The following is a 72,089-nucleotide window of genomic DNA, read 5'->3' as shown; positions in this document are numbered from 1 at the left end:
AAATTGCATATCTTTGGTTTGTGGGAGGAAACCGGAGCATGAGGAGGAAACCCACACAGATACGGGGAGAATGTGCAAACTCCACACAGACAGTGACCCAAGTCAAGGATCAAACCCAGGTCCCTGGTGAGGTGAGGCAGCAGTGCTAACCACTGTGCCACGCTACTCAAGCAGTTACAAACTGCTATAGAACCCAGATTGTATATCCAATATAAAAATCCTAGAATATAGTAAGAAGCATGAGTCTTGCACCTACAACTCCTAAAGATAAAGGGAATTTGAAATATTTGTAGGAAACTGTGCAACAATATATTTCTTAATATGATAACCTTGCATTTCCCATTTGTATCTGCCATTGCAAAATATTCCTCCCAAATATCATTAGAAATAAAATAGTCCATTCTGTTCCATCAATTTGACATTGTTCATTTATAAATAAACAAAAGCATTCTTCTCCAGGTCTGGTAACTCCTCCCAAACTCTCTACAGTTTGGGTAAGATGATGTTATTATTATAATCAAACATACACACCATAGTTTCATACAGGAGTGAAAGACAGATAAAATCATCTTATCACAAGTAGGCAAGAACAGTTCAAGGGGAAAATTATCCTCTATTAATTTCTCAAGGGAATAAACCAATTCTCTATATTTTGATGAAATAAGCATATTGCAGATAGAATCTGTAGATAATGTCAGAGTGGGAGATACACTCTGTGCTACCTTGTGCCTGTAGAATAATAAAGCTGCTGTTATTGCATTTACTGCTTCTATTTGAAAAGGCCAACTACCTGTTCTACAGGCATGCTCCTATCAATGCTCTATTCAAAGCTCATTACTAATTTTTCTGTACATGGTTGCAATATCCTATAATATGTGCTGAGTAGAATCTACAACAAATGTTGTTTGGGTCAGGCAATTAATTACTAACTAACTACAATTCTCTGATTTGTAATTAATATGCATCCTGAGATGTCTAGCTAAAAGAACCCCTAAAAACATTGGCTGTATTGTCAGAAAGGACAATGATTAAATTTAGAAAGATAGATTCAAGCAATGGTGCACTAGTTCCTTAGGTCACTGCTGTTTTGCAGATAAGCACCACTGCCAATTTGCACACAGCAAGGTTCCAGGAACAACAAATCAAATGAATAACTGGATAAACTCTTCTGATGAATGACTGTTCACCAAAACACTGGTGCTTTGGATTGTGCCCAGGGATTTTTCACATCTATTAGAATAGGCAGCCAAAGCCGAGCCTTAACATCTCATCTGAGGGTTGGCATCTCTGACACTGATGTTTCAGATTTGATTGCTTAATGTCACATGAACCCTGAAACCCTTGGCTTAGGAGTGAGAATGTACCATTTAGGGATTATTTAATGTATTGCTCAATCAATATGAAATAAAATTATTTTCTTGATGGAATAAGTGGCTAAAGATCAATGTGCTTTAACTCTTCATCCAAAAAATAAACACTGGGCAGAATTCTCCCATTTTGAGACTAATTGCCGTGGCGAGGGCGGGAATGAGGGATGTTTTCTCTGCAGTGGATGGCAGGAAAACATACTAAATCTTCTAGCCCTGACCTCAGTAATTGTGCACCCAGGTGTGTCACGCCATATTTAGTAGAGGGACAGATCTGGATGGTGAATAGTTCACCATGTGTCCATGTGCCATATTGAAACATCGTTGAAGGAAGAAGGTGGACTTGCAATTGAAGATAGATCTTCAGGAGAACCAAGAGACTGGAAGATGAACCTCTTGAGAACAAAGATGAAGCTCCAGGAACGTTCTGAAGCTGAAAGATGGACCTTTTCCAGGACACCTAATCTAGAAGATCCACTTGCAGATTTTCCCCAAACCAACTGCTGTGGCGTTTCAGGATCCAGGGGTGCGGGCAGCCTCCACCGTGAGCTGTAGAAACAGTACCAAGTTAAGATGAGTCCAGACATTTGTTCGCCATGTTGCTCTGAATGTGACCCACAATGGCCTGTTTTCAGACCTGCATCACAGAAAATCTGGCACTGGGGTAGGGGAGGGCCCAAAAGCGCCATGCAAATGAGGTTCACATCAGCTTCTGGTGGGTTTCTAACGCACAATGGCAGGCAGCAGCTGAAGATCCCACTGTAAATTGACATTAGCTTAAAACTGATTTCTGGGTCTCCCACCATATTCTCCCACCATGCCTGCCATCAAACACACTACTGGAGCTTGGAATAAATCCACCTATTATTTCCAAAGGTGTTATCCTAAACTGCCAACATTGGTTAAATATCCAACTCTCTGAAGTGAGGCTTGAGTCTCCCACATTATGACTCAGAAGGAAAATTGCTGCCACAGAGCTAAGACTGACCCCTACACACCTACTTACTCATCACCAACAGAAATTTATGTACACTCAGTCCATGCGTTCAGCTTCTCCTATACATAGGTAAGAGGCTTGTGATTCTCTACTAAATTAGGAGATCTGCCAAAAGATGAAAGGTCATATTTATAGTGCGCTCAGTGGTAGCATTCAATCTCTGACTCAGAGATTTGGGAACAGGGAAGTCTAGGTCTGGAACAGGCTCCATAGATTGGAAGGTAGTGAGTTTAACTCCTATTCAAGAAATGTGAGGCTGAGAGAACCAAAACCCAATTAGCCTGAAACCAGTAAGAGGGAAAATGTTAGATATGGGATATGGTGACAGAGCACTTAGAATCATAATTTGGGAAAATCGAAGTTTAAAAGTTCAAAGTTTGTTTTATTAATGTTGCAAGTAGGCTTACATTAACACTACAATGAAGTTACTGTGAAAATCCTCTTGTTGCCACACTCCAGTGCCTGTTTGGGTGCATTGAGGGAGGATTTTTAGCATGGCCAATGCACCTAACTAGCACATCTTTTGGACTGTGGGAGGAAATCGGAGAACCTGGAGGGAACCCACGCGGACACAGGGAGAATGTGCGGACACTGCATAGACAGTGACCCAAGCTGGGAATCGAACCTGGACCCCTGACACTATGAGGCAACAGTGCTAAACACTGTACCACTGTGCTGCCCCCAACAAAATGAAATGAAAATTGTGTTTTATAAATACGTTAAAATTTTTCAATGTTGTAACAATTAGTTTGATTTTCAAAAGCATTTGATAAGGTGCTATGCAAGAGGTGATATAACGGAATTGCGGAATTACAGATTTAGAACATAGAACATAGAACATAGAACATTACAGCGCAGAACAGGCCCTTCGGCCCACGATGTTGCGCCGACCAGTTACAAAAACAATGACCCACTAGCCTATACCAATCCCTTTTCGTCCATAAACCTATCCAGAGATCTCTTAAACGCCCCCAAACTAGACGCATTTACAACTGCAGCAGGCAGGGCATTCCAATCCCTCACCACCCGCTGGGTAAAGAACCTACCCCTGACATCCGTCCTGTAGCTACCCCCCCTTAATTTAAAGCCATGCCCCCTCGTGCTAGCTTTCTCCATCCGAGGAAAAAGGCTATCACTATCCACCCTATCTAAACCTCTAATCATCTTATATGTTTCAATAAGATCCCCTCTTAGCCGCCTTCTTTCCAACGAAAACAACCCTAGATCCCTCAGTCTCTCCTCATAGGACCTCCCCACCATACCAGGCAACATCCTAGTAAACCTCCTCTGCACCCTCTCCAACGCCTCCACATCCTTCTTGTAATGCGGGGACCAGAACTGCACACAGTACTCCAAGTGCGGCCGCACTAGAGTAGTGTACAGTTGCAACATTACACTGCGACTCCTAAATTCAATCCCCCTACCAATAAACGCCAAGACACCGTACGCCTTCTTGACAACCTTATCTACTTGATTCCCAACTTTCAGGGATCTATGTACACACACACCTAGATCCCTCTGTTCATCCACACTATTCAAAGTCCTCCCGTTAGCCCTATACTCGACACATCTGTTGCTCCTACCAAAGTGAATTACCTCACACTTCTCCGCATTAAATTCCATCCGCCACCTCTCGGCCCAGCTCTGCAACCTATCTAAGTCTCCCTGCAGACTATGACACCCTTCCTCACAATCTACCACACCTCCAACTTTGGTGTCATCAGCAAATTTACTAATCCACCCAACTATACCCTCATCCAGATCATTAATAAAAATTACAAACAACAGTGGCCCCAAAACAGATCCCTGAGGCACACCACTCGTAACTGCACTCCATGATGAATATTTACCATCCACCACCACCCTCTGTCTCCTATCTGATAGCCAATTCCTGATCCAACTTCCTAGATTACCCACAATCCCATACATCTGCATTTTCTGCAGAAGCCTACCATGGTGAACCTTATCGAACGCCTTACTAAAATCCATGTATACCACGTCAACTGCCTTACCCCTATCCACCTCTTTGGTCACCTTCTCAAAAAACTCAATAAGGTTAGTAAGGCACGACCTACCTGCTACAAAACCATGCTGACTATTTCTAATCAATTCATTACACTCCAAATAACTATAAATCCTATCCCTAATAATTTTTTCTAAAACCTTGCCCACAACAGAAGTAAGACTCACCAGTCTATAATTCCCGGCAAAGTCTCTGTTCCCCTTCTTAAACAATGGGACAACATTCGCTATCCTCCAATCCTCCGGGACTACACCAGAGACCAATGACGACCTGAAGATCTGAGCCAGAGGCTCTGCAATCACCTCTCTAGCCTCCCAGAGAATCCTAGGGTAGATCCCATCCGGACCAGGGGACTTATCTATTTTCAGCCCCTCAAGAATTTCCAGCACATCCTCTTTATCAACCGTAATACTGTCTATTTTACACCCCTGCAACCCAATGTCCTCCTCAGCTATATTCATGTCCCCCTGCGTGAACACCGAAGAGAAATATTGGTTCAATACTTCTCCAATCTCCTCCGGTTCCACACACAACTTCCCCCTGCTGTCTGTAACTGGCCCTAATCTTGCCCTGACCAACCTTCTGTTCTTGACATACTTATAGAACGCCTTAGGATTCTCCTTAATCCTATCAGCCAAAGTCTTCTCATGTCCTCTTTTAGCCCTTCTCAACTCACTCTTCAACTCCCTCCTAGCCAATCTAAAGCTTTCTAGTGCACTATCTGAGCCCTCCAATCTCATCCGAACATAAGCCTCCTTTTTCTTTTTAACCATCGACTCAACTCTTTTAGTGCACCACGGTTCCCTAGATCTACCAAATCCACCATGCCTGACAGGGACATACCTATCAAGGACTCGCAGTAGCTGCTCCCTGAAAAAACTCCACATTTCAGACGTTCCCAGTCCCTGTAATCCCCTAATCCAATCCATGCGTCCTAATTCACTCCTGATAGCCTCATAATCGCCCTTACCCCAGCTAAAATTGCTGACCCGAGGTTCATGCCTATCTCTTCCCATCACTAAGGTGAACGTAACCGAATTGTGGTCACTATCACCAAAATGCACACCAACTTCCAAGTCTAGCACCTGGTCTGGCTCATTTCCCAGCACCAAATCCAATATAGCCTCACCTCTAGTTGGCCTGTCTACATACTGAGACAAAAAACCTTCCTGCACGCTTTGTACAAACACTGACCCCTCTAGCGAGCTAGAAGTATAGCAACTCCAATCAATATTCGTAAAGTTAAAGTCCCCCATAACAATTACCCTATTACTTTCACTCCTAACCAGGATTGTCTCCGCAATCCTTTCCTCAACCTCTCTAGAACTTTTAGGAGGTCTATAAAAGACTCCCAACAGGATGACCTCTCCTCTCCTATTTCTAATCTCCGCCCATACTACCTCAACTGACAAGTCCTCATCAAACTTGGAGGAGATATGGATGGAAAACAGCTTGTACAATAAATGGGACATTTTCTGGATGGCAATCTATATATAATGGACTATCACAAAGATCAGTGTTTGGACTGCAACTATTTACAGTTTGTATCAATGACTTAAATAAAAGGACTGCATGTAGTATATCTGAGTTGGCTGATGACACAAAGTTAGGTGGGAAAATAAACTCTGAGGGTTATGTGTAGAGGCTGCAAAGGGATAGAGAGAGGTTTATAAAGAGGGCAAAAATATCGATGGAGTATGATGTGGGAAGCATTGAGAAGGAAAAATAGAAAATAAGAATATTTGTGAAATGTTGAGAGACTGAGAAATGTTGGTATTCAAAAGTATCCTTGCACAGAAATCACAGAAGACTAACAGCCAGGTATACCAATTAATTAGGGAAACAAATATTTTGTTAGCTTTATTACTATGAGATTGGAATATACTATTATAGAACTTATTAAAGAGATCACACCTGAAGCACTGTGCACAGTGCTGATCTTCTTATCAAAGTGATATACTTGTCTTAGAGTGAGTGCATCAAAGGTTCATTAGATTGATTTCTCGGATGAAAGAGGCGTCCTATGAAGAAAGTTTGAATACAATGGACCTTTATTTCTTTGATTTTGGAAGAATGATTGTCGATCTCATTGAAACATTGACTTGATTTGATTTATTATTGTCACATGTATTAACATACAGTGAAAAGTATTGTTTCTTGCACACCATACAGACAAGGCATACTGTTCACAGAGAAGGAAACGCGAGTGTTCGGAATGTATTGTTATAGTCATAGCTAGGGTGTAGAGAAAGATCAAATTAATGCAAGGTAAGACCATTCAAAAGTCTGACAGCAGCCTGAAGGACTTGTTCTTGAGTCAGGACATGATCTCAGGCTTTTGTATCATTTTCCCGATGGGAGAAGGTGGAAGAGAGAATATCTGGGGTGCTTGGGGTCCTTAATTATGCTGGCTGCTTTGTTGAGGCAGATGGAAGTGTAGACAGAGTCAATGGATGGGAGGCTAGTTTGCATGATGGATTGGGCTACTTTCACGATCTTTTGTAATTCCTTGCGGTCTTGTAGGGGTCATACCAAGCTGTGATAGAACCAAAAAAAATGTTTTCTGTGGTGCATCTGTAAAAGTTGGTGAGAGTTGTAGCTGACATGCCAAATTTCCTTAGTTTTCTGAGAAAGTAGAGGCATTGGTGGGCTTTCTTAACTATAGTGTCAGCATGGGGGGGCCAGTACAGGTTGTTGGTGATGTGGACACCTAAAAACTTGAAGCTCTTGATCCTTTCTACTTCACCCCCATTCTCCTTTACGCTTTCTGAAGTCGATAGCAATCTCCTTCATTTTGTTGACATTGAGGGAGAGATGTTGCCGTCCCAGCTCACTATTCTTATTCCTGTACTCTGTCTCATCATTGTTTGCGATATGACCCATTACAGTGGTGTCGTCGGCAAGCTTGAAAATGGAATTGGAGGAGAATTTGACCACACAATCGTAGGTGTATAAGGACCGGTGTTAAGGATAACCTTGGAGGAGGTGTTGTTGCCTATCCTTACTGATTGTGGTCTGTGAGTCAGGAAGTTCAGGATCCAGTTGCAGAGGGAGGTGCTGAGGCCTAGGCCACCACAATGGTGTTGAAGGCTGAGCTGAGGCCAGGGCCAGGGAGATGCCGTCTGTTGTGGACCTGTTGCGGCAGTAGACAAACTGTAGTGGATCCAGGTAGTCAGGGAGGCTGGAATTGATTTGTACCATGACTAGCCTCTCTACTTCATCTCCATTCTCCTTTACGCTTTCTGAAGTCGATAGCAATCTCCTTCGTTTTGTTGACATTGAGGGAGAGATTATTGTTGCCGTACCAGCTCACTATTCTTTATTATTATTTCATAATGATCGATATCAGAGTCACGGCCGATAGTCATTAAGGCACGCTGCTTGGCTTTTCTTAGGTTCCGGGATGATTGTCGTCTTCTTGAAGCAGATAGGGAAAGGGTGATATTGTATTGATATAAATGGGTGATACTAAGGCAGATATTGAAAAGAATGGCACAGTGGCATAAAGGGCAGCACAATAGCACAGTGGTTAACACTGCTGCCTCACAGTGTCTGGGACCCGGGTTCAATTCCTGGCTTGGGTCACTGTCTGTGTGGAGTCTGCATGTTCTCCCCGGGTTTCCTTTGGGTGCTCTGGTTTCCTCCCATTGCCCGAAAGATGCGCTGGTTAGGTGCATTAGCCATGCGAAATTCTCACTCAGTGTACCCAGACAGGTGCTTGAGTGTGGCAACTAGAGGATTTTCACAGCAACTTCATTGCAATGTTAATGTAATGTATTTGTGACACTAATTACTAAACTTTAAAATGTTTTAAAGGCTTGACAGAGTGAATGCTGGGAGGCTGTTTCCCTTGTATAGAGTGACAGGAATTCTCAGAATAAAGGATTGGCTGTGTAGGAAGAAGATGAAGAGAAAGTTCTTCAGTGAAGTTTTAGAATTCTCTTTCCCAGAGAAAGCTGGCAATGTTCAGATTGTCAGGATCACCAAGACAGGAAGCAATTAATTTGGGACATTGAGGGATTTGGGGAAATTACAGGAAGATGAGGTTGAGCCTGAAGATAATGATTTTGTTGAATGGCAGTGAAAACAAAAATGCTGAAAAATCTCAGCAGGTTTGACAGCATATGTGGGTAGAGAATAGAGCCAACGTTTCGAGTCTGGATGGCTCTTTGTCAGAGCTAAGCACAAAGAGAATCAGATTCTTTGAACGGCAGAGCAGATTCACAGGGCCAATTTCTTATATCCTTATATTAGGAGGGATTGGTCAAGATATTAAACAGACCATTCTCTCAGGTGGACATAAAACATCCTATGATGCTATTCAAAGAAGATGAGGGAAGTTTTCTGGCTGATTTTTAATCCCTCAGCTAACTTCATGAAAACAGATGACCTATTAATTTGCTGTTTATGGGACGTTGCTGTCCATAAATTGGCAAATATGATTTCTGTTTACAATGGTGACTGCACTTCGTGAAGTACTTCATATACGTCACTTTAGACAAAAGGTTCCGAAAGACATTATATTAATGTAAACCGCCTTTCCTTAATTTCCTCACTAGATGCATTTAATGTGACAAGTATTAAGAACGAGGCATTGTTTAAGTAAGGTATATTGGTGTTAGTAAGTGTTAGGAACAAGATATAATTTGCAGATTTATTTATATTGTTTTATTTATTGATTAAAAAGATCAAACCTGGGTTTGATTTTATTTTTGAGATGAAAATGGGAAATCACCAGGCCCTGATTGTATACATATATTTTTAATGAAGATTTATGACTCTTGAAATGAAGAAATGGGTTACCAAGGCATTAGTAGTTTAGGGAACTTAACACAAATGTAGGAAAGTAGAAAAGCACTCTGCTATTGCCAAGCAGAGACAGGAGGACAAGAAGATCAGTTTTAGTTTGAGCTGGTATAGATGTACCATTGAGTGAGGTTGTGGGAGGCTAGGGAGGAAATTGTGGGTCTCCTAGCCGAGATACTTGAATCATTGATAGTCACGGGTGAGGTGCCTGAAGGTTGGAGAGTGGCTAATGTTGTACCTTTGTTTAAAAAGGGCTGCAGGGAAAAGCCTGGGAACTACAGGCCAGTGAGCCTCACATCTGTGATGGGTAAATTGTTGGAAGGTATTTTGAGGGATAGGATCTACAGGCATTTAGAGATGCCAGGACTGATTAGGGATAGTCAGCATGGCTTTGTGACTGGAAAATCATGTCTCACAAATTTGATTGAGTTTTTTGAAGGGGTAACCAAGAAGTTAGATGAGGGCAATGCAGTTGATGTTGTCCACATAGGCTTTAGACGTAGACATGGCCTTTGACAAAGTACCGCACGGTAGGTTGTTGCATAAAGTTAAATTTCATGGGATCCAGAGTGAGGTGATCCAGAGAATGGATACAAAATTGGCTTCTTGACAGAAGCCAGAGGGTGGTTATAGAGAGTTGTTTTTCAAACTGGAGGCTGTGACCAGCAGTGTGCCTCAGGGATCAGTGCTGGGTCCACTATTATTTGTTATTTGTATCAATGATTTGGATGAGAATATGGGGCATGGTTAGTAAGTTTGCGGATGACACCAAAGTTGGTGGCATAGTGGACAGTGAAAAAAGCTGTCTCCAATTGCAATGGGATCTTGATCAATTGGGCCAGTGAGCTGACGAATGGCAGATGGAGTTTAATCTAGACAAATGTGAGATGATACATTTTGGTAGATTGCACCAGGGCAGGACTTGCTCAGTTAATGGCAAGGCATTGGGGAGAGTTATGGAACAAAGAAATCTACGTGTATAGCTTTTTGAAAGTGGAGTCGCAGGCGGACAGAGTGATGAAGAAGGCATTCAGCATGCTTGGTTTTATTGGTCAAAACATTGAATACAGGAGTTGGGATGTCTTTTTGAAGTTGGACAAGACATTAGTAAGGCCACACTTGGAATACTGTGTGCAATTCTGGTCACCCTATTATAAAAAGGATATTATTAAACTAGAAAGAGTGCAGAAAAATTTACTAGGGTGCTTCTGGGACTTGATGGATTGAGTTATATGGAGAAGCTGAATAGACTGAGATGTTTTTCTCTGTACCGTAAGAGGCTGAGAGATGACCTTATAGGGGTCTATAAATAATGAGGGGCATAGAGAAGGTAGATAGTTAAAACCTTTTCCCAAAGGTAGGGAAATCTAAAACCATAGGGCATAGGCTTAAGGTGAGAGGGGAAAGGTACAGAAGTGTCCAGAGGGGCAATTTTTTCACTTAGAGGGTAGTGAGTGTCTGGAACAAGCTGCCAGAGGTAGTAGTAGAGGTAGGTACAATTTTGTCTTTTAAAAAGCATTTAGATAGTTATATGGGTACGATGAGTACAGAGGGGTATGGGCCAAATGTGGGCAGTTGGGTTTAGCTTAGGGGTTTTAAAAAAAGGGCGGCATGGACAAGTTGGGTCAAAGAGCCTGTTTTCATGCTGTAAACCTCTATGACTTTATGACTTTATGAAGGCAGAGAGAATCTCTCTCGCTGAAAATTATGCCAGACATTTTGAAGAAATTAGTTTAAGGATCTCAGATGTAAGAAAGTCAGGAGGTGTGGGATAGAAGGAAATTTGGCTGATTTTGGATAAGTAACTGGCTGTCTCATAAAAGACAGAGGGTGGTGGTGGAGGGAAAATTTCCAGACTGGAGGTCAGTCACCAGCGGTGTACCACAGGGATCAGTGCTGGGTCCTCTGCTATTTGTGATTTTTATCAATGACTTGGAAGAGGGGACTGAGGGTGGGCTAGTAAATTTGTTGATGACACCAAGATTGGTGGAGTAGTGGATGAGGTGGAGGGCTCTTGTAGGCTGCAAAGAGACATTGATTGGATGCAGAGCTGGGTCAAAAAGTGGCAGGTGCAGTTTAACCCTGATAAGTGCGAGGTGATTCATTTTGGTAGGACAAACTTGAAGGTGGATTACAGGGTCAACGGCAGAGTTCTGAGGAATGTGGAGGAGCAGAGAGATCTTGGGGTTCATATCCACAGATCTCTGAAGGTTGCCACTCAAGCGGATAAAGCCATGAAGAAGGCTTATCGTATATTAGCATTTATTAACAGGGTGTTTAAGTTTAAGGGTTGTGAGGTTATGCTGCAACTATACAGGATCTTGGTGAGACCACGTTTGGAATATTGTGTGCAGTTCTGGTCACTTCACTATAAGAAAGATGTGGAAGTATTGGAGAGAGTGCAGAGGAGTGCAAACCCTCCTGGTCTGGAGGGTAGGTCTAATGAGGAAAGGTTGAGGGAACTGGGGCTTTTCTCTTTAGAGCGGAGGAGGATGAGAGGTGACTTAATAGAAGTTTATAAGATGATGAGGGGGATAGATAGAGTGGGCGTGCAGAGACTATTTCCTCGGGTGAATGTAGCTTTTATTAGGGGGCATAACTATAAGGTTCATGGCAGGAGATATAGGAGAGATGTCTGAGGTAGATTCTTTACTCAGAGAGTGGTTTGGAATGCACTGCCTGCTGTGATAGTGGAGTCGGACACTTTAGGAACTTTCAATGGCTAATGGATTGGCACATGGAGCACACCAGAATGATAGAGAGTAGGATAGCTTGATCTTGGTTTTGTACTTAGCTCAGCACAATATCGAGGACCAAAGGCCCTGTGCTGTACTGTTGTAAGTTCTATGTTCTATGTTCTATAGATGCATTGCTCTAGAGTTAAAGTAATTGCAAATTTTGAGAAAGTTATCTGTATCTCAAAAGAGATGCCAATTGTGCAAAGACTTCTAGTGAATGTCCATATGTCTTCTAGAAAAACTAGACTTCTGCAACTGAAGCATTTCTAACCTTGGGCCTGATTTTACCATTTTCATTCTAAGTGCTGAATCTGGGTGTAATGCAGATCCGATTTAGAAATCTGTTTTCAGGCGCCGTCTTGCGCACTCAGCCATCTCCAGAACCATTCGTGCTGTGGGCGGGGCTTAGCACAGCCAAAACGATCGGAATTCTGAACTGCGCATGAGCAATTGGAAAGAATTTGAAAAAGCACACCCATTTCAGATCGCTCTCAAGCCGCAGAAAGCAGAGAAAGCGGCTCGGGAGCGAAAAGCTGGAGTGATGGTGCACACGCACATCACTGTCCCCCTTATCCACCCCACCATTACCCACACACATCACTGTCCCCCTTATCCACCCCACCATTACCCACACACATCACTGTCCCCCTTAGCCACCCCACCATTACCCACACACATCACTGTCCCCCCTTATCCACTCCTCCCACGATCCACACACATCACTGTCCCCCTTATCCACCCCACCATTACCCACACACATCACTGTCCCCCTTATCCACCCCACCATTACCCACACACATCACTGTCCCCCTTATCCACCCCACCATTACCCACACACATCACTGTCCCCCTTATCCACCCCACCATTACCCACACACATCACTATCCCCCTTATCCACACCCCCTGCTACCCACATACCTCACTGTCCCCCTTATCCACACCCCCATTACCCACACACATCACTATCCCCCTTAGCCACCCCACCATTACCCACACACATCACTGTCCCCCTTAGCCACCCCACCATTACCCACACACATCACTATCCCCCTTATCCACACCCCCTGCTACCCACATACCTCACTGTCCCCCTTATCCACACCCCCATTACCCACACACATCACTATCCCCCTTATCCACCCCACCATTACCCACACACATCACTATCCCCCTTATCCACTCCCCCTGCTACCCACATACCTCACTGTCCCCCTTATCCACACCCCCATTACCCACACACATCACTGTCCCCCTTAGCCACCCCACCATTACCCACACACATCACTATCCCCCTTATCCACTCCCCCTGCTACCCACATACCTCACTGTCCCCCTTATCCACACCCCCATTTCCCACACACATTACTGTCCCCCTTATCCACCCCATCATTATCTACGCACAACGCTGTCTCCCATATCCCACACACCCACTACCCACACATTTCATTGTCCTCCTTATCCACCACCTCCACTACCCAGACTGATCACCATCTCTGCCCCCCTCCCCACCGATTGCCTGCAGAGTGGCAGCAGACCCCCCTACACCCCCCAATCAGAGATCCATCTGCCCCCCCGCCAGTGAGTGATCAGGTCCCCCCGACAATGATCTAGCCTCACTCCCCCCCACCCCCCAGAGAATGATCTGACCTCACTATCCCCCCTCCAGAGAAACATCTGACCCGCCTCCTCCTCCTCCCCCCAACCAGACAATGATCTGGCCTCACTCCTGTTTCCCCCCCGACAACCAGAGAATGACCTGACCCGCCTCCCTCCTCTCCCCACCACAGATGAATCAGAGAGCCATTGGAAGCGTTGAACGCGCTCTTCAGCAGCTGGAGCACCCGATTCAGACTTCTATTCAGCAGGTCCATTATGGCGGATTGGCAAACGTGGTGGTAAAGGGGGAAATGCTGAAAGAGTTGGGGCGGGGGGGGGCAGTTCATTAATTCAATTTAAATGCATGTAGATGCATTTAAATCACCATTGCGCCTGTTTTGGGCGTGAAGCGGATCGCTGCCGTTCCCCGGTTTCGGTAAAGTGGCAATCTGCGTGGACGTGGGTGCGGATCGCGATAATGGCCTCTCACCCAACTTTACCACGTTTTTGCGCCCGAAAAGGGGCGTGAGGCAATGGTAAAATAGGGCCCTTGGTGTGCAAGTAGCGACACCTCTTAACTAGATTATTGGTTTGTAGGGGTATTACTAGGTTAAAAGGGATAGAATGAGGTTGATTAATTTTTTCTTGATGCCTTTGTTGGAATCTTTACAATTTTTTTGTTATCTCGTGTAATATAGCCATGTTTTCTTGTTTAATGAATGTTTTATCTTTTTGTTTAAAAAGTCAACAGTAGACAGACTCCTGTGAATCTGTTCTGTGAATACCTTCCACGCTTTAGAAAAATAAATGATCTATCAAGTCATGTTACATTCTGGATTTGACTTGTCCAGTAATAACACCAGCTGAGATCATAATACAAGTGGGTAGATCTGTGAGCGGGCAACAGGTTAAAACAATTTAAACTGTCAGTATGTTAGGAAGCTGACAGAAAACCACCAATTTCTGCTGTTAAACTGTGTGTGATCTGTAAACAGGGGAAATGGATGGCAGTGGTTACCACTGTTATCTCGCAGTACCAGGGACCTGGGTTCAATTCTGGCCTATGTCACTGACTATGCAGAGTCTGCACATTTTCCCTGTGTCTGCATGGGTTTCCTCCGGGTTCTCTATTTTCCTCCCACAGTCCAAGAGATGTACTGGTTCGGTGCTAAATTCTCCAGTGTATCCAACAGGTGCTGGAGTGTGGCTGCTTGGTGATTTTCTCAGTAACTGCATTGCAGTATTAATGTAAGCCTACTTGTGACACTAACAAGTAAACTTAAAATCCCCATAGTACAGGCATGTTTGTAATTTGAATATGCAGAATGATCATGATCTGCTTCTCTAATCCTGAATTCTGGCTTCCAGAAAAGACAATGTGAAAGGACGGTACGACTTAAAACAGTTGAGCAATTGACAGACAAACAATGTTTTAAATGCATGAAATCTGACACCTGTTTCCCTGCCGAAAGATAGGGCTCACAGGATTTGTTCCGGAAGTCTGCCTTAACTGCTTTGGAGTTGATTTCCAGCAGTCTGGAAATCATTTCTATTACCTTGAAGTTTTCTAACTTTGATTTGCATTGCCTAGCTGTCAATCTTCAGACTAGCATGGGAGCTGCTAATGCAGCTGTATTCTGTATGTCAGATGAGGAACACGATTAACCGCAGTGAGGATATCAACAGCAGCAGGAGTTGCACTAGTAGAATGTGTAGTAGCCTTCTTTCTTACCACCTGCCATCCCACAGGATAGAGGAGATGAGCATGAAATTCCAGCTTGTAACTTCAAACACGATTATACACAGGGAAAGGATAAGCTTCCTGAGCATCAGTGCTTCAGCAAGCTCTGAACTTCCCATCAGAAATGCTGACATTTGTAGCCTTGAAGAAGAAGATCACCTGCCAAGGGGGCCAAGTGGGTATGCATTACCAACAGCTGTCAAAGTCATTCCAGAGCCTTAATTTATTTCCTTCTGGCTCCTACCAGTGATGCTCTGGTGTTATTTGCAGAAACTCACAATCTGTTGTCCAAAAGTGCACGTCACACATGACCGGCACCTGTTTGCCAAGACTTGCAATTATGGGCATTTCTCAACTGGTAAGGCCAATTGTAATGAGCAGCTGCTTGGGCTGGCATCCCACAGGTCCACAGAGAAACCAACTGCACTTGTGAGATAATAAATGTTTCCCAGATCACGCAGGAGCCTTCATGAATCAAAACTGACTTCATCAACGTTCACTTGGTTTGCAACTATCAAAAGCTAAACAAGATTTCCCAGGGAGCTGCCACGATGAGTTCATCCTGCATCGGTCAAGTCTCATGGAGATATTCATACCCCAGAGCAGAGTCAGTGAATGGCTCCTTGGAGGTAAGGGTTACCCACTTGAAGATATGGCAATTGACAACCCTTAGAAACCAAAACACGGAATTATAGAATCATAGGGCACAGAAGGGGGTCTATTGCCCATCGAGCCTGCACTGACGTATTAGAAACACCTGAACTCCCACCTAATCTGCTGACACTTGGCCCATAGCCCTGAATGATATGATGCGTCAAGTGATCATTCAGGTAATTTTTAAAGTATGTGAGATAATCCGCCTCTACCACCCTTCGAGACAGCACATTCCAGACCACTAATGTCAAGGAAAGGTTTAAGTTAAAGTTTATTTATTAGTCACAAGTAAGGCTTACATTAACACCGCAGTGAAGTTACTGTGAAATTTCCCTAGTTGCCACAAACGATCAGAATGCTAAAGATGCAATTCAGGAATCTGGACAAATGTTGTACTGCAGTCTCTGGAGGAGGAATATGATATGATGGGGGCACCAATAGCCATAAACATCACTGACAGGTATGCCCAGGATGGTCTGGTTTCAGCAGGCATTGGAGCAATTTAGCACACAATTTCCAAACTCAGTGTCCATGGAACAAAACAGTTGCACAATCAGCAATCAATCCATTTCGCAGACACCAATTCATAGAATCCCTACAATGCAGAGAGGCCATTTGGCCCATCGATCCTGCACTGACAATGATTCCACCCAGGCCCTATCCCTATAATCCCACATATTTATCCTGCTCATCCCTTGGACACTAAGGGGCAATTTAGCATGGCTAGTCCGCCTAACCTGCACATCTTTGGACTGTGGGAGGAAACAGAAGCACCCAGAGGAAACCCACGTAGACATGGGGAGAATGTGCAAACTCCGGACAGACAGTTACCCAGGCTGGGAATCAAATCCAAGGCCCTGGCACCATGAGGCAGCAGTGCTAACCACTGTGCCACCCCACCATGCTGTCCTTATCTTTATTTACTCATTTTTGCTTATCTTTAACTTTTGTCTGATCATTGTGTACAGGGCAGAAGGCCACTTGGCAGGTGGCATGCAAAACTGGGCAAGATAAGGCAGTGGAGTAATGCAATTAATTATTAAGCAAAAATGCAACGTAATACAATGTTAAACATCCAAATGAATACCCTTGTGAGGTTATAAATCTTTTATTTACTTTTCCTATTACACCGATGCATTGCAATCCCTATGAATTTGACAGACTTGGAGACAAGCTGCTTGTATCATTGAGCTCAAAAGAGAAAATGCTGGAAAATCTCAGCAGACCTGGCAGCAACTGTAAGGAGAGAAAAGAGCTGACGTTTCGAGCCCAGATGGCCCTTTGTCAAAGCAACCACAGTAATTTACTTGTATCATTGAGCTGATGGTTCAGATGCTTTTGGATGACGTGCGCTGGATTTTGGATATCTGAATGGCACTGTCAGTAACTACCTCACCTACCCCCATGGAGAGATAGTTTCATCAATTAGGACAGGGGGAATCGTGTGGTGCACTGAGTGAGAAAGTCGGAAATGAGTTTCTATTTCATGTCCCTTCTGAAAAAAACCTACATACAACATGAGCACTGGCGAAGACAACATTTGTTTCCCATCCCTAATTACCCTGAAGAATATAGTGGTGATCTGTCTTCTGGAACAACTGCAGTCCATCTGCTCCAGTTAAACGCACAGTGCTGTTAGGAATGCAACATTGAACCATAGAAAAGTTACAGCGTAGAAGGAGGTCATTTGGCCTGTCTTGTCCATGCCAGTCTGAGGACACTCATTTGTCCTTTCTAATCTCACCTTCCTGAAATGAGATCAGGAGCTGAGTGGCCCTGGCCAAACCCAATGGGTTATTGCTGAGTAACTGATAGGATTGCTGACAACAACCTTTCTCCACATTCGCTCTCATGGTCCACTTCCATTTTCCTGCCAACTAAGAGCTGGAGAACAATTTGCTGTATTTTAATGAACCAAGGCTCACCTCAATCCTGCATAAACTGCTGGTCTGAGTCTGCACGGCGCTGGTGAGAGCCATTCAGTCGTTTGCCTGCCACATACAGGTGATATTCTTTCCGTGGATGTAGACATCAGTATGGAAACCTGAGACAAGCGGCACTCATGGTGGAGATAGACTCCATTTATGTCTCCCCAACGTGAACAGTGTAACTCAAACATTTTCTGCTGTTATTATTAGGCCTCTGTTGATGGCACAGAGAACCAGGACCTGTGTCCAGCTGAGTAGTCAGATGCAAATGCATTGGCTGGCTTACAAAAAACATGATAAACACACAGCTGATATAACATGCTACCTCAACTGCAAATGGGTAAGTTAAAAGTCAGCCCTTTGTGGTAGCCAAGACTGGAAAATTCCACTTGCCTGGGGATAACCTCCTTACAGTATCATTAAATGAAATAATTCTCCAACTCCAAATGCAAATGGCTCATCCTTTACTTTATCCCTAAGTGCTGCTCTTTCCTACTATTAATTTCTTTTTAGTCATGGTGAAAAAAGTCGATTTGCTCCATTTCACAAAATAAATCTGCTACTTGTATAATGTCAGCAAACTTTCAAAACACTCTGTCAGCACTAGAATAATATTGTATTAAATATTAAACCCCACAGCTAGTGCAACTATGCATTTTATAAATGAGTTATTTGGCACTCTAATACCAAATGCAATGGCACACATAAGGTTTGACAGCATGCTTTGCAACACAATTATTGTATTGTTTTATTAAAAGCTGTCAACAGTTAGTTTTCCTTTGCTGTGATTAACATCTTTTAATGGTGTTAAGCGTGGCACACTAAACAAAACCCGGCTGTCTCAAAAGATATTTCAACTTGCAAAATGATTGACCTTGATTTTTACTGTGGAAATGCAGAGAAGGGAACCTTCCCAAAGGAAGATACACTGGATTAGTCACATAGATTGATCTGACACTTACTGTTTTCATGGCTTTCAATTTACTGAGCAGATGTTTTCAGGCCTCTGTAATGAATTAAAAGGGGATTGGAAGTGTCAAACAATTCACATTCAGTTGGTGCCACTGAAGGTGACTTCAGTGTTCACCTTATATACGTCTGTAACCTTTCATGCCTCGGCAAGTTCAGTTGCAAGCACTAATGTCAACCGCACCAAATATGTGACTGAAACTTGTGTGTGAAATATCCAAATCAGAATTCATTTTTGGCCCATATCCTTAAGAAAGGATAAATCAGCTGGGATTCATTCTTGGAGGCTCATTTAGCACAACCAGAATGGCCTGGTCTAAAGATTTGCCTCCAGACAGTGAAAGGCAATCTGACTGAATGAACAGTTAATTATTAATGCTCTCTTTCAGAAGTGTGAAATAACCAGAAAGGCACAATGGAGTGTAAGTATTGCTAGAAGAAAAAAGACCACGCTGTATCTTGTTTGTAGAATCATGAAACTATGGAGTGAGATATTCTCTTTTGTTGGCAAAGGCTGATGGCGGGCAGGAGAAACAGCAATGAGGTTGCCAATGGCAATGGCAGCTTTTTCAGCCAGATATTGCTGAAAATTTTCATCCATGGGTTCCAAAGCATATTGCTGGTGGGTGGCCTCTGATTCACCCACACCACCATTACCACAGTCCTCCAATCATTGGTGCGCCACATGTAAAGGTCGTCCCAGCCCATAGAAGGAACACTTTGCAGGTCACCAAGGAGTGATGTCTACCAGGAAATCTGCCCTAAAATTTCCCATGCCTCTATGGAGAGATTCTCAATGCTGTTGAGGCCCACTCTGACTTAATCTACCCACGTTTAGGGAAAAGAATCTAGCAGCAAGGTCGCAAACCTACCATGGGAGGCAGTGACAGAAGTCATGACTGCCAGTGCCTTGCACAGGAGAACAGTCATCCATGAAAGAAAAGGATAGGAACAGGAGTAGGCCATTCAGCATTCAATAGGCTCAATTCGGTAGACCTTTTGCACATACAGACTATCCCCATAACCCGTTATATTATTGTCAATAAGAAATCTATCAATCTCTACCTTAAACGTGCTCAATGGCTAAGCTGTGGAGATGCCGGCATTGGACTGGGGTAAACACAGTAGGAAGTATCACAACACCAGGTTAAAGTCCAACAGATTTATTTGTAGCAAATACCACTAGCTTTCGGAATGCTGTTCCTTCATCAGATGGGTGGGAGTTCTGATCACAAACAGGGCATATAAAGACACAAAATCAATTTACACGAATAATGATTGGAATGTGAGGCTTTACAGCTAGTCAAGTCTTAAAGGTACAGACAATGTGAGTGGAGAGAGCATTAAGCGCAGGTTAAAAAGATGTGTATTGTTTCCAGACAGAGAGTTAGTGAGATTTTGGGTTCATGTCACACTATCTGTAACCCCCACAATTTGCTTTGACTTGCAAAATCTCACTAACTTTCCTGTCTGGAAACTACACATCTTTTTAACCTGCGCTTAATGCTCTCTCCACTCACATTGTCTGTACCTTTAGGACTTGATTCGCTGTAAAGACTCACATTCCAATCATTATTCCTGTAAATTGAGTCTGTGTCTTTATATGCCCTGTTTGTGATCAGGACTCCCATCCACCTGACAAAGGAACAGCCAGTTCTGAAAGTGGTGTTTGCTACAAATAAACCTGTTGGACTTTAACCTGGTGTTGTGAAACTTCTTACAATGACTCAGCTTCTATGTCTCTCTGGGGTTGAGAATTCCAAACATTCACAATCCTCCTTGTAGAGAAAATTTCTCCTCATCTCAGTCCAACATGGCTTTCCCCTTATTTTGAAATTGTGAATTTGATATTACATGCCCAATTTATCCATTCTCTCTTCATAAGACAGTCGCACCATCCTCGGAACAGGTTCAGTGAACCTTCATTGTACTCCTTCTATGGCAATAATATCTAGAGGTAAGGGGAATCAAAACTGCACAAAGTACTTCAGGTATGGTCTAACCAAGCTCCAAACAATTGAAGAAAGACCCCACTACACCTGTACATAAATCCCCTTATGATTAAGGCTAATATTCCTGTAGCCTTCCTAATAGCTTGCTGCACCTATATGTTAACTTTCAGTAATGAGTGGCAGATACAGTAAAATTTGGATAAATGTGAGTTTATCCACTTTGGTATCAAAAACGGGAAGGCAGAGTGCTATCTGAATGAGTTCAGTGGGGGTAGGGGGGTGTGCAATGTGTACTTGTACAGCAGTCACTGAAGGTAAGGATGCAGGTGCAGCAGGTAGTAAAAAAGACAAATGGTATGTTGGCCTTCATAGTGAGAGGATTAGAATAAAGGAGCAAGGAAGTTTTGATGCAATTATACAAGGCCTTGCTGAGCCCACACTTGAAATATTGTGTGTAGTTTTGGTCTCTGTCAGAAGAAGGATGTTCTTGTTCTGGAGAGAAGGTTTACCAGACTGATTCCTGGGATGGCAGGATTGACATATGAGAAGAGATTGAGTCAGTCAGGATTGGAATTGTTTTTGAACTTTCTGCCAAGAGAAGCAGGTACCTCCTGTCTGCACTCTTCCTACCCCTTACAATTTTGTATAGTTCAATTATGTCATCCCTTAGCCTTTTCTTTTTCAAGGAAAACAATGTCAACCTCTCCAATCTCTCCTCACAACTACAATTTTCCAGCCCTGGCAACATTCTAGTAAGTCTTCTCTGCAAAGCACTTACATCCTTCCCGTAATGCGGTGACCAGAACTGCACACAATACTTCAGATGTGGCCTTAACCAATGTTTTATATAGTATCATCATTATATTCCTACTTCTGTATTCTAAATGTCTGCCGATGAAGGAGAACATTCCATATGCCTTCTTTACAAACTTATCTCCTTGCACTGCTATGTTTAGCTACGTATGCACTTGCAGGCCAAGATCTCTCACTTCATTTACCCTTCTCAGCATATTCCCATTTATTGTACATTCCCTCTTATTGTTTGAGCTCCCTAAATGAATTATGTCATACTTATCAGTGTTGAACTCCATCTGCCACTTTCCTGCTCATGCCACCAACCTATCTATATCATTTTGGAGCTTACAACTATCTGTTACACTATTCATTACACAGCCAATTTTTGTGTCATCTACAAATTTCACAATGCAAGGCCACTGACCAGAAAGGTTACCTCTGTTTCTCCCTCCAAAATTTTGCCAGATCTGAGTATTTCCTGTTCTTTTCAATTTCAGATATCCAGCCTTTGCAGCAGCTTCCTGTTATGTTGAGTTGGAAGTCTGAACCTTGGTGTTCGTTTCACAATGATATTATTGAGCACTCAGAGAAGTGAAAGTTAATTGTGACCAGTCAATGTAGATTTCATGCTTGACAAATAAATTATGTTAAGAAAGGATCAATAGTGGAAAGGAAGCAGATGTAATTTATATAGATTTTCAAAATAAAACAGAAAAAATTGAACCAGTAGCATAAAAACAATTTGGCTTCAAAATTGAGGGAATACTGTCAAAACTTGCAAGCAATACCTAAACAGAGATAGGCACCTTATGACAAAGGCTGTAAATAACTGCAGAAGGACATAGGTAGGTATGAGATTGTTAGGTAAAAGATAGATAAATTCAATATAGAAAATGTGAAGTGATATATTTTGGGAATAGTAACAGCGAAAAGAAATATATGTTATACAGTGATATTTATTATTTAGAAGAGCAGAGTGATAATGATTGCTCATATGCAAACTTATTAAACATGGTAGCATCAATCAATAAGGTTATAAAAATGTAACAGGAATTTCTGATTTTGTACCCATGGGCATAGGATGCAGAAGAAAGGAAGAAGCATGCAGTTTAGAGATCCCATTATACAAAGGATATAAAAGCAATGTAGAAGGTACACTGCAGCTTCACTGGTTTGATGGAGTTACATCTAATAAGAGAAATTGGTTCTGCAGTCTACAAAGCTGAGCAGGTTTAATGGGTGATTTAATAGAAGCCTTCAAGACTGCGAAGGATTCTGGTCAGGTAAATAGTTATAGATTGTCTCTCCTGGTTACAAGTCAAAAAAAAAAGCACAAATTCAATCTGGATCACAAAATAAATTTTAAAAAGTTTATAAAATTCTAAACACAGAGAGTGGTTAGAATGTGAAATAATATACCAGCAGGCCACTGTTGAAGCAGAATGCACAGTGATAGATTTTCTCATCTGGATGTGAAGTCTATGAAGTGAATTGCACAGCTTGTACCCAATTTCCCATGGTAAGTTTGTTATCAGAATTAGGTGTGACTCCAGGGTCAGATATGGACATGTGCAGAATGAAGAGACACAGTTATAAAGACTCACAAGAACTTAAATGCTGCAGGAGGGAAAAAAAGATAACTTGCTGAACACTGGTGTCATTGCGTGCACTTTGCATAAGCTTCCATTCACTATTACTTAAAAAAAAATTATAGGAATTTTTATAGGATCCCTACCATGCAGAAGTTGGTCATTTGGCAAGCCTGCACTGACAACAATCCTACACAGACCCTATTGCATTATCCCCACACATTTACCCTGCTAGTTCCCTGACACAAAGGGGCAATTTAGCATGGCCAATGCATGAAGAAAACTGGAGCAGCCGCACGCAGACACGGGAAGAAGGTGCAGACTCCACACATAACCCAAGGCCAGAATTGAACCTGGGTTCCTTGCAGTGTGAGGCAGCTATGTTAACCATTGTGCCGCCATGTTCTCCCATGGGCACACTTTTTATACAAGTGCAATTATGAATAAAATTTGGAAAACATATTGCATTCCACTAGGGGTAGGGGTGATGGGGTAGCTTTATGCCAAGTGATGAAGGCCCTGCTTGTTTCAGGTAATCACTTCCAGTTGTTAATGTACTAAAAATGGGGAAATCATTTGTGAAAAAAATGTAAATTCAAGATTTGGGAAAGAAGTAGATGAGTGCAATGAGATTAGGTCAGGTCGTGAAAAGCACTAACATAAACTTCATGGGTAGATGACCTGTTTTTGTGCTGCAACATTCTATTTTGTTTGCGGTCTTGGGGTTAAAGAAATTTAACATGATCTCATTCAAGTTTTCAGGATTGGAGAGGGAATTAACAAAAATTAATGCAGGCAGGTTTGGATGAAGAGCCTGAGTATATTGTTGCAAAATTTGCTGATGATACTAGGAGAACTGAAAAAGGAAGTTGTGAAGAGGAAACAGTCTGAAAACAGAAATAGATATGTTAAGTCACCGGACAAAAATTTAAAGACAGGAATAATATGGCAAAATGCAATGTTATCTTGTCGGCACTTTGATATGCCTTTATGGAATAGCAGCCTGGCACCAATAGGAGGAAAATGTGTTGTGCTTTCTATTCTTGCTTTGAGCAGAGTACAGACACATGGCTTTATACCTATGTATAATTGTTCTGATGCACAAAGTCTTGTGTTTACTCGATCCTTTGCATGATTGGTGATGGTACCATTATCATTATATAATTTGGGAAGAATAGAACAGCAAAATATGATTTAAATGGAGAGAGACTACAGACTACTGCAGTACAAAGGAATCTGAGTATCCTTGTACATGTTATTCAAAAGGTTAGCATGCAGGTCTAGCAAGCAATTCGTAAGACACATGGAATGTTGTCCTTCATTGCTGGTCGGGGGGGGGGGGGGGGGGGGGGGGTGGCAGGGAGGTGCAGTATAAAAGTCAGGAAGTCTTGCTCTAACTGTACAGGACATTGGTGAGACCACACCGAGAGTACTGCACACAATTTTAGTCTCCTAATTGAAGGTGGAATGTACTTGTATTGGAGACAGGAATGTTAATCAGGTTGATTTCTGCAATCAAGAGATTGTTTTATGAAGAAATGTTCAGCACGTTGGGTCTATACTAACTGGAGCTTAGAAAGGTGAAAGGGAATCTTACTGAAGGATATCAGATTGTGAGGTGGCTTGGCAGGAGACATGCTGTGCAGGTATTTCTTTGTGGGGGACATTTAGAACTAAGGAAGACAATTACAGAATAAAGATGTGTGGGTTAGGTGCTTTGGCCATGCTAAACTGACCCTAGTGTCAGGGAAATAGTGGTCAGTGCAGATTCAATGGGATGAATGGCTTCTTTCTGCACTGTACAGATTCTATGAAAGAGCTGCCCATCTAATATGTCAATAAGGAGTCATTTCTTTCCTCAGAAGGTCATGAAATTCTTTACATTCTCTACCTAAAAGCTGTGATATTCAAAGACTGAGTTTTGAAAAGAAAATCTGAGTGAGAGAGGTTATGGGTTACAATCAGGAAAGTGGAGATCCAACATGATCTTACTGAATAGTGGAGCAGACTTGAGGAACCTACTTCTGTACTTTATTTCTTATGTTTATATTTCAGATGTTTCACTGTAACATACGAAGAAACATAAGAACAAAGAACAAAGAAAATTACAGCGCAGGAACAGTCCCTTCAAGCCTGCACCGACCATGTAGCCTGACTTAACTAAAACCCCTACCCTTCTGGGGACCATATTCCCCTATTCCCATCTCATTCATGTACTTGTCAAGATGCCCCTTAAAAGTCACCACTCTACATGCTTCCACTACCTCCCTTGGCAACAAATTCCAGGCACCCACCACTCTCTGTATAAAAGATCCGTCTCATACATCCCTTTTAAACCTTGCCCCTCGCACCTTAAACCTGTGCCCCTTAGTAATTGACTCTTCCACCCTGGGAAAAATCTTCTGATTATCTACTCTGTCCATGCCTCTCATGGCGTAAGAAGACTTAAGAGAAGCCAGAAAGAAAAGGTGGGAAATGAGTTGCCAAGGGGAGCCATTGATTTAGAGAGCAAAAACAGGGTTAGGAGAAAATTGGAAGTGTTTTACGCATATGCAGGAATAAGCTCAATAGAACATAGAACATAGAACATAGAACATTACAGCGCAGAACAGGCCCTTTGGCCCACGATGTTGCGCCGACCAGTTAAAAAAAACAACAACAATGACCCACTAACCTAAACCAATCCCTTTTCGTCCATAAACCTGTCCACAGACCTCTTAAACGCCCCCAAACTAGGCGCATTTACAACTGCAGCAGGCAGGGCATTCCAATCCCTCACCACCCTCTGGGTAAAGAACCTACCCCTGACATCCGTCCTATAACTACCCCCCCTTAGTTTAAAGCCATGCCCCCTCGTGCTAGATTTTTCCATCAGAGGAAAAAGGCTATCACTATCCACCCTATCTAAACCTCTAATCATCTTATATGTTTCAATAAGATCCCCTCTTAGCCGCCTTCTTTCCAGCGAAAACAACCCCAAATCCCTCAGCCTCTCCTCATAGGATCTCCCCTCCATACCAGGCAACATCCTGGTAAACCTCCTCTGCACCCTCTCCAAAGCCTCCACATCCTTCCTGTAATGTGGGGACCAGAACTGCACACAATACTCCAAGTGCGGCCGCACCAGAGTTGTGTACAGTTGCAACATAACGCTACGACTCCTAAATTCAATCCCCATACCAATAAACGCCAAGACACCGTATGCCTTCTTAACAACCTTATCTACTTGATTCCCAACTTTCAGGGATCTATGTACACATACACCTAGATCCCTCTGCTCCTCCACACTATTCAAAGTCTTCCCGTTAGCCCTATACTCAACACATCTGTTATTCCTACCAAAGTGAATTACCTCACATTTCTCTGCATTAAACTCCATCCGCCACCTCTCGGCCCAGCTCTGCAACCTGTCTAAGTCTTCCTGCAAACTATGACACCCTTCCTCACTATCTACCACACCTCCGACTTTGGTGTCATCAGCAAATTTACTGATCCACCCAACTATACCCTCATCCAGATCATTAATAAAAATCACAAACAGCAGTGGCCCCAACACAACAACACAACAACCGAACTCCATGATGAATATTTACCGTCAACCACTACCCTCTGTCTCCTATCCGCTAGCCAATTCCTAATCCAGTTCCCTAGATCACCCCCAATCCCATACATCTGCATTTTGTGCAGAAGCCTACCATGGTGAACCTTATCAAACGCCTTACTAAAATCCATATACACCACGTCCACTGCCTTACCCCCATCCACCTCTTTGGTCACTTTCTCAAAAAACTCAATAAGGTTAGTAAGGCACGACCTACCCGCCACAAAACCATGCTGACTATCTCCAATCAACTCATTACTCTCCAAATAACTATAAATCCTATCCCTAATAATTTTTTCCAAAACCTTGCCCACAACAGAAGTGAGACTCACCGGTCTATAATTCCCGGGGAAGTCTCTGTTCCCCTTCTTAAACAATGGGACAACATTCGCTAACCTCCAATCATCTGGTACTATACCAGAGGCCAACGACGACCTGAAGATCAGAGCCAGAGGCTCTGCAATCACTTCTCTTGCCTCCGAGAGAATCCTGGGGTAAATCCCATCTGGACCAGGGGACTTATCTATTTTCAGACCCTCCAGAATATCCAGCACATCCTCCTTATCAACTGTAACACTGTCAATTCTACTCCCCTGCAACCCAGTGTCCTCCTCAGCTATATCCATGTCCCCCTGCGTGAACACCGAAGAGAAATATTGGTTCAATGCTTCACCAATCTCCTCCGGTTCCACACATAACTTCCCTCTGCCGTCTATAACTGGCCCTAACCTTGCCCTAACCAACCTTCTGTTCTTGACATACCTATAGAACGCCTTAGGATTGTCCTTAACCCTATCAGCCAAAGTCTTCTCATGTCCTCTTTTAGCCCTTCTTAGCTCGCTCTTCAACTCCCTCCTAGCCAATCTAAAGCTCTCTAGTGCACTATCCGGGTTTCAGTGAGATCATGGCTGATCAGCAACCTAACTCCATGTATCACCTTTGTCTCTTATTCTTCAAAACCTGATGATGTCTCTCCCACAGTCTGTGTGCAAGCTCACGTGTTGTGCACTTTCAAAAGCCCCTCTTTTAAATGCAGTTAGAAACCATCCTACAGTGCAAAAAGAGGCCATGGGGCCCATCAAGTCTGCACCGACCACAATCCCACTCAGGCGCTACCCCATATCCCTACATATTTACCCGCTACTGCCCCTAACCTACTCACCTCAGGACACTAAGGGGCAATTTTAGCATGGCCAATCAACTTAACCTACACATCTTTGGACTGTGGGAGGAAACTGGAGAACTTGGAGGAAACTCATGCAGACACGAGAAGAATGTGCAAACTCCACACAGACAGTGACCCAAGCCAGGAATCGAACCCAGGTCCCTAGAGCTGTGAGGCAGCAATGCTAACCTCTGTGCTACCATACAGTGATGACATACTGAGATGACACCAGTTAAAAATCCAAAGTATTCACACCTAGTGAGGCTTCAATGGGTTGACAATTCACTTTTGAGCTTATGATCATTGGAGTTTAGAAGAATGAGAGGTGATCCTATTGAGACGAGTAAGATTTTCAGGAGGCTTGACTAGGTAGATGTTGAGACAATGGGCCCGATTTTATCGCCATGTTGCGCCCATTTTCAAAGAACAAAGAACAAAGAACAACACAGCACGGGAAACAGGCCCTTCGGCCCAACGAGCCCGCGCCGCCGTCCTACTATCTCAGTGACCTATTCATGATTTTAGTCTACACCTAACGTGCAAGGATCAGGGAGGTCCAATTTAGGGACAATTTAGTACCCAATCAATCAGCCTAAAAGCACATCTTTGGGGGATGTGGGAGGAAACCGGAGCACCCGGAGGAAACCCACGCAACCACGGGGAGAACGTGCAAACTCCCACAGACACAGGCCCAAATCCATGTGTCCGCACAGCAACAGAGATAGTCTCTGAGCTGTCATGTTGCCCTCGAGATGGTCCAGTTTAAGCACACTAACGACATGAAGCAATAGGCAACTCCCGAAGCAACATCCAAGAGCAGCCCACTACAACCTGCCGCCTGCATGCCCCTTGCTGGACTTAAATGCCTGTGGAGACAAAAAAATTCATTATTAAACAGGCAAAGACTAACATTCCTGAGGCAAAACGTATTCCCAAGCCTACAATGTTCAGTAAGGCCTACTGTATCCCCCTATATGTAGCCCGCTCATATGGCTGTCTAAGTGACTCTTAAACAACCCTAGCGTGCCTGCTTCCACCACCTTACTCGGCAGTGCATTCCACACCCCCACTACCCTTTGCGTGAAAAACTGCCCTCTAATATTTGTCTTATACCTAGCCCCCCTCACCCTAAGCCCGTGACCCCTCGTTCTATCCATTTCTTGTAGCGGAAAAAGCTTACCACCATGAAACTTGATAAAGCCGGGCATGAGGCGAATGGCTTGATTCGGGCCCGCTCTTTCTCCCTTACCAAGAGACGAAAATGGCCGCCATCAGCACTACAACCAAAACAGGCACAACGTCAATTTAAATTCATTTGCATATATTTAAATTGACTTAATGGGCTGCGCGTCCAAACTTACTGGCACTTCCCCCTTTACCACCGCATTCGCACATCCAGATTTGGTATGAAACAGACATGGTCTGCAAAGATCCGATTTGAGCGCCCAGCTTCTGAGGAGGTAAATTCTGAGCTTCTGGTGGCTCTCTGACTCAGATTGGTGATGGGGCGTGAGGGGAGGGAGGTGGGTCAGATAACTCACTGGTGGGGCGTGAGGGGAGGGAGGTGGGTCAGATAACTCACTGGTGGGGCGTGAGGGGAGGGAGGTGGGTCAGATAACTCACTGGTGGGGCGTGAGGGGAGGGAGGTGGGTCAGATAGCTCACTGGTGGGGCTGAGGGGAGGGAGGTGGGTCAGATGGCTCTCTGATGGGGGATAGGGGGGAGGGAAATGGATCAGATGGCTCTCTGGTGGAGGGGAGGGAGGTGGGTCAGATGGTTCCCTGGTGTGGAGGGCAGGGGGTCAAGGGGCGGGGAGATGTCTGCTGCCACTCTGCCTGTGATTTGTGGGGTGGGGGAAGTGGGGAAGTGTCCTCTGCCACTCTGTGTGTGATCGTTGGGAAGTGGGAGGGGAAAGGGGGGTCCTCTGCCACTCTGTGTGTGATCGTTGTTGGGGGGGAAGGGTGGCAGGGGTCGCAATTGGTCTGGGTGGCGGGGGTGTGGGGGGATAAGGAGATCAGTAATTTTGAGGGCAGGGCAATATCTGTAGGGATAGGGCAATGTTTGTGGGGGCCAGGGCGAGGCATTTTTCAGGCTGGAAGCGATGTGGCAGGGGAGCATTTTTCTAATTCTTTTTACTGTGCACACGCAGTTGAAGGCTCCGATCGAAGCTGCAGTGTTTTGGGCGTGTTAAGCCCCCCACCGCCCCCTCCCCAGCACGATACAAAATCGTTGCTATTTTTTCAGACAGGGTGTATATGGGAACACCTGAAAATAGGTCGAAAAATCAGATTTGAAACACTCCCAGTTTCAAGTCTGCCCAGCACTTAGAATTAAAATGGTAAAATAGGGCTTAATGTTTCCCCTTATGGGAGAGTCTCAGACCAGAGAACATCATCTCAGACTAAGTGGTCACCCATTTAAGACAGCGATGAGGAGGAATTTCTTCTCTCAAAAGATAGTGTGTCTGTGTGACCCTTTACTGCAGAGAACTGTGAAGGCTGGGTTATTTAGTATATTCAAGGCTGAGATTGGTTGGCAAGTGGTAGAGGCATTGCCATGGAGAAGCAACAGACAGCACTTAACTGTTAACTGTCAAGCCTTTGTTAAATGCTCTCCGCTACATTCCTCATGGCAATGCTTCCACCAGAGTGCACTTGCTAACCAATCAGTACTCTGTTTTGCAATATCAATTGTTGTTTACTGTTGATTTATCTTCCGTAGGTGTCCTGATGAGTGCAAGAAAAAATCTTCAATAGGATCTCTCTTTTTTGGTCATATTCAAGCGCTGTATGATGAAACAACTATTTTATGGTCTGCTTGCCCTTATTGACTTAGTGAATGTTCTTAGTTGATGGAAAAGTTGGTTAAGTCTGCAGGGAATGGTGCTGGACATTGTAAACACATTCTGTGCTTCTGAGAACACGTTCTGTGCTTCTGCAGATGGAGTTTAATTTAGATAAATGTGAGGTAATGCATTTTGGTCGATTGAACTAGGGCAGGACTTACTCAGTTAAGGGTAGAGTGTTGGAGAGAGTTATAGAATAAAGATATCTAAATAAAGATATTTAAATTAAGGGGGGGTAGTTATAGGACTGATGTCAGGGGTAGGTTCTTTACCCAGAGGGTGGTGAGGGACTGGAATGCCCTGCCAGCTGCAGTTGTAAATGCGCCTAGTTTGGGGGCGTTTAAGAGATCTGTGGATAGGTTTATGGACGAAATGGGATTGGTTTAGATTAGTGGGTTAGTGTTGTTTTTTTTAAAAGCTGGTCGGCGCAACATCGTGGGCCGAAGGGCCTGTTCTGCGCTGTAATGATCTATGTTCTATGTTCTATGTTCTATCTAGGGGTATAGGTTCACAGCTCCTTGAAAGTGGAGTCACAGGTGGGCAGAGTGGTGAAGAAGCATGCTTGGTTTCATTAGTCAGAACATTAAATGCAGGAGTTGGGATGTCTTGTTGAAGTTGTACAAGACATTGGTAAGGCCACACTTGGATTACTGTGTTCTGGTCACCCTATTATAGAAAGGATATTATTAAACTAGAAAGAGTGCAGAAAAGATTTACTAGGAAGCTACTGGGACTTGATGGTTTGAGTTATATGGAAAGGCTGGAGCATAGAAGGCTGAGGGTGATCTTATAGAGGTTTATAAAATGAGGGGCATAGATCAGCTAGAGAGACAATACCTTTTCCCAAAGGTAGGGGAGTCTAAAACTAGAGGGCATAGGTTTAAGGTGAGAGGGGAGAAATACAAAAGTGTCCAGAGGGGCATTTTTTTCACACAGAGGGTGGTGAGTGTCTGGAACAAGCTGCCAGAGGTAGTAGTAGAGGCAGGTACAATTTTGACTTTTAAAAAGCATTTAGACAGTTACATGGGTAAGATGGGTATAGAGAGAAATGGGCCAAATGTGGGCAATTGGGACTGGCTTGGGGGTTTAAAAAAAAGGTGGCAAGGACAAGTTGGGCTGAAGGGCCTGTTTCCATGCTGTAAACCTCTATGACTCTATGAGAGGCCTCAGGTGCTATAGCTGCATTAACACCGGACTGTAACATCAGAGGGGGATGAAGCAAAGGTAAGAAAAAGGACAAACTGTTCATAAAAGGAGGAGGAGGAAGGCTGTGTGAAAGAAGCCTTATCCACCTTGGTTCTTCTGCGGGCACTTTTCTTGGCTGCACCTAAGTCAGAAGCCCTACATTGAAATATTGCACAGAATTGTGACACTTCTTGGAATCAGACTTGCAGCCTTAGAGTAGGACAAGGATTACACTGCTAGTTGCCATCAAGCTATACATGACATTGAACTATTTCCCCAGGCTGGAGAAGGGGACATTTCAAGCATCTTGCAGTTAGCCATCCTCACTGCAATCACAGAAGGCCAGTATGCCAGGAGAACAGACTTCAGTGCCTTCCCTCAAAACAGAGAAACAGGAAGAGTGAGCACGTGGCCTTGTCAGGATAGTAGGCTTCCCAATGATGCAGCAAGTCGTCAACTCCATTCACATGTCTTTCCTGGTGCTAGGTCTCAATGGTGAGATGTACAAAACTGCAAAGCGCAACACTCACTGAACCTACTGTTGATAAATTACTGCATACAGCTTGTCATGTTAGTAAATGACCACCGTCCTGGCAGCAATCCAGATTTGTTCATTTTGTACCAATCCGCTGTTCCAACAACCTTCCAGCCTTTGTGATGAACCTGAGAGTAGCTGCATGACAAGTGCCACTTATTGTGCACTTAGCTCATGACTTCCCTCTGCGCCTCCATCACATGTGGCTACAATGAGAGCCATGCTACAATGAGGAACAATCACTGTGCTGAAGCACCACTCCTGCTTGTGGGGAGCACGACAGTGCTCATTGTAACTGATGCCCCATTTTGAGGTGGTCTGCTGCGTCCTTGAGAAGTTAACCATCATGAGGCATAACCTTTGCCACCAAGTTTCCACAATTATCTCAGGATGAGGAGGATTAGCTTGGTGTCCATCTTTTGCCTGGTCTTGTGCTCCTACGCAGTGCAACACTAGAAATGTCACCATAGTTGATGGAAAATTGCTAAATTACATTAGCAGGTGACTTTGGAGGATGTCCAAAGGCAGCTTGGGGTCTTGAAGGTGCAGATTCACTCTACACCATCCCATAGGCTGGCTGGCAACCAAATAATAGAGTGGCAGTAGAGGCAACATGAATGCTGTCATCCTCAGAGAGGATAGAATGTTCGTGCTCCAAAGGACCACTGCTTGGGCAGTCTTTCAGTTAGCTGAATCTTCTGCTGAAGCACAAATGGCTGGGCTGCTATGACACTCTGTAAACTCCTCTGAACAATTTTATCAATAGCCATGACAGCAGCAATCTGAACCTGCGTGACACCAAGATGGGAATGCAAGGCATTTGGCAGAGCTTTGAACCAGTCAAACCTTCAGTCAACTCCAATGTCTTCAACATGACCTCCAAAAACCTGAAGGTATGCTCACTGGCCTGTTGTCAATCTGAGGTTTTGAAATCTTATTCAAATAGGCCTTGCTGCAGCCAAAATGCAACTCACCTATAAGAGTGCAGGCTAGCTTTAAGTGGTTCTGGCTTTGCACAAATATGAGTCCTCTGCTGAGGCCTGTAGCTGCTCTGCAACACAATCTGCTCTGACTGTACACCACTGTCAATAAATGAGAAGGCAGCATAAGGTTTGCACCAATTCAAAGAGGGGATAGGTTTATTACGCAGGCTGACCCCTGTGCCCGATTTAAGGGTGAATAAATTTAGCCTACAAATCTCCTTGAGACAGTTAAGTGAATGGTTTAAACCAATGGTCAATAATTAAAATGTATATTTCTTAATATTTAAAATTTTGTTCTCTTCCCCTGTGGGCAAAATAGGCTGTTCTTTTAAAAATTAGATTTACTGATACTTAACAATCCATTGCCCTGTTTTAAAATGTTATTTTAATTATATTTTATGGGGTCCTGAAGGAAACGATGGTGCCAAGATATAATATCACTTTAATGTGATTTTAAAGGGCATTGCTGTTTCTGTAGAGATTAGCACTGAGGAGAGCTGTAAAACTGTATGCATGTAATGCAGAGATTCATATTCCAATCCCTGCAATGAGATTCGCATCAAGTGTAGTGTTCTATAGAAATATTAAATACTAAAGCATTTCCAGCAAAATGTTAATGCTAAAACATTTCAGACTAGATTCTATCTAACACAGTACCATTTCAAAGCACTCACATGCACCATGACTCTTTATGGTGACCCATGTTTTTTATTTTGCAGTTGTGCGTTCAGCTGAAGCACTGGCCCAGGCAATTGTCTGGAACTTTTTAATCTGAAAACAGATAGAAGATTAAGAGGAATTTCAATAGGGCGTCAAAAGCATAAACAACAACCACATTAACAATAATGTTGTGATGACCACGGAAACCATGATAGATAGATCACCCCGTGGGCTTCATGGACTATGAGCTTCCTTATTAAGTGAGACGGAGACCACCCAATGAGCAGAGGTCAGCGGGTATTTTTAAGCCTACTGCTCAACCGAGACCAGTGTGGTTGGTCCGGGGATGTAGACTGTCTAGCTGTAAGCCATTGACGTGGCCCTTTGCTATGGTATACAATAAAGTGTGCTTGCTGACAGGAAACTGGCATTTGGCTGAATTACTGCAAGTAACATAGCCAAAAAATATAATCACACTCAACAAAATCTGGAGCCGATTACCTGATAATGAAACATAAGAAAATAGTGGAATGCTGCGACAGGAAGGGAAAAAAAATTGCAAAAACTATTTAAAAATTGGAAGCTCTCAAAAGGGAAACCTTAACAATCCCACCCAACCAACAAAGCTGACCAAAGATAGTTGGGGGACATCATATGGAAATACATTAAGACCCAACAATCGAGATCAAGAGGAAATACTTAGGTTGGCAGAGAGGTAATGGACTAATAAATTTTATGTTGTTTTCTCTAAGTTAGGTAGCAGTTTGAATCTGGATTGGGAGATGTAAGTACCATTAAATTTATTGTTTCACTAACTAAAGTACTCAACATATTGACAAATAATTGGAGAGTGACATTTCAAAGCTAACAGGATTGGTGATCTGTTGCAGCTGTAGCATGTGGGAGATTGACATTACTGTGATCCACAGAAACAGTAAGTGCCTGAAGCTCAATTCAAAGTCAATGAGCTGGAGTCTGAACTTTGGACACTGCAGTGAATCAGGGAGACAGAAAGTTGCCTGGGGAATTTGTTCCAGGAGGCAGTCACACTCCTCAGATGAAGTACTTCAGTACTCCGTGGTCTGACAGATTTGATCAAGAGTGGGGCAGTAAAGGAATACAGAAAGTAGCACTCAAGAGTCACTTCTCTTTGCACTTGTTCAACGGGTTTGATGCTCCTGCAGCTTGCATGGATGACAGCAGTAATCGTACAGATGATGAACAAACTGATCTCAACACTATAGTCCAAGGGATGAAATTGCTGGGCCTCTGACACAAATCTTTGTCTCTTCTTTGGACACAGGTGAGGTCCCAGAGGACTGGAGGATAGTGAACGTGGTACCGTTGTTTAAAAAGGGTAGGAGGGATAACCCGGGTAACTATAGGCCGGTGAGTTTGACGTCAGTGGTAGGCAAGTTGATGGAGAGGATTCTTAGGGATCGGATGTATGAGCACTTAGAGCGTTGCGGTCTGATTAAGAATACGCAGCATGGCTTTCTAAAGGGGAAGTCTTGCCTTACGAATCTGGTAGAATTTTTTGAGGAGGTGACAAAAACGGTCAACGAAGGATGAGCCATTGATGTCATCTATATGGATTTCAGTAAGGCGTTTGACAAAGTCCCTCATGGTAGGTTGGTAGAAAAGTTGGGATACAAGGCCAGGTATCTAGCCGGGTTGAGAACTGGCTTGCTAAGAGGAAACAGAGAGTAGTAGTTGAGGGGTCCTTTTCTAGCTGGAGGTCTGTCACTAGTGGTGTGCCGCAGGGCTCAGTACTGGGACCTCTTCTCTTTGTAGTATATATAAATGACTTGGAAGAGGGAGTAAGTGGTGTGATCAGCAAATTTGCAGATGACACTAAGATGGCTGGATTGGCAGGCAGTGAGGAGCAGTGTCTGGCAATACAATGGGATATTGATAGGCTGGTATATTGGGCAGATATATGGCAAATGGAGTTTAATCTGGATAAATGTGGGGTGATGCATTTTGGCCAGAATAATGTAGGCGGGAGTTATATGATAAAGGGTAAGTCTATAAAGAGTATAGAATCGCAGCGAGACCTAGGGGTGCAAGTACACAAGTCTTTGAAGGTGGCAGTACAAGTGGAGAAGGTTGTGAAGAAAGCCTATGGTATGTTAGCCTTTATAGGAAGGGGTATAGAATATAAGAACTGGAGTCTAATGTTGCAGTTGTATAGAACGTTGGTTAGGCCACATTTAGAGTACTGCATCCAGTTCTGGTCGCCTTACTACCAGAAGGACATGGAGACTCTGGACAGAGTGCAGAGGAGGTTTACCAGGAAGTTGCCTGGTGTGGAAGGACTGGGTTATGAGGAAAGATTGAGCAAATTGGGGCTGTTTTCCCTTGAAAGACGGCGACTGAGGGGGGATCTAATAGCGGTATATAAGATTATGAAGGGTATAGATAGAGTAAACAGAGGTAAGCTATTTCCTATGTTAGAGACACACAGTACGAGGGGCCACGGGCTTTGGGTGAGGGAGGAGAGGTACAACACGGACATTAGAGGGAGGTTTTTCACACAGAGGGTAGTGGGGGTATGGAATGCTCTGCCAAGTAAGGTGGTGGAGGCAGGCATGCTGGAGTTGTTTAAGAGTTACTTAGACAGGCACATGAGTGGGTTGGAGATGGGACCGCGTAGGAGATTGTTTTAAATAAGGTTCATTAGCATTGGGACGTCCTTGGTAATGTAAAAGGATGTGGAATGGTACGAATGTTTTTCTCTTTTAATTCACAGGTTTTAAGTCGGTCCGCCTTGTTGTCCAACGAGGGGCATACACGCGATGGGTCGTACTACGGCTGCTCTTGAATGTTCGAGAGTAGCCTAGTGCTTCATGTCGTTAGTGTATGCTTAAACTGGACCAGATGCTGGGCAACACGATAGCTCAGTGTCTATCACTGTTTGCTGTGCAGACACATGGATTTGGGCTAGTGTCTGTGGGAGTTTGCGCATTCTCCCCGTGCTTGCGTGGGTTTTCTCCGGGTGCTCCGGTTTCCTCCCACACCCCAAAGATGTGCTATTAGGCTGATTGGAGGTAATAAATTGTCACCAAATTAGTTTCCCTCAATGTGGAATGCCATAAACAATAGATAAGGGTCATGGGTGCAGGGGGGACTGGTAATGTTAAAATGGCGGTGCGGGCTCGTTGGGCCGAAGGGCCTGTTTCCCGGGCTGTTTTTGTTCTTTGTTCTTTGACCGTTCAAATTGGTGGAGTAAAAGACATGCAGTAATAGCATGGGATAGTATAACGAGGGACATGAATTCTATTTCCTGCAGTTGAGAGCATGAGTCCAGAAGGCAGTTTTGCCTGCTGACTGCTTGGTGCTGCAGAAGAACTTAAAGCTGGAGGGGTTGTCATGTTCCTTCACAACAACATGGGTAGGACGAAGAAAAGGAGTATGAACAGCTAGGGGCTAAATTAAAAAGTCAAACCAAAACAATAATAACCTCTGAATTACTACCTGAGCCACGAGCAAATCGGTGTACGTAAATTGGATCAGATGTTTAAATCCGTGGCTCAAAGGGACAGATTAGTTTTAATTTATCCGGCACCAGTGCAGTGGAAAGTGAAGTCGTTTAATTGGGGTAGTCTTCACCTGGATCTCACTGAGTGAATTGAATATCTAGAGCTGTAGAGATGGCTTTAAAATAAATAAAGAGGGGGAACAGTTCATGAGAAGCGTTGAAAAAGGACAAGTAAGTAATGCAGTGTGGTGAAACAGGTATTATAACAGAGTATAACATGAAGGGAGAACGTGTACAAACATTAAATTGCACCAGCAAATAGGGTTATGTAGGGAAAATGGTAAAAAGGCAGAATTAAAGTCTCCTTACCTGAATGTTTACAGCACTCGAACAAAAGTTGAAGTTGAAAGATAAATAAATGAGGATGATATGATAGCAATTATAAAGATGTGATTGAAAGGTGAACAAGTTTTGGGACTGAATATTCAAGGCCATTTGACATTTGGAGGTGTGCATGGGTGAGAAGTGATTTTGGCTTGGAAGATCAAGGTATAAAATCAGTTTGAGTGAAGAAATAGCAAGGGAAAAGAGTCAACACAAAAAACAGAAAATGCTGGAAAATCTCAGCAGGTCTGACAGTGCCTGTGGAGAGAGAATACAGCCAATGTTTAGAGTCTGGATGACCTTCAGATGTTGTGAGATCTGATGAGATTTTCCAGCATTTCCTGTTTTTGTTTCCAATTCCAGGATCAGCAGCATTTTGTTTTTATCTAAGGGTAAGGAGTCACTGGTGCTAGTAGATTATAAGCCCCCTAACACATACTACTTTAGGACATAGTGTAAATCAAGAAATAATGAGGTGATTGCTTTGTGCATGTGTGTGTGGGAAGACTGGGGGGGCAGATCACTATGCGTGTGTGCAAATCCATGTGTGCGTATCTGTGTGCAAGTGTGTGGGCAGAAGGGATTATTATTACGAACATCTTTGAAATATATTTCTTTGAATACATCCTCTTCTATCTGCACTCCCCCCCGCATCTCCACACGGATATGTCAGAGGCAATTATATTTGACAGACACCATTAAAGAAGTGTCTGGAGAAACTCCAGAGTTATCAATAATCACCATTAGTGCCATAGCCTTAACTCTATTGCACTATTTTAACTGGCCCGTCTTGGAGTTGCATTTGTGTTCAAAAGAAATTCTGGTTAACTGGTGTTTCCTGTTTATGGATGTCCAGAATGGAAATGTTACCATGGGTGGGATCTTACCAAAAAGTTCAAAATGTCAGGGTCTGACTGAAGAGTGGTGCGTTTCTCTCCAGAGCAAATGATGGGTTTTCTCTCCAGATCTTAGGGCACTTTGTCAAAAAAACGAGGAGGCGGGGGGGGGGTCCCTGTTTCACAATGTCTGTTTGAGGGGTGGGACTTAAGCTGGCTGCACTGAGATTGGGGTTGCCTTTTTAAGGGTGCCCCTGATCACAATGAGAAATAACCACATCATCATCAATGCCAGCAATTCTCACACCCATCAATGCCAACAAAGCTGAGTACAGGAAGTTAGGAGACTTTGTTCATTCTGTTGGCAAGTATTTAAACTAGTGTGGCAAGGGGTGTGATCCCAGGTGTAGGATCAGATAGGTGAGATTCAAATAAGGAAAATGGAGGTAGAACATTAGCCAGTGATGTAGAAGGTGTAGTGATGGATTTGGAATTACAGGAGAAGTAAACTTTCCAAAGAGTCCAGCAAGGGAAACTGATGGGTCTAAACTGTTCATATTTCAATGCAAGGAGTATTACAAACAAGGTAGATGAGTAAAGGGCACAGAAAAACACATAGCAGCCAGGACATCATTGCTATAACACATACTCAGCTAAAAGACGAGAATAATTGGCAGCTCAACATCCCTGCTTCTAGAGCCTTCAGACACGATAGAGTGGGACATAAAAATGGCAGAGAAGTAGCACTAATAGTCATGGAGGCCCAATCTGTCCATGCCACCCCTTTTTATTTAAAAGCCCTAAGCTAGTCCCAATTGCCCACGTTTGGCCCATATCCTTCTAAGCCCATCTTCCCCATGTAACTGTCTAATTGCTTTTTAAAAGACAGAATTGTACCCTCCCCAATTACTACTTCTGGCAGCTTGTTCCAGACACTCACCACTCTCTGTGTGAAACAAATGTCCCTCTAGACACTCTTGTATCTCTCCCCTCTCACCTTAAACCTATGCCATCTAGTTTTAGACTCCCTTACCTTTGGGAAAAAAAATGACTACTTAGCTGATCTATGCCCTTCATTATTTTATGGACCTCTATAAAATCACCCCTCAGCCTTCTACGCTCCAGGGAAAAAAGTCCCAGTCTATCCAGCCTTTCCTTATAACTCAAACCATCAAGATCCGGTAGCATCCCAGTAAATCCTTTCTGCATTCTTTCTAGTTTAATAATATCCTTTCTATAACAGGATGACCAGAACTGTACACAGTATTCCAAGTATGGTCTTACCAATTTTTGTACAACTTCAACAAAACGTCCTAACCCCTGCATTGAATGTTCAGACCAATGAAACTAAGCATGCCGAATGCCTTTTTCACCATTCTGTCCACCTGTGACTCCACTTTCATGTACCCCTAGATCTTTTTGTTCTATAATTCTCCCCAACCATTAACTGAGTAAGTCCTGCCCTGATTCAATCTACCAAAATACATCACCTCGCATTTATCTAAATCAAACTTCATCTTCCATTCGTCAGCCCATTGGCCCAACTGATCAAAGTCCCGTTGCAATCCGAGATAACCTTCTTCACTATCCACTATGCCACCAATCTTGGTGCCATCTGAAAATTTATTAATCATGCTTCCGATATTTTCATCCAAATCATTAATATAAATGACAAATAATAGTGGACCCAGCACCGATCCCTGAGGCACACCGCTGGTCACAAGTCTCCAGTTTGAAAAACTATTCTCTACAACCAACATCTGGCTTCTGATATCAAGCCAATTTTGTATCCATTTAGCTACCTCCACCCTGGATCCTGTGAGACTTAGCCTTATGCAACAACCAACCATGCCTTGTCAAAGGCCTTGCTAAAGTTTAGTTGGAGAACATCAACTGCACTGCCCTCATCTAACTTCTACCCCTTCAAAAAACTCAATCAAATTTGTGAAACATGATTTTCCACTCAGAAAGCCATGCTAATTGTCCCTAACCAGTCCTTGGGTCTCTAACTGCCTGTAGATCCTGTCTCTCAAAATACCTTCCAACAACTTACCCACCACAGATGTGAGCTCAATGGCTGTGGTTCCCAGGCTTTCTCCAGGCCTTTTAAACAAAGGCACAACGTTTGCCACACTCTAATCTTCAGGCACCCCACCCGTGACTATCCATGATTCAAATATCTCCCCTAGGGACCCGCAATTTCTTCCCTAGCCTCCCACAATGTCCTGGGATACACTACATCAGATCCTGGGTATTTTTCTACCTCAATGCGCTTTAAGACTTCCAGCACCTCCTTCTCTGTAATATGTACACTCCTCAAGACATCACTATTTATTTCCCCAAGTTCCCTAATATTCATGCTTTTCTCAAAAGTAAATATTGATGAGAAGATTCTATTTGGGATCTCACTCACCTCTTATGGATCCACACATAGATGACCTTTTTGATCCTTAAGAGGCTCTACTCTCTCCCTTGTTACTCTTTTGGCCTTTATGTATTTGTGGAATCTTCTTGGATTCTCCTTTGCCTTATCTGCCAAAACAATCTCTTGTCCCCTTTCTGCCCTCCTGATTTCTCTCTTAACTCTACTCCCATACCCCCTATACTCTTCAAGGGATTCACTTGATCTCAGTTGCCTATGCAGATCATGTGCCTCCTTCTTCTCCTTGACCAAGGGCCTCAATATCCCAAGTCATCTAGGATTCCCTACTTCTACCAGCCTTGCCCTTCACTCTAATAGGAATGAGGTAGCCCTGGTTAACACACTGTTGAAAGCCTCCTGCTTACCAGAAATCCCTTTGCTCTCCCACAGACTCCCCCAATTAACTTTTGATGGTTTGTGCCTGATACCATCAAAATTGGCCTAGCCCCAATTTAGAATTTTAACTTTTGGGCCAGACTTATCATTCCCCCTTGCTATCTCAAAACTAATAGAAATATGGTCACTGGTCCCAAAGTGATCCCTCACTTCTGTAACCTGTCCTTTCTCATTTCCCAAAAAGAGGTCAAGTTTTGCCCCCTCTCTAGTCGGGTCATTCACATATTGAATGAGAAATTCCTCCTGAATACCCTGAATAAATTTCTCTCCATCCATCCCTCTAATACTATGGCTGTCCCAGTCAATGTTGGACAGCAGAGTTGATGGGGGTGGGGCGGGGGGGGGGGGGGGGGGGGGGTGCGGGGGGTGTTGGAAAGAGATTCAATAGAACCATAGGTAAGTTACAGCAAAAAAGGAGGCTATTTGGCCCACCCTGTCAGTCATGATGAGGAGATGCCGGCGTTGGACTGGGGTAACACACAGTAAAAAGTCTCACAACACCAGGTTAAAATCCAACCAGTTCATTTGATAATAAATCCACAAGCTTTTGGAAATGCTGTTCCTTCATCAGGTATGTAGAAGGAGAGAACCTTCCACACACCTGATGAAGGAACAGCATTTCCGAAAGCTTGTGCGTTTACTATCAAATCAACTGGTTGGACTTTAACTTGGTGTTGTGAGACTTCTTACCGTCTTGTTAGTGCCAGCCTGAGGACCAGCAGGTGCACTTTCTAATCTAATCTAATGGGAGGGTTTAAATGAGTTTGACAGGGGGTTGGTGGGATTCAACGCAGTAGGGAGACAGAAGAGAAGGTTGAGGATAGCACAGAAGATAAAGAGAGCATATTTAGTAAAGGCAGTGTCAGTAAGCCTAGCACCAGACAGATCAGGCAAAAGCAAGGCAGGGAGCAAGGGAAGTCCAGCTAAACTGCATTTATTTCAATGCAAGAGGCCTGACAGGTAAGGCAGATGAACTCAGGGCAGGGTACGAGGGACTGGGATATTATAGAAATTATTGAGACATGGCGAGTGGAGGGACAGGACTGGCAGCTCAATGGTCCAGGGAACAGATGGTATAGGAAAGATAGAACAGGACATAAGAGAGGATGGGGAGTTGCACTTTTAATTAAGTAAAGCAAAGGACAAAGAAAATTACAGCACAGGAACAGGTCCTTCGGCCCTCCAAGCCTGCACCAACCAAAAACATCACGGCAATACTGAGAGGGGTTATGCCCAAAGGTTCGGCCATTGGGTCTATATAGGTAGAATTGAGAAATAAGAAGGGGGAAATTGCTTTGATAGGGGATTTTGACTTCCCCAACATTGACTGGGACAGCCATAGTATTAGAGGGTTGAATGGAGAAAAATTTGTTGAATGTATTCAGGAGGAATTTCTCATTCAATATGTGGATGGCCTAACTAGAGAGGGGGAAAATTTGACCTCCTCTTGGAAAATAAGGAAGGGCAGGTGGCAGGAGTGTTAGTGAGGGATCACTTTGGGACCAATGACCATAATTCTATTAGTTTTAAGATAGCTAAACAGATCTGGCCCAAAAGTTAAAATTCTAAATTGGGGCTAGGCCAATTTTGATGGTATCAGGCAGGAACTATCAAACGTTAAATGGGGGAGTCTGTGGGAAGGCAAAGAGACCTCTGTTAAGTGGGAGACTTTCAGCAGTGTGTTAACCAGGGTTCAGGGTAAGCACCTTCCTCTTAGAGTGAAGGACAAGACTGGTAGAAGTAGGGAACTCTGGATGATTTGGGATACTGGGGCCCTGTCAAGAAGAAGAAGGAGGCACATGACATACATAGGCAGCTGGGATCAAGTAAACCCATTGAAGAATATACGGGTGTAGGAGGAGAGTTAAGAGAGAAATCAGGAGGACAAAAAAGGGGTCAAGAGATTGTTTTGGCAGATAAGGCAAAGGAGAATCCAAAGAGCTTCTACAAATACATAAAGGGCAAAAGAGTAACGAGAGAGAGTAGGGCCTCATAAAGATCACAAGGTCACCTGTGTATGGATCCACAAGAGGTGGGTGAGAGCCCAAATGGATTTTTCTCATCAGTATTTACCGCTGAGTAAAGCATCGATATTAGGGAACTTGGGGAAATAAATAGTGATGCCTTGAGTGTACATATTACAGAGAAGGAGATGCTGGAAGTCTTAATGCATATCAAGGTAGATAAATCCCCGGGACCTGATGAAGTGTATCCCAGGACATTGTGGAAGGCTAGGGAGGAAATTACAGACTCCCAAGCTGAGATATTTGAATCATTGATAGTCACAGGCGCGGTGTCTGAAGATTGGAGAGTTGCAAATGCTGTGCCTTTCATTAAAAAGTGTTGTTGGGAAAAGCCTGGGAACTACAGGCCAGTGAGGCTCACACATATGGTGTCTAAGTTGTTGGAAGGTATTTTGAGAGACAGAATCTACAGGCATTTAAAGATGCAAGGACTGATTAGGGACAGTCAGCATGGCTTTGTAAGTAAAAAATCATGTCTCACAAATTTGATTGAGTTTTTTGAAGGGATAACCAAGAAGATAGATAAGGGCAGTGCAGTTGATGTTATCTAAATGGGCTTCAGCAAGGTACCACGTGATAGACTGTTGCATAACGTTAAAGCTCATGGGATCCAGGTGAGGTTGCTAAATGGATACAAAATTGGCTTGATGACAGAAGCCGGAGAATGGTTGTAGTGGGCTGTTTTTCAAAATGGAGACCAGTGACAAGTGGTGTGCCTCAGGTGTTGGTGCTGGGTCCACTGTTATTTGTCTTTTATATTAATGATTTGGATGAGAATATAGGAGGCATGGTTAGTAAGTTTGCAGATAATACCAAGATTGGTGGCACGGTGGATAGTGAAGAAGGTTATCTCAGATTGCAATAGGATCTTGATCAATTGGGCCAGTGGGCTGATGAGTGGCAGATGGAGTTTAATTTAGACAAATGAGAGGTGAAACATTTGGTAGATTGAACCGGGAAAGACTTACTCAGTAGAGCATTGGGAAGAGTTACAGAACAAAGAGATCCAGAGGTCATAGTTTCTTGAAAGTGAGGTCACAGGTGGATAGAGTGGCATGATTGGCTTCATTAGTCAGAACATTGAATACAGGAGTTGGGACAACTTGTTGAAATTGTACAAGACATTGGTAAAGCCATACTTGGAATACTGTGCACAGTTCTGTTGACCCTATTATAGAAAGGATATTATTAAACTAGAAGGAGTGCAGAAGAGATTTACTAGGATGTTACTGGGACTTGATGGATTGAGTTATAAGGAGAGGCTGGATAGACTGGGACTTTTTTCTCTGGAGAATAGGAGGCTGAGGAGTGATCTTATAGAAGTCTATATAATAATGAAGGGCATAGATCAGCTAGACAGTCAATATCTTTTTCCAAAGGTTGGAGAGTCTAAAACTAGAGGACATAAGTTTAAGATGAGAGGGGAGAAATATAAAAGTGTCCAGAGGGGCGGTGAATGCCTGGAACAAGCTGCCAGAGATAATAGTAGGGGCAGGTACAATTTTGTCTTTTAAAAAGTATTTAGAAAATTACGTAGGTAATATGGGTATAGAGGGAAATGGGCCAAATACGAGCAATTGGGACTAGCTTAGGGGGTTAAAAAAAAGGACAGCATGGATAAGTTGGGCCGAAGGGCCTGCTTCCATGCCGTAAACCTCTATGATTCTACAGCCTCTTGCACCAACTCCATTGACCTATAGCTTACAGTACTTACAGGTACTTTTTAAGAAGAGTTTGGAATCTCTTTGTCCCCCATCAACTTGGACAGCGAATATGAGACACCCACTACCCCCTGCGTAAAAACGTTCTTCCTCATGCCCCCACTACACCGACAGCCATTTATCTTGAATCAATGTCCCCTGGTTCTAGAATTCTTTGCTAAGGGAAACAATGTTATATAAACATAGAAACATAGAACATTACAGCACAGTACAGGCCCTTCGGCCCTCAATGTTGTGTCGAGCTATGTCCAATCCCAAGATCAAGCTAGCTCCTCCCTATAATTCTGGAGTACTCCATGTGTTCACTCTATGTGTTATCCTGTTCACTCTCCCTCTTCCCTTCATAATTTTGTACACATCAATCAAGTTATTCTAAGGAAAATAACCCCAAATCTATCCAATCTCTCCACTTTTCTGTTTCCAGCAACGTTCTTATAAATGTCCTCTGCACTCTCTCCAGAGCAATTATATCCTCAGCACTGTCCCCTTGCACATATTGACACTGCCAGTTTGGCACAGTACTAACCTGGCAGTGTCACCCTGTGCCAGGAGGCAATGCCGGGGGGCTATGCTCAATTTTATGCCCCTGGGGGTTTCCCCACAACAGGTTCATGTCGAGATAGACCTGTTATAAATCTCGCCGATGTGAAAATTTAGTGAAGGGGTCAGTGCTGTTGAGAGAGTGTAAAATAATATTCAAATTTATTTAAATGAACGGAAGTCAGGTTCTTGTCCATTATGGGTTACTTTGGCCGATAAGGTTTGACGGAAAATTAGAAATCACAAGCCGGTGAGATTTGCAATTTCTGTGTTGTGCTGGATCTTGAACCCTCGCTGCTGATACCATGGACGGAATGTGCAAGCTCAAGATTGCCCTCATGTAATAATAGAAAATGAAAGGGCAAAAGCTTGGAAGGAACTTAAAACAATCACTATCATCAGAGGAAAAGTACCACAAAAGCTGATTGGGCTAAAAGCTGACAAATTCCCCAAATCCATGTCCTCGTGTCATAAAAGATTTTGAGGCGGCTTGACAAGGTTGATGTTGAGAGATGTCTCCTATCATTGGGAATCTATAAGTGGGGCACAGTTTCAGAATAAAGATCCTTATTTTAGACCGAAATGAGGAGAAATTTATTTTCTCTGAGTGATAGTGGAGGCTGGGTCATTTAATATGCTCAAGACTGAATTAAGCAGGTTTTTGATGTACAGGGGAATCAAAGGCTTTTTGGCGGCAGGCAGAAAAGTGAACTTGACGACACGATTGTAATAAATGGCAAAGAAGGATAGAGGGCCGAATTGCTCCCTCCTGCTTTTGTGTCTATGTAGGAAAGATCTCATTAAAGCCCCAGAGGAGAACATATATCTCAGCACCGATTTTTATTTTTAGCATTTCCAACCATTCATCAAATTCATTTATTAATATCAGGAACAGCTAGCTGCCAAGAAAACTCTGGGGACTGTATTGTTCAAATTTGTCCAATTAAGAAATTTGGCTACTGATCACTGCTGTTTATTTTTGTTTCTATTATCCATGACCCAATTTTTAACATCTAGCTTCATTATAAAAACCTTCATTTTATCTACAAGTCTTAAGCGGGATCCATTAACAAGCGTCTTCTGAATGCCTAAAAATAAGATGTTTACTGATTCTGCTATATCCACAAGGAGCTTCAACAAATCATAGATAGGAACAACCTGTCCTTTTGAAACTTTTATAGCTTGGAATTGATTCATTTTCTCTCTTTAAGTAAAGTTAAGTGTATTGCTTTATGATAGATGCTAAATTTTTTCCTACATTTAGTAGAACATGCTACTAATTTGTTTCTGGGAGAAAAAATATTTGCCGTTATTGCTCTTGAAATTAGTTGAAAATAAATTGAACATAATTTTAGCTGTTGTCCCAATTCTCAGCCCCATTCTGCCCTTGTTCCTTGATGTATTCTTAGATACATTCATCTGCTGCTCTTTTAATGTATATTCAAACACTTCAATAGAGACCTCAGTTAATTCTTAGTTTTCCACCACCTCAAATGGTCCACCTGCTTGATTAATAAGGAGACATATCTTTGTCCTTGCTTGTGCAAATGAAAAATCTTGCCACATTTATTTTCTTCTCTCTCAATTTCACTGCAAAGCTTCATAGAATCATAGAGTGCAGAAGAAGCCATTCTGCCCATCGGATCCGCACCAACCTGATCTCTCACCTAATCCCGTTCACTCGTACTTGACCCATAGCCTTGAATGTCATAGAACATAGAACAGTGCAGCACAGTATAGGCCCTTCAGCCCTTGATGTTGTGCCGAGTTATGTCCAAACCAAGATCAGGCTATCCCACTCCCTATCATTCTGGTGTGCGCCATGTGCACATAACAACTTGAAACAACTTGAAAGCTCCTAAAGTGTCCGACTCCACTATCACAGCAGGCAGTGCATTCCACACCCCAACCACTCTCTGAGTAAACAATCTACCTTGGACATCCCTCCTATATCTCCCACCATGAACTTTATAGTTATGTCCCCTAATAACAGATACATCCACCCAGGGAAATAGTCTCTGCACATTCACTCTATCTATCCCCCTCAGCATCTTATAAACTTCTATTAAGTCACCTCTCATCCTCCTCCGCTCTAAAAAGAAAAAACCCAGCTCCCTTAACCTTTCCTCATAAGACCTACCCTCCAAACCAGGCAGCAACCTGGTAAATCTCCTTTGCACTCACTCCAATGCTTCCACGTCCTTCTTATAGTGAGGTGATCAGAACTGCACACAATATTCGAAATGTGATCTCACCAAGGTCCTGTATAGTTGCAGCATAACCCCACGGTTCTGAAACTCAAACCCCCTGCTAATAAACGCTATGCCTTCTTCATAGCTCTATCTACTTGAGTGGCAACCTTCAGAGGTCTGTGGATATGAACTCCAAGATCTTTCTGTTCCTCCATGTTCCTCAGAACCCTGCCATTGACCCTGTAATCCACGTTCAAGTTTGTCCTACCAAAATGAATCACCTTGCACTTATCAGGGTTAAACTCCATCTGCCACTTTTTGGCCCAGCTCTGCATCCTATCCTATGTGCCAAGTGCTCATCCAGGTACTTTTTAAAGGATGTGAGGCAACCTCTCTCTACCACCCTCCTAACCAGTGCATTCCAGACTGTCACCACCCTCTGGCTAAAAAAGTTTTCCCTCACATTCCCCCTAAACCTCCTGCTCCTCATCTTGAACCTATATTCAACCTTACTGGGATCCATTTGTTCTTTAATTCTTGGCACGTTACGAACATTTTCAAAATGTTTTTACATTCTCCAAAGCATCCCCAGTAATTTATCTTTTTCAATTTTCTCTTTTCATCTCGTATTTACTTCTTACAAAACAATTTGTAATTTGGTATTTCTGATAGGATCTCCCTGTGTCCTTTGATGTTCATGACATTTCTTTTTGAGCTTTGCATGTTAAGTTTTGAGATTAATATCCTGTCCAGGAATGAGCATGATTCTTAAGTACTGGCTTACATGCCTAAATAATTGAAATAAGCTTTGTTCTGTCCTGTACTTGTTTTCCTTCTGAAGGTATTCTTCGAGTAAGGATAGCTGAATGACAGCAGCCATTAAGCACTTGACAAGAAGCCACTTTTTTTCTTCTGTAGGATCAAACTTGGCCAGAAGAATTAAACTCCAGGATATTCGGGGATGGGGTGAGGGTTGGGGGAGGGGGTGGTGAAGTTCTTTTGGCTCAACTTTTTGTTACTGATTTGGGTGGGAATTGATGAAAGTGGGCTCAGAATTTCATGTTGCTAATATGCATGCCAGGTCATTGGCACTATGTTTCCCCTTGGCCATTTTCCCCAGAGACAAGATGGAGAGGGGAGGATGGGTTGGTGTGGTAGAGATGGGAGGGGCCATGGAGTGGCAGGGCGTGGGTAGTTGTAGCAGAACTACCTACCCTCTATCAGTGGATACCCACTTGTCTGTTCAAAGGCCTTTTTAAGGGTTGTTGTCAGAGGTGAACCAGGGTCCTCCTGTTGGCTCCCCGGACCCCGAAGGTAACAGAGGCTAGTTCTGGAGGTGGACTTTTGGGACCACAGTATGGAAGTGGTGAGGGAGCAGTGCTTCAGGTGGGATTGGAGGCCTTTCCCATCTGTCCGAGTTCTGTTCTGTAGTCACAGGATACCCTAGAAAAGTGCAAAGGAATTTTTTTATTCAAAATTTGAAAAGTTTGGAGTGAAGGCATCTCTGTTTAAATGCATCCTCTCCCTCACTGGCATTCTCCCACTGCAGGACCTTCCATTGGCACTCCAGCTTCAGAGGGCTACTCACTCCTTCAGTCAGCAAGCCTGTTCTCCAGGAAAATTACACACGAGTGCAGACTGATCCTATTTGAGGTTGATGTTGGGGTCCTGAAACCTGCAAGGAATAATTTGTCCTTTGTGTCCAAAATATCTTTTAAAGTTCAAAGGCCATTTAACAGTAATCTCCAGTAAAATAAAAAAAACTTACATTTGTTTGCTGAGTTTGTTGGTGTATTGACCGTGTTCTGCAGCCGTCACTATTTATTTTGCTTAGCTCCCTGTGCCTCCTCTGTAACTCTGGGATGTCTTCTGAGGTCTGCCACAGTCACACTTAAACCTTGCTCTGGTCCCCACTGAACCCAGTGCCCACCATGCCCCCGTCCTTTCTGGCAGCCCTTCTCCAAAGCGGGAGGTTCATGTTTCATGCAGGTCATCTCTTAATTGGCCATCCAGTGCAATATCACATCCTTTGGACACTTGTGGGCAGAAATTGACAACGCAGCCACATCTGCTCCCATCCATCACTCGTGCTGAACGAGCATGAAATTAAGGGTCAAGTTTCAAAGGCTGAGCAGCAACTGCATCAGCATGGTGCATTCATAAGGCTAGAGCTCTGTAATTAGCCTGTTTCAGGAGTTGAACATCCTGTAGTTCAGAAGTGTACAAATAGGGAAAGACTGGATGGTGGCCACACGAGTAGGACTAGATACGTACTGCGAAAGCCTTTTGAGTGAATTCTGCTCTCTAACAAATAACCTTCTAGGGAAGAAATTTGTTAGCCACCCTGGCCAATAAGTTGTTTCAGTGCCCATGCAATGTGGTTGACTCTTAACTGCCCACTAAAATGGCTTAACAAGATACTCGGAGCATCAAATGATTATAGAAAGGTTGAAAAGAATAAAGTCAGACAAATCACCTGGTATTGATTGAGGCAATAACATTTCAAAGAAATTCTAAGGATGGCAAGGTCACAGAAGGTATCCTGGAAATGAGACTTCAATATCACTCACCGAGAATGACTCAGTAGTACCATTATACATTGAATTGATTGAATACTGAAGGACGTATATGCCAAACTGAGCCTGCAGCAGATGGTGAGGGAATTAGCATAAGGTCATCCTCACCAATCTGTGTGAACAGATTCGTCCATCCATGACAGTATTGGTAGGAGTAGCAAATCCTTATGCAAATGAGGGCCTGTTTTCACGGCTAGGGTGTTGAGAAGGATCAACTTAATACGATATATGTCCATTCAAAAGTCTGATGGCAGCAGGAGAGAAGCTGTTCTTGAATCCTTGTTACCTTCAATGATTCTCCCATAGGGAGGTGTACTGATTCATCACATTGGTTGATGGTTGGATAAGGTTTTAGCAACAATAATCAGGAGGAAAATCAACAGGCATTTGAGGTTTGAGTTAATTAAGGAGAACTAGCATGGATTTATAAAAAACAAATCATGCTTGACAAATTGATTTTTTAGAGAAGGTGGATGAAGGGAATGCAAAGGTTGTGAACTATATAGATTATAAGAATTCGCTTGACAAAATATCACACAAGAGGATGGTAAACAAAATTGAGGCTCATGGAAAAGGAGATATCATGTCAGCTTGGATAAACAATTAGCCCAAGGACAGAAAACATTGAGTCATAGCAAATGTCTTTTTTAGACTGAAGGATAATAGACAATGGTGTTCCTCAAGTTAACACCACTTTTCTGATATATATACACACATATAGAAACAGTGAGGATGATAAAAACTGGTTGCAACAGGACATCGTTAGACCAGCAGAATGGGCATATAAATGGCACATGGAATATAATACACTGAAGTGTGAGATGTTGCATTTTGGTAGAAGGAGAGAATCATAGAATCATAGAAGCTACAATGCAGAAGGAGGCCATTTGGCCGATCAAGTCTGCACTGACCACAATCCCACCAAAGCCCTATCCCCATAACATCATGCATTTAACCTAGTTAGTCCCCCTGACACTAAAGATCAATTAGTATGGCCAATCCACCTAATGTGCACATCTTTGGACTGTGGGAGGAAACCGGAGCACTCAGAGGGAGCCCACGCTGACACAGGGAGAATGTGCAATCTAGACACAGACAGTGACCCAAGCCAGGAATCGAACCCAGGTCCCTGGTGCTGTGCGGCAGCAGTGCCAACCACTGTGCCACCCTATACTGCAGTAAGCAAGAGACTAAATTATCAGTGTTTCACTTGCACCTCTTTCAGTTTGGTCTATTGCATTCGGCTCCTCCCAATGTGGTCTCCTCTATATTGGGGAGATCAATCACAGACTCGGTGATCGCTTTGCTGAGCACCTTCGGTCTGTGTGCAATCAAGACCCTGACCTTCCGGTTGCTTATCATTTTAACACACGATGCTATGCCTACATCAATGCCTGCCCTTGACATGCTGCAATGTTCCAGTGTAGCACAATGCAAACTGGAGGAACATTTCGCTATAAATTGGCCTTTATAGCGAGGGGGATAGAATATACAAGTAGGGAGGTCTTGCTGCAACTGTACAGGGTACTGGTGAGGCCACAGCTGGAGTACTGTGTGCAGTTTTGGTCGCCGCACTTGTGGAAGGATATATTGGCCTTGGAGGGAGTGCAGAGGAGGCTTACTAGGCTGATACCGGATATGAGGGGGTTGGACTATGAAGAGAGGTTGAATAGACTGGGTCTGTACTCGTTGGAGTTTAGAAGGCTGAGGGGGGATCTTATAGAGATGTATAAGATAATGAAAGGTATGGATAGGGTAGAGGTGGAGAGATTCTTCCCGCTTAAAAAGGATAGCAGGACTAGAGGGCACAGCCTCAAGATGGGGGGGGGTGGGGGTGCGGGGGGCGCAGTTTAGATCAGAGTTGAGGAGGAACTTCTTGACTCAAAGGGTGGTGAATCTCTGGAATTCTCTGCCCGTTGAAATGGTGGAGGCTACCTCGCTAAATATATTTAAGACATGGGTAGATAGGTTTTTGGTAGACAAGGGAATTAAGGGTTATGGAGAGAAAGCGGGAAAGTGGAACTGATCCACTTCAGATCAGCCACGATTTTATTGAATGGCGGAGCAGGCTCGAAGGGTTAGATGGCCTACTCCTGCTCCTATTTCTTATGTTCTTATGTTAACAGCATCTCATCTTCCAGTTAGGCACATTACAGCCTTCCGGTCTCAACATCAAATTCAACAACTTTAGACGATTAACTCTACCCCACTTTGAACCCTTTGTTTTCATTTTTAACTGTTCTCTACATTTTACTTCTTTGTTGTCTTTATTTTTTCTCCCCCTCTTTACCCCTATTTCATCCCCCCTTTCTTACCTTTTCACCCTTTTGCTTCCCTTTTCCTCAATTTTACCTTGCTCCCACCCATCTACCACCTCCCTCCACATCTTCATCTGTCACAGCTTACCCTCTGATTTCAGCTTCTGTGGCGTTCAGCCATTTGTACACTCTATTCTCTCTATGGATTGCCATTATCACCTCTTAGCCTTTCTCTTTGTTTTTGTGGCTGTGACTCATCTTTCATTCCCTCACCCTACAGTATATATATCTTCCACTTTCTATGCCTTTTAGCTTTGACAAAGGGCCCGATTTTACCAAAAATTAGCGCCCAAAAACGGGCAAGAAATCATGATAAATTCGGGTGTCGGGCCTGTAACGCGGTCTACACCCGAAACCGAATAGATCGCGCCTTTACCAATATCGATTGGGGTGCAGATCCGGTTTGCACCCCAATCGGACAACCCAACGATTTAAATGTATTAGCATGTATTTAAATCGATTTAATGAACCGCACGCCCAATTCTACCGCCAAATCCCACTTTACTGTCTTCGGATCCATCTCGGATCTGCGCTGTTATCAACCTGCAGAATAAAAATCTGAAGCGGATTCCAATTCTTCAGGGGAACCTCTGAAACCCATCCTCCTTGAACACCCTTCGCAGACCCCCTGCTAACCACCCCAGCAGACCCGTCCTCCTGCAGTCTGAACCCCCTGAGAGGCAGACCCCCCCCGACTGCGATTGGACCCCCCCCCCGGGAAGGTAGGCCCCCTTGGCAGACCACACCCCCCCCCCCGCAATCCAACCCCCCTGGGAGGAAGGCCACCCCTCCCCGGAAGACCCTGCCCCCCTGCGTGATCAGAGCACCCCCCCCAAGGAGGCAGCCCCCACCCCCGCAATCAGCGCCCCCCCGCCTGGGAGGCAAGCCCCCCCCCCCCGCAATCGGACCCCCCTGGGAGGCAGGCCCCCAACCCTGCCCGCGCGATCAGACACGCGCCCCCCACAAGGAGGCAGGACCCCCACAGCAGAGCACACCCCCAACCTACGTCGATTACTGCTCTCCCTGCACCATCCTTCTGACCTGTACTGTTGATGTGGAGATGCCAGTGTTGGACTGGGGTAAACACAGTAAGAAGTCTCACTTTAACCTGGTGTTATGAGACTTCTTACTGCACTCATTGGAAGCCTGCCTTCTGCTAGCACCTACTGGAGGAGGGGGGGCGGGAGGGCTCAGATGGGTCTCTGGTTGGGGGGGGTGGGGTGATGGAGGATGGGGGGAGGATGGACTTGGGAGAATCTCAGACGCCAGTGGAAGTCCAGCAAGGTGCTGCAGGCTGTCCAATGAGTGCAGTAAGAAGTCTCACAACACCAGTCCAACAGGACTTTAACCTGGTGTTGTGAGGCTTCTTACTGTGTTTACTCCACAGTCCAATGCTGGCATCTCCACATCAATGAGTACAGGTCAGAAGGACGGTGGAGGGAGAGCAGCAATCCACGTAGGTTAGGGGTGTTCTCTACTGAGGGCGGGGGGGGGTGCTCCTGCCTCCCAGGATGGTTTGATCGTGGTCATACCACCACCACCTCCCCCCCACCCCCGGCTCTTTCTGCTGGTTTTGTCTTTCGCTCCCAGGCGCGCTGTTTCAGATTTTGTTTCGGACTGCGCATGCGCAGTTCAGAGCTCCAGTTGTTCTGGCAGCGCTAAGCCCTGCCCACAGCGCAGACTGGATCGAAGCCGGCAAAACGAGAATTCCAGGCTCGGATCCGTTTTACATCCGGATCCGGCCCTTAGCCTCCGATTGGTAAAATCAGGCCTAAAGTTTCTCCTGTCAGCTCTTTCTGTCCTTACAGATACTGCTCGACCCACTGAGATTTTCCAGCATTTTCTCTTTTGATTTCAGATTCCAGCATCTGCTTTTATCGACTAAACGGCATTGTTCTAAATAGCGTGTAGGTTGCAGAGGTCCTGGGTGCATTTATATTGACCTTTGAAAGTGAGAAAAAATAAGTCAAAATCAAAAATTGCGAACAATACAAGCTACACAGCTACAACTGAGCAAGAATGCAACATAAGACTTGCTATTGAAAACTTGCAGATAATAAAAATATCACCCAATTTCGGAAAATAAAAAAATCTAAATGGGGTATATGAGCAACAGGGTATAGATATACCTATACATAAATCATAATACATTAAAAGGAGAATTACAGATTAGCAAAGCAATTGAACGGCTAATAAAGGACTGGAACTTATCGCTAAAAACATAATGGAGAATCTTGCAAAAAATGGTGGCATGCTGTTTCCAACAAGAAAACTGGCATGTTTCCCTCTGGAGAAAAATTAAGGTTTTCTCTCCACATCTTACAACACAGAACCCCCCCAAAAAATCAAGGGGATGTAATTCACATTGTCACAAAGTGGGATAGGCCCTCAACATGCCAGCACTCAACATTGTTAAAGGATATACCGATCATAACAAGAATACACATCTCCTCCAGCCCACCATGGAAGCCTGAGGGGCTCCCCTCCTATGGAAGGGAGTTTGTAATCTTTATTAATGATCTGGATGAGGGTATAGTTGGGTGGATTAGTAAGTTTGCTGATGACACCAAAGTCGGAGGTGTGGTAGATTGTGAGGAAGGGTGTCGAAGTTTGCAGGGTGACTTGGACAGGTTGCAGAGCTGGGCCGCGAGGTGGCGGATGGAGTTTAATGCGGAGAAGTGTGAGGTAATCCATTTCGGTAGGAATAACAGATGTGTTGAGTATAGGGCTAACGGGAGGACTTTGAATAGAGTGGAGGAGCAGAGGGATCTAGGTGTATGTGTACATAGATCCCTGAAAGTTGGGAATCAAGTAGATAAGGTTGTTAAGAAGGCGTACGGTGTCTTGGCGTTTATTGGTAGGGGGATTGAATTTAGGAGTCGCAGCGTCATGTTGCAACTGTACACAACTCTGGTGCGGCCGCACTTGGAGTACTGTGTGCAGTTCTGGTCCCCACATTACAGGAAGGATGTGGAGGCTTTGGAGAGGGTGCAGAGGAGGTTTACCAGGATGTTGCCTGGTATGCAGGGGAGGTCCTATGAGGAGAGACTGAGGGATTTGGGGTTGTTTTCACTGGAAAGAAGGCGGCTAAGAGGGGATCTTATAGAAACATATAAGATGATTAGAGGTTTAGATAGGGTGGATGGTGATAGCCTGTTTCCTCGGATGGAGAAAGCTAGCACGAGGGGGCATGGCTTTAAATTAAGGGGGGGTAGTTATAGGACGGATGTCAGGGGCAGGTTCTTTACCCAGAGGGTGGTGAGGGACTGGAATGCCCTGCCTGCTGCAGTTGTAAATGCGCCTAGTTTGGGGGCGTTTAAGAGATTGGTGGATAGGTTTATGGACGAAAAGGGATTGGTTTAGATTAGTGGGTCAATGTTTTTTTTTAAAATAAGACTGGTCGGCGCAACATTGTGGGCCGAAGGGCCTGTTCCGCGCTGTAATGTTCTATGTTCTATGTTCTATGTTCTATGTTCTGAGTTAGCTAGCAGAGCCACAGGCATGTTTTTAGTTGTTAGCAACAGCTGGGAAGGAAAGGGTTAAGATGATTTTTACCTAACAAGATAATATTAATAGTTTGCTCATATGCAGATGCAATAATAGTATTAAATTTAGTGAGATAATTTTTAATGTTGAGTATTTATATTTGCATATTAAATAATGTATTTTAATATATCAAGTATATTTCAATATACTTGTTCACCTGGGTCGAAATGCAAGTGCTGCAGAGATGGTGGCAGAAGTTCAAGAGTTCAATAGCTAAATTGATCAGTCAGAATATATGATATAGTTTTGTGTCCCGGGACAGTTATTGAAACTTTAAGTGTCCAAATCATAAGGTGTCTATAGAAATCATCTAGAAAGGAATAATTTGATTAGAGATAGTCAACATGGTTTTGTTAAGGGTAGGTCGTGTCTCATAAACCTTATTGAGTTCTTTGAGAATGTGACCAAAGAGGTGGATAAGGGTAAAGCAGTTTATGTGGTGTATATGGATTTCAGTAAAGCATTTGATAAGGTTCCCCATGGTGAGCTATTGCAGAAGATACGGAGGCATGAGATTGAAGGTGATTTACTGGTTTGGATCAGAAATTGGCTAGCTGTAAGAAGACAGGGGCTGGTGGTTGATGGAGAATGTTCATCCTGGAGTTCAGTTACTAGTGGTGTACCGCAAGGGTCTGTTTTGGGGTCACTGATGTTTGTCATTTTTATAAATGACCTGAATGAGGGCGTAGAAGGGTGGATTAGTAAAGTTGTGGATGACACTAAAGTCGGTGGAGTTGTGGACAATGTGGAAGGATGTTGCAGGTTACAGAGGGACAGAGATAAGCTGCAGAGCTGGGATGAAGGATCTAAAAAGCGTGGATTGGGACAGGCTGTTCTCTGGCAAGGATGTTATCGATAAGTGGGAGGCCTTCAAAGGAGAAATTTTGAGAGTGCAGAGTTTGTATGTTCCTGTCAGGATTAAAAGCAAGGTGAATAAGAATAAAGAGCCTTGGTTTGTACTGCACTGTAATGTTCTACTTTCTATGTTCTATAAAAAGTGCCATTTCCTTAGCCTAGAAAGGGCACTATCAGATCGTTTGGCCAGTATGCCTATGGGAATGGTATTTGGGTAGAGGCATCCTTAGTTACTTGGCAACAAGGAAATGAGTCTTATGTGGCAAAAAACTGCAGCAGGCGACGGTGCAGAGGGACCTCGGGGTCCTTGTGCATGAGTCGCAAAAACCCAGCCTGCAGGTGCAGCAGGTGGTCAGGAAGGTGAATGGGACGCTGGCCTTCATAGCGAGGGGGATTGAATATAAAAGTAGGGAGGTCTTGCTGCAGCTGTATAGGGCACTGGTGAGACCGCAGCTGGAGTACTGTGTGCAGTTTTGGTCGCCGCACTTACGCAAGGATATTTTGGCCTTGGAGGGAGTGCAGAGGAGGTTTACTAGGCTGATACCGGAGTTGAGGGGGTTGAGCTATGAGGAGAGGCTGAATAAACTAGGTTTGTACTCGTTAGAGTTTAGAAGAATGAGGGGAGATCTCATTGAGACATATAAGATGATGAATGGGATGGATAGGATAGAGGTGGAGAGACTCTTCCCGCTCAGAAAGGACAGTAGGACTAGGGGGCACAGCCTCAAGATAAAAGGGGGGCGGTTTAGAACGGAGTTGAGGAGGAACTTCTTCACTCAAAGGGTGGAGAATCTCTGGAATTCTCTGCCCGTTGAAGTGGTGGAGGCTACCTCGCTAAATATTTTTAAGACGCGGGTTGATGGGTTTTTGATAAGTGAGGGGATTAAGGGTTATGGGGAGAGGGCGGGAATGTGGAACTGAGCCACGACAGATCAGCCATGATCTTATTGAATGGCGGGGCAGGCTCGAAGGGCTGGATGGCCTACTCCTGCTCCTATTTCTTATGTTCTTATGAGTCTTGCCAGAGGGAAGCAATCTGGTTTTTGGACGATCATTATGTCAAGTAGCACATCACAATTGGATGAGGTAATCTGTTATGTTTTGGACTGACATATTAATATGAAATGAAGTTGAATCTAAGCTAATTAGAAGGTATATCCTAGATAGTGAAAGGTATAATTGTGTTAAACTTTGGCTCAGTGCCTCAGATCTTTGGAGAGGTCTTGTAGTACTGATCCAGGGCTATTTAACCATCCGAAGGCCTTCCACAGCCATAAGTTAATGTTTTGTTTGTTTTGTATGATTTTTCATATTTTAAAATAAATTTTAGTTACATCTTAAGCTGAGATTTTGCCTTTGCGAGTTTAATTCTTAAGTTTTTAAGAGAACCAGGCTACCATCAAAGAATCCCCACCTCTCAACCCTCAATCACAGTCAACAATTCTGTCCTCTGCACCCCCCCACTTCCCCTGATCATCGGCCCCTTCTCCCCCTTCATACCAATCATCAGCATCTTTCTCCTCCTACACAGTCAGAGCTGGCACTGCTCCCCAATCCCACACAATGGCCATCGCCAGCATTACCTGCTTCTCTGTCCACTGTAACAAGCCTCACAACACCAGGTTAAAGTCCAACGGGTTTATTTGGTAGCACAAGCCACAAGCTTTCGGAGTACTGCTCCTTCATCAGGTGAGTGGAATCGTGTTCACAAACAGGGCATATAAAGACATAACCCAATTTACAAGATAATGGTTGGAATGCGAGTCTTTACAGATAAGCAAGTCTTAAAAGTACAGGCAATGTGAATGGAGAGAGGATTAAGCACAAGTTAAAGAGATGTGTATTGTCTCCAGCCAGGAACAGTTAGTGAGATTTTGCAAGCCCAGGCAAGATGATGCCATCATCTAATGTGAGAACAACATTCACCAGGTACATGATACATACTCTTGCAACTCAGCCATTATTGTCTACCTGATATGCTGCAGGAAAGGATGTCCCAAGTCATGGTACCATGGGGAATCATGCAGACACTACGACAGCGGATGAATGAACACCGCTCGACAATCACTAGGCAGGAGTGTTCTCTTACTGTTGGGGAACACTTCAGCAGTCACAGACATTTGGCCTCTGTTCTTCGGTAAGTGTTCTCCAAGGCTGCCTTCACAACACATGACAAAGCAGAATCACTGAGCAGAAACTGAAAGCCAACTTCCGCACACATGAGGATGCCTCACCGGGGATCTTGGATTCATGTCACACTATCTGTAACCCCCATGACTTGCCTGGGTTTGCAAAATCTCACCAACTGTCCTGGTTGGAGACAATACATATCTCTTTAACCTGTGCTTAACGCTCTCTCCACTCACATTGTCTGTACCTTTAAGATTTGATTATATGTAAAGACTTGCAGTCCAACTATTATTTTGTAAATTTATATGCCCTGTTTGTGAACACGACTCCACTTACCTGATGAAGGAGCAGCGCTCCGCAAGCTTGTGGCTTGTGGCTTGTATCACCAAATAAACCTGTTGGGCTTTAATCTGGTGTTGTGAGACTCCTTACTGTGCCTTTGCCAGTCCAATGCTGGCATCTCCACATCATGCCTACCATCGGTCCGCCTTGTTGACCAACAAGGGTCAAACACGCGGTGGGTCGTGTGAGGACTGCTCTTGGATGTTGCTTCGAGAGTTGCCTAGTGCTTCATGTCGTTAGTGTACGCTTAGACTGGACCAACTGACGGGCAACATGACAGCTCAGTGACTATCACTATTTGCTGTGCAGATACGTGGATTTGGGCCAGTGTCTGCGGGAGTTTGCACATTCTCCCCGTGATTACATGGGTTTTCTCCGGGTGCTCTGGTGTCCTCCCATACCCCAAAAACGTGCTGTTAGCTGATTGGTGTAACAATTTGTCCCTAAATTAGTCTTCCCTCAATCTTCCCCAATAGGCGTAAACAAAGGTCATAGATAGAAGAGGGCACTCACAATGTTAAAATGGCGGCGCGGGCTCGTTGGGCCGAAGGGCCTGTTTCCCGTGCTGTATTGTTCTTTGTTCTATCCTCTGCCTACTCCCAGCCCACAACCAAAGCTGAATGAACCCCATCCCCTTCCCCAAGAGACCTGTGCTCATTGTCCATGGGGATGGCAATGAGAGCTCAAGATCCAGTGAAACTTGGAAGTCATGGATCTCGCTGGCAAGATCACAACGTGGATTTTTGCCACTACCCACTGGTGACATAATCAGGTTCATGTCCACAATGAGTGTTCTTTATTCTTTGAGTGTGAAGTTAATTGAAGCACATTTACATACTATTGAAGAAACCCCTTCACCATATATTCAGTCCAAGGCATATTTTCAAACTTTGCCGTCGTGAAGGGGTGGGGGGATTGCCAGCACTCACTGTTTAGGGGCTCTGATTATCGGGGGTGAATGCTGGGTGATCGGGGCAGGGAGGAAGGGATGGGCGGAGCCCCTGAAACCCCCATGGGGGAAAGTTACCTTTAGGTCGGATCCGGGTGTCTTTTAAACAAAATCGAATCTGAGTGAGCCAGGCTTTGCTGGCGTGCTGAGGCACCACCCGCCACCGCCCCCCCCCCCCCACCACCCCCACCCGCCCACCCCCACCCCCACCCCCACCCCCGCCCATATTCCCTGCACAGCATGGCATGAAACACAGACACTTGTGGTCAAGTGTGAATAAGATCTAGAGTGAAACATGCCGTTTTCTTCTTGCCAGAACCAACACTCTGCAATTTGTTGGTGTGCTATTGCCAGCTGAATGGTTTGGACAAAACTGATGTGGAGAGGATGGGTGGAATACTCCTGTTTTCAGGCTAAGTGCCCACATTTTTGTTTTCCAGCTTGTGCTGGCAGCCTTTGCCAGGAGGGATTCACCAATCTGAATCATGCAAATGCAGTCAGCTTGGAGAAACTGCTGACCAGCCCTGCTGTTCAGAGGTCAAGATGCCATTTTTAAAGAGTGCCCCAATTCCTGCACTCAGAGACAGGCCTCCCTCCCTGATAAAAATGAAATGGTGATCCCCCTATCCCTCCACTGACCAGAGGATAACTACCACCCCTTACAAAAGAGGGCCATCCTCTCCCATCAGAAACAACATGTAATAACACCCCCCTCTACCGACTCCCCATCAGAACCCTATAGCTCCCCCCTACTCTCCCCAGGCCTCCTATCCAGCCCCCTTACACCTTAGGCACCCCCCTTCCCCACCCACTCAGCCCTCTACTCCTCAGACCCCTTCCCTTTCAGACCTCCCACTCGGGCCCCCTTTCCCCTCAGAGCCCCAACTCAGAGCCCCTTACTCTTGATACCCCATGGCCCATCTTCCTCCTTGGACCCCCACTCAGGTCCCCCTTCCCCCTTAAACCACCCTCTCCCCTCAGGCTTACCTTCCCCCTCAGACATCCCCCCACCTCAAGTCCATCTTCCATCTCAGGCACCCACCCCCTACTCAGGTCCTTAGACTCCAATCTGGATTCCCCTCAATCTGGATGGCCATAAAACATTAGACAGGGGTCATGGGTAGAGAGGTGGACTGGTGGTGTTGAGATGGCGGCGCGGGCTCGTTGGGCCGAAGGGCCTGTTTCCCGGGCTGATTTTTGTTCTTTGTTCTTTGTTCAGATCCCCCTACCCCCTCAGAGCACCCCCCCCCCAACCCTCCCCCAACTCACCTAGGCTTCCCTTCTCCCTCAGATCTCCCAATCAGATCCTCTTTCAGCCTTTTAAGTGGTTTGGGACAAAGGAAGTTAAACCACTTATTCCTTTTGAAGACACCACACCTTCAATCAGGCTTAGAGCCTCTGTAAACATTGAAGCCAGGAACAATGAGGTACTTGAGATGCATTCAAGTGTGAAGGGAAATAAAAATTAAAAAATGCAGCTGACCGGATAGACTGGAACCCTGGCTTAAAATTAAAGCCTTCTGTCTGTCAGAGCACTTCAAATGTCACCTGCAGCTTCTGACAGGGTGAAAGGAAAATTTCTGCTGCAGAATAAAGTGCTGCAGTAATATAAAAGGTTGATAAGTGTCCGGGGGTGTGGAGATTAAAGTGACCTGGCCTTTTCTGAATTTTCACAGCTGACAGGGAGGAATGGAAATGTTGACCAGGTCTGCCTGAAAACACTCAGGTCAAGCTATAACACAGACTACGCTGAGAGACTTTACCGTCGCACCTCTCTCACACTTCTCAACCACCTCATACACCAGCTCTACAGCAAATGCTGCATCCTGGAAACCGAGATAGAATTTATATTCTCGACTTGTGCTCAGGACGCAGACCAACTGCAAAACTCTGCCAAGCAGATGAGACAAAAAAAAGTACACCGTCGACATGCACACCAAGAACAGGAAACTTGAGAAACTTGGCATCACCACCAGCAGCAACCAAACCTCCCCTGGCACCACAGTAGAAAACAGCACCACTGCAGGGAAGTCCATTGTCAACCTGTCGGACTACACACTTCAACCAGGTGAAGTTGTAGTTCTCAGCCGAGGGCTTAATTTCTGTCCCACCACCAAAATGGACCCATTCAGTCTCACAGCGGACATAGAGGAATTCATCAGGTGAATAAGGCTGCGGGAGTTCTTCCACAAACCCCAAGAGGCCAACAGCGAACACAATGAGACAGCCAATGAACCGGAACAGCCGACAGAGAGATCCGCAGTGCAGCAACCTAAGAGGAAGGAATCCAATTGGACTCCTCCAGAAGGCCGCTGCCCTTGACTTGACATGTATGCCCAAGCCATCACGAGATGCGTCAACACCAGATTCATCAACTGCACGCACAAGACAGCCCCAAACATCACCCAAGCACAACACAACGCCATCCACGCTCTCAAGACCAACCGCAGCATTGTCATCAAACCAGCAGTCAAAGGAACGGCCATCATCATACTGAACAGAACGGATTATTGCAAAGAAGTGTACTGACAACTGAACAACAAGGAACACTACAGACAGTTACCTGCCAATCCGGCCAAAGAACATACTCATCAACTCAACACTCTGATCAAGACCTTTCATCAGGACCTTCAGAGCGCCCTCCGTGCTCTCATCCCACGTAGTCCCCGCATTGGAGATCTCTACTGCCTCCCAAAGGTACACAAGGCAAACACACCCGGCCATTCCATCACATCGGGCAATGGGACCCTGTGCGAGAACCTCTCTGGCTACATCGAGGGCATCCTGAAACCAATTGTACAAAGAACCCGTAGCTTTTGTTGCGACACTACGGACTTCCTACAGAAACTCAGCACACATGGAGCAGTTGAACCAGGGGCACTCCTTGTCACAATGGATGTCTTGGCACTCTACACCAGCATCCCCCGCAACGATGGCATTGCTGCAACTGCCTCAGTACTCAACGCCGACAACTGCCAGTTTCCAGATGCAACTTTACAACTCATCCACTTCATCCTGGACCACAATGTCTTCACCTTCAACAACCAGTTCTTCATCCAGACACACGGAACAGCCATGGAGACCAAATTCGCACTTCAATATGCCAACATCTTCATGCACAGGCTCGAACAAGACTTCTTCACCGCGCAGGGCCTTCAACCGATGCTATAGACTAGATACATCGATGACATTTTCTTCCTTTGGACTCATGGTGAACAATCACTGAAACAACTATGTAATGACATCAACAAGTTCCATCCCACCGTTAGACTCACCATGGACTATTCTCCGGAATCAGTTGCATTCTTGGACTCACATATCTCCATCAAGGACGGTCACCTCAGCACTTCACTGTACCGCAAGGCCACAGATAACCTCTCGATGCTTCACTTCTCCAGTTTCCACCCTAAACACGTTAAAGAAGCCATCCTCTATGGACAGCCCTCCATATATACAGGATCTGCTCAGATGAGGAGGATCATAACAGACACCTCCAGATGCTGAATGATGCCCTCATAAGAACAGGATATGGTGCTCAACTCATCGATCGACAGTTCCGATGTGCCAGACGAAAAACTGCACCGATCTCCTCAGAAGACAAACACAGGACACAGTGGACAAAGTACCCTTGGTCGTCCAGTACTTCTCCGGAATGGAGAGGCTATGGCATCTTCTCTGGAGTCTTCAACATGTCATTGATGAAGACGAACATCTCGCCAGGGCCATCCCCACACCCCCACTTCTTGCCTTCAAACAATGGCACAAACTCAAACAGGCCATTGTTCGCAGCAAACTACCCAGTCTTCAGGAGAACAGTGACCACAATACCACACAACCCTGCCTCAGCAACCTCTGCAAGACATGCTGGATCATCGGCATGGATACCATTATCTCATGTGAGAACACCATCCACCAGGTATACAGCACATACTCTTGCAACTCGGCCAACGCTGTCTACTTGATACACTGCAGGAAAGGAAATCCTGAGGCATGGTACACTGGGGAGACCATGAGATGCTATGACAACGGATGAATGAACACCACTCGACAGTCACCAGGCAAGACTGTTCCCTTCCTGTTGGCGAACAGTTCAGTGGTCACGGGCATTCGGCCTCTGATCTTCGGGTAAATGTTCTCCAAGGCAGCCTTCACGGCATACGACAGCGCAGAGTCACTGAGCAGAATCTGATAGCCAAGTTCCGCACACATGAGGACGGCCTCAACTGGGATTTTGGGTTCGTGTCACACTATCTGTAACCCCCGTGACTTGCCTGGGCTTGCAACATCTCACTTACTGTCCTGTCTGGAGACAATACACATCTCTTTAACCTATGCTTAATGCTATCTCCACTCACATTTTCTGCAGCTTTGAGACTTGAATAGCAGATTAGCAGCAAAGACTCGCGTTCTAATCAGTACTCCGTAAACTGTGTGTGCCTTTACATGTCCTGTTTGTGATCAGAACTCTCCACTCACCTGACGAAGGAACAGCGTTCTGAAAGCTAGTGGCGTTTACTACCAAATAAACCTATCGGACTTTAACCTGGTGTTGTCAGGCTTCTTACTGTGTCTACCCCAGTCCAAAATTGGCATCTCCGCATCATGAAATCACTATGCCGGGGTAATCTTCAGGTCTGACAGAGCTAGAAGGGGCTGTCCAACCATGAGACCTCCATCCTGGGGGAGAGTAATGAGGTCAAACTTTGCCCCTAGCCTGAGCCTACCCAGAATCCTTGAGGGACAGCAGCTGAGGTAAAAATGGTCACTGAACCTATCTCCTTGAGCCCAAACTGCCAGGTTAGGGTGTAGTGCCATCAAAAGCACTGCCAAGGCATGTGACTTGAAGGGCCTGAATAGGGTTCTGAGGAGGAATGGGCCTGGATGATGGTCCAAGGGGGAAGAGAACCTGAGCGGTGGAGTCTGAGGAGGGCTGAGTGGGTGTTGGTCAGATTGGGTCACCCTCATGCTTTTGTAGGGTGGGGAGTAGGGTGGGGGAATGGTGGGTGGTGATCTGTGATTGGAGTGCAGGGAAAGATGTATCCTGAGGAGTTGGTGGGGCTCACCTGGACCTTTGGGGTCCAATATGCCATGTCCCTGCTTGTGAGTAGAAACACCAAAGCCCTCCAAGTGCTGTTCCCACTGTGTTTTGTTGGGGGGGGCGGTGGGTTGGTGAGTTGCAGGGGGTTGGTGGGTAGGCTGTCAGAGCTGCTAATTAACAGGTTCATATAGTTATCGGATTGCCGCCTGTCCTGGAAATCCTGATCTTTGGCTGTTCAGTGGGGCATCAGAATTCCCACAGGCCTTCTCATGAGGATGGAGAGTCCAGCCACTTGTGGAACATTCCAAACTAGGGGCTATATATACACACACAAGTTAATACTAACAAATCCAATAGAGAAATAAAGGGAAATTTACTCAGGGTGGTTAGAATATGAAATTCCCCAGGACAGGAAATGGCTGACACTTCACTGATTTCAAAAGGAAACTGGACAAATATTGAGAGGAAATGGAATAAAACGACCAGATGAAAGGCTGAGATGAGATAGGTGGAATGAGAGGAGATTCATGGCGAGTGTAAAAACCTGATCAGTTGGAGCAATGCTTGTTTCAATGCAATAGAGTCGATGTCATTCTTTGTAAGAATAAATTTGAGCTCTACTCCTAATTGCTAATCCTGGGAAAAATAAAATCATTCTTGTTTGCATTAATTGTGACTAGCACCTCCTGTCAAGCCCAATGTGGCAGTATTATTTCTGTTGATCCTTCAAACTTGAAGGATCTTTTCCTTTGCCACTATTGACCACTCCCTCCATCTGGAAAGGCAGTTACGATGCAAAACAGAGTTGTTTAAGGTACTGCAGGATTTTACGTCTTACACCAGCATTTAAGGGTGCCACCTTGCCCTGTTCCTCCTCTTGGAAACACTGTCTGCAATTCTCCGATAACGACCCACAACTTTCCTGATGGGTTGGGCCGGGAGACGTGTGTGTTGGCCATTTTGTGGGTTCCCCGCCAGTTTTTACAACTCCCGCGCATCCCCCAGCTGGAGAAAAATGGCACTGCCAGGAACCCACAGAAAACTGGTGGGCCGCTGCTTACCTTTACATGCTATTAGTTGGAATCCACGTGGCAATCTCCACCCACGTCTGCGGCTCCCACTTCTTTGGTGTGATGTAACTTTGGCGTGAAGCAGAGTAGGTATTTAAAAGTCTCAATCTGACATGGCAGCCTTGAACTGGCATGAGGTAAGTGCTGCTAACGGAGCGTGGGGGATGTTGCAGGCAGACTTTGGAGATGTCTGGTGGCCTTCCTCCTGCTGCCTTCAGGTGTTGGCCCATAGACCAGTGATGTCTGGGGTGGGGGCATGGGCCTTCTATTTCCTCACAGCTCTTTGAGTGAGGCCCGTTGGAATCCCGCTCACCTCCTCCCCACTCCTCCTGGGCAGTGATGTCGTGCAATGTGGGAGGCATGCAGAGGGCTCCTTCTTCCCCACCCCCTGGGCAGTGCTGTCGCGCAATGTGGGAGGCAGCCTCGAGGGCTCCCGCTCACCCTACCTCTCCACAGCACTGTGCAGTGGGCATTGTCTTGCTGCAGGGTGCGGTCAAGGGCTCGGCTGAGTGCTGGTGTTTGGGATGGGGGAGGAGCACAGTGCTGACTGACGCCTAACCAGATGAAGCAGCTGCTGCCCCAGGCTGGGGTGCAGAGGTTCATTCATGGACTGCATGGAATATGCTGTCACTAGGCACCCATCTGGTGCCTATGTGGACACGGCCACATTCCTGTAACAGATGTTGCAGTTGCTCACATGGCAATGACTCAAGGGTGCACATTGCCCACAGTTGCATACTGACCTGCATAATCTGTGCCAGCATTTGTCATGATGGGAATCTCACACAACCCTAATTGGGCCACGCCTGGCACCATGAGACCTGTGATGTCTGTTGGTGGGGTTGCGCAGACCGGCAATATCTGCGGGAGGGTTGTGGGGGCCAGCAATGTCTGTGGGGGTTGGTTGGCAGTGATCTAGATGCTGGTAGGTCTTTTCAGCGATCTCTCAATGATGCGTGTGTGCGCGAGTTCCCACTCATCCTGCTGATTTCAGGGTCTTTGGAGCGAATAGGTCCACTATCACTGTTTGCTGTGCAGACACATGGATTTGGACCAGTTTCTGGGGGAGTTTGCGCATTCTCCCCGTGCTTGCGTGGGTTTCTCCGGGTGCTCAGGTTTCCTCCCACACCCCAAAGATGTGCTGTTAGGCTGATTGGTATAACAAATTGTCTCTAAATTAGTTTCCCTCAATGTGGAATGCCATAAGCATAGACAAGGTTCATGGGTGGAGGGGGGACTCATAATGTTAAAATGGCAGCGTGGGCTTGTTGGGCTGAAGGGCCTGTTTCCCGTGCAGTGTTGCTCTTTGTTCTTTGTCCCCTGGGTTTTTAATAATATTCATGATTGTGACCTCTGCATTGCACAGAGTGAGGAGATTCGAGTGAGAAGCTGAATTGAGAAAACAGTCATGATTGAGCACAGTTTTCCGGCCAATTCAACACTTTTGAAAGAATTGTGACGCCTGTCTCTACAGTTGAGGCATATCCCTATGGACACAATTACTATATGAAGTAACGTGGATGCAGTAAATCAACTGAGTTTTTGCATGTCTGTGTCATAGCACAGTAAAAAGTCTGACAACACCAGGTTTTGTTTACTCCAGTCCAACGCCAGTATATCCACATCGTGTCATAGCAACACAGGAATTCCGAAGAAGGAATGAAATTCGAGATTATTAAGGACTTTCCCTCCATCTTATATTCTTATTTTAAATTTTCAGAAGATAACATGGATGCTGTCCTTCTCTAGTTCTATTTTGCATCTATTTTGTATCATGTTTAGCTTAATGGATTCATTCCTCTGATGGTTTGCAAATAAGATAACTAATGGAACCATTCTATTTTGTATGGCTTTTTTTGAACCATTTAACACATTTAAGTAAATATTTTTTATTGACTCTTAGGATTAGCTGTGAGAAGCCAAATTTCAATTCCTGTCTATGTATAACTTGAAATTGCCAGTTGACTGAATGGATGAATATTTATAAGACTCATGCAATAGATTGAAGCTTATTGAAACAAATTGGTTGCAACAATAAAATCTATTTTAATCAGGATTTAAGATATCAGTGTGGCCTGTAACTTCCAGGCTCTCAGTCAGATTTGGGAAGGACCCAAAGATGCACTGGAAAATCTTTCTCAGATCTTTTGTCCAGACCTTTTTCACAGCAATAGTCCAGAAGTGCTAACTTCCTGTGGACAATTATGCTGCATTGTGAACCGGACAAAGTGATTTAAATCATTAACTTTTTAAAGTTTTGAAGTTTATTTGTTCGTCACAAGTAAGGCTTACATTAACAGTGCAATGTAGTTACTGTGAAATTCCCTTAGTTGCCACAATCCGGTGCCTGCTTGGGTCAATGTACCTAACTTTGGATGGTTCTGCCAGAATTACACCAAGAGTTATCTGAAATTTCAACGTAACTATTTTAAACACCCAAGCTGGGGTCACACAGGAAACATCTCCATACTCCGGAAACCCCCCCATCTCTTGATCAATCATCACAGCATTCCCAAACCCCCCCCTCACCGTCTGCCAACAATCCCCCCTCCCGATACGACATGACCTTGCCACAGGATCCCTCCATTCCTTAGCCACTAGCTGCATGGAACTCCCCACCTCCCCCTCCAACCAGCAGATCCAATTCAAATCCCCCACCCCTATACCTAACTTGGCCCTCCCTCAAAACCAACTGCCTATCCCAGCATGTCTCTGGGTGCACTGCGGTCACAAAACTCCTCCCCATTCAGAGCAGGTCCAACACGACACATGCACCACCACCGCCAACACCCCCCCCCCCCCCACCACCCCCCCTCCCCCCCCCGCCACCTCCCCCACCCCAACCAGTCCTGACCCAATGCCCATTCTGCCCCAGAGTGGAGTGGGTCCCAACCTGATCTTACCAGGCCCACCCAGCACCTTCACATCCACAGGTACATATCTGCCTGGTCTCCCAATTATATCCACTTACCCAGACACTTAACTTATCACTGGCATTTTTGCAAATTGAATTTTGATGGCTTACAAGTCCGCGTTTGGATAAGTTAATCAAATCAGATTAAATCAAATACAAAATTTTATGTGCTGTTCTTTTAAAAATAATGTGGGATACACAAAGATGGAGGAATGCAGATTTTTGAAATTTGAGAGGCTGAAAGAAGATTGCAGTGATGGTAAGGAGTAAAGCCATGAAGAGAATTGAAGATGGCGATGAGAGTTTGAAAATTGAGATGTTTTTGAACTGAGGGCCACTGTTGTCAGTGAGCACAGTGGGTAAGTGGGATTGGTATGAGTAATGATACAATAAACAGACTATCTATTAAAATCTGCTTCAATTGTGGGAGATAGATTTAAGTTCCAAGTTATCTGGAAACACAATCATTAGGCTGGAAAGTGACCAGGAACCTGCAAGGGTCGATTGCTTATCCTAAGACTTGATAAATTCTTTGTTGCAAACATGGAATTAAATCTTATTATTTGAACTCATTTGAATAATTAAATTGGGAGCATCTCTAATGCAGATTGTTCCAAAAATGCTTTCGCTTTCAAAGCAGTGTTTCGTATAAATGGACGACAGATAAAAGGAAAGATACTGGCGACATGTATTAATCAAAAGAAATGATTAATGACTCCAACAATACACTGGTGAACTCTAAGAGTCTTATATATTTACTGAGAGTCAAGAAAAACACAAAGAGGTCAATGAGATCAGATAGTAACAGCTCACGCATGGACTCTCCTAGGACTAATAAAAATGATGTACACTTCTATTGTACAAGTTGTATACATGTTTTCTGCCCATAAGCACGAAGAGAGGTGAAATACAACAATGAAATAAGCTCCAGTTGCTGCATACTAAAACCATTCTCAAAGCCTTTCATGGATTCATGAAGAATTGAATGGCCTGACAATACAGTTGAAGAAACATAAGTGAGATGCGAACATTAATTTTGAATGTGATACCATCTATCAGATGCATCCCTTTCTTCCCTGGTGCACAGCAATTAGCCTGATATTCATTAGAGCTGCTAATGAAACAGGTCTTCAATTTTCTGTTGTGATGACTGATGCTCGTACCATATGCTTGAAACTCACTACAAGTTAAATAGATAGCAGAAGCCAGCTTTTCAATTCAAACCAAGTATGCATTTTAAATTGAACAGAAATGAGCATAAATAAACTACAGAGTAGATAATATACTAAGGTTGACTGAAGTAGTGTCAGTATAAAGTGGGTTTTCCTGTTTTTGTCACACTGATTTGTTTGCGAATATTGGTAAATAGAGGAAAATAATCCTGCAACTTCCACTAGCGGACATGTAAAATGAATTTAATTTCAAAAAGATTTTACATTCTGACTATTCATCAGGAAGAATTTTGCCCAACAATTTTTTTCTGCAAGAGAACTTTGAATTTTAGAATGAAATTTAGAAATAACCCAATGGATGTGATACACAGTATTCCTTTATTAGACAGTAAAGAACACAAAAGCTTATTTAATAGTAACCAATGCTTGTGTGATATGCATGGAGACAAAAGTTGATTATTGCGATTGGATTACGGTTTAATCAACCGGGTACAACATATTTGAATGCATATGAATCTCAATTTAAATTAAATAAAAGCTGCAAGGATAATTATAATTTTCAGAAACAAAATTAAATGCCTGTATAAGGCACCATAAGAAACAAATTGATTTTGAGGCCATGCTCTCAACTGATTGTACTGGAACATTTCTAATAGTGATTTAACCCTAAGTTTGATCTTCTCAGATTCTAATTATTAGTTTTAACAAACTACACTAACCAAATCTCCAAAATACATTGCTACACACACCCCAATATGTTCATTAAAAAAATAATAATTATAAAAATAAGAAATGCTCAAAAATCTCTGAATGCATTAAACAAATGCAAAATACTATGAATGGAAGAACTCAAATACAAAACTTTAAATCTCCACCCCACTCTCATTTTGATCACTTTGTCTTCAGACTCATACATTAAATTCAATAATTTCAGATCATATCCACTGCTCCCATTTTTTGGGCACCCGGTGCTCATGAGAATCCTGCTGTTGCAATTTAGAACTTCTGTAGGCCAGCCTTTGTTTCTTTACATGTTCCGTTACAATGCATATTT

This window comes from Carcharhinus amblyrhynchos, chromosome 5 (assembly GCF_965287045.1).
Source record: "Carcharhinus amblyrhynchos chromosome 5, sCarAmb.v2.hapA, whole genome shotgun sequence".
NCBI lineage: Eukaryota > Metazoa > Chordata > Chondrichthyes > Carcharhiniformes > Carcharhinidae > Carcharhinus > Carcharhinus amblyrhynchos.
Note: the sequence above shows the minus strand (reverse complement) of the source record.